Source organism: Hypanus sabinus, chromosome 22 (assembly GCF_030144855.1).
Source record: "Hypanus sabinus isolate sHypSab1 chromosome 22, sHypSab1.hap1, whole genome shotgun sequence".
NCBI lineage: Eukaryota > Metazoa > Chordata > Chondrichthyes > Myliobatiformes > Dasyatidae > Hypanus > Hypanus sabinus.
The window spans coordinates 66,513,078-66,585,166 of record NC_082727.1 but is presented as its reverse complement, the minus strand read 5'-3'; the positions used below and the strand labels follow the sequence as shown (position 1 = coordinate 66,585,166).

The 72,089-nt window shown below is 42.3% G+C and overlaps 1 long non-coding RNA gene across 1 annotated transcript; it reads right to left on the bottom strand.

The window, feature by feature from the left end:
* Window positions 1-25,729: 25,729 nt before the first annotated feature.
* LOC132379693 (uncharacterized) lies at window positions 25,730-39,333 on the bottom strand. Its single transcript, XR_009507513.1, has 4 exons — window positions 39,200-39,333; window positions 38,793-38,906; window positions 27,770-27,842; window positions 25,730-26,168 (listed from the first exon to the last, which is right to left on the bottom strand). It is a non-coding gene; the product is annotated as an uncharacterized LOC132379693 (long non-coding RNA).
* Between the last annotated feature and the right edge of the window lie 32,756 nt (window positions 39,334-72,089).

Below are 72,089 nucleotides of genomic sequence, written 5' to 3'. Positions count from 1 at the left end.
GATCAACAGCAATGGTTCAGCAGGACAGGAGAAAAAAGTTGAGGAGTAGATTTAAAAGGTTGGGGAGGGAAGAGAGAAACACCATGCCATAGGTGAAACCTGAAAGGGAGGAATGAAGTAAGGAAACGGGAAGTTGATTAGTGAAAGAGACAGGAGACCTTGGAAGAAAGAAAAGAGGGAAGGAACACCAGAGGGTGGCAATGCGCGGGCAAGGAAATAAGGTGAGAGAGGGAAAAGAGGATGGGAAATGGTGAAGGAGAGGGCTGGGGGTGGCATTACTGGAAATTCAAGAAAGTGATGTTCATGCCATCAGGTTGGAGGCTACTCAGATGGAATATAAGATGTTGTTCCTCCAACCTAAGTGGAGCCTCATCACAACTGTGGAGGAAGATATGGATTGACATATTGGAATGGGAATGGGAAGTGCAATTAAAATGGGTGGCCACGGGGAGATCCTACTTCTCCTGCCAAACTGAGCTCAGGTGCTCAGCAAAGCGGTTTCCCAATCTATGTCTGGTCTCACTGATATACAGGAGGCCACACCGGGAGGACTGGATACAGTATGTGACCCCAACAGACTCACAGGTGAAGTGTTGCCTCACCTGGAAGGACTGTTTGGGGCCCTGAATGGTAATGAGGGAGAAAGTGTTGGGGCAAGTGATCTGATTGAAACATATAAGATTATTAAGGGATTGGATACGCTAGAGGCAGGAAACATGTTCCCGATGTTGGGGGAGTCCAGAACCAAAGGCCACAGTTTAAGAATAAGGGGTAGGCTATTTAGAACAGGGTTGAGGAAAAACTTTTTCGCCCAGAGAGTAGTGGATCTGTGGAATGCTCTGCCTCAGAAGTCGGTGGAGGCCAATTCTCTGGATACTTTCAAGAGAGAGTTCGATATAGCTGTTAAAGATAGTGGAGTCGAGGGATATGGGGAGAAGGCAGGAACGGGGTACTGATTGTGGATGATCAGCCATGATCACAATGAACAGCGGTGCTGGCTCGAAGGGCCGAATGGCCTACTCCTGCACCTATTGTCTATTGTTTATTGTCAGACTTGATGGACCAACTGCCTAACTCTGCTCCTATATCTTATGTAAATAGAACCAGCTGCTAGGGGAAGTGATTGAAGCAGGTTCAATAATAACACACAAACTATATCAATATCAAAGACAAGTTGATTGCCATATACTCAAGTACATTTATGCATTATATAAGCAGCATTCATAAAAAATCATATATTAAGCATAAATTATACACTGTGCTGTGAAAAAGAACACAATTAATGCAAAAATAAGTCCACTGTAGTGTGAAGTGTTGAAAATGGTCATAGGGTTGCCATACTGAGGTAGTGACTGGGGTTGTGCAGATTGGTTCAAGAAGCAAATGCCTGAAGGAAGTAGCTGTTTTTGAACTTGGAGGTGTAGGATTTCAGACATTTGTATCTCCTGCCCAATGGTAGTTGTGAGAAGATAACATGGCCCGTATGGTGGTTATGTACATGGACAGGAAAGGTTTAGAAGGATTTGGACCAATTTAAGGTGTCTCAGCAGCAATCTTACACTCAACAGCACTAAGACCCAACAGTTGATCGGAGACTTCCGGAAGGGTAAGACGAGAAAACACGAACCAATGCTCACAGAGAGATCAGAAGAGGAAAGAGTGAGCAATTTCAGGTTTCTGGATATCTATATCTCTGAGGGTTGGACCTCATCCCATTATATCGACGCTGCTATAAAGAAGACAAGACAGTGGCTATATTTCATTAGGAGTTTGAGGAGATTAGGTTTGTTGCCTAAAACAATCAAAAACTTCCTACAAATGTACCGTGGAGAGCACTCTGACTGACTGCGTCACTGTCTGTTATGGGATGGGGGGGGGGGGTGGGGAAGGCTACTGCACAGGACTGAAGTAAGCTGTGGAGAGTTGTTAATTTAGTCAGCTCCATCGTTGGTACCAGCCTCTGCAGTATCCAAGACATCTTCAAGGAGTAGTGACTCAGAAAGGCAGCTTCCATCATCAAGGACCTCCACTATGCAGGACATGCCTTCTTTTCATTGTTACCATCAGGACGGAGGTATAGAAGCCCAAAGGCACACATTTAGCAGTTCAGGGACAGATTCTTCCCTTCTGCCATTTGATTGCTAAATAGACATTGAACCCATGAACAGTACCTCACTTCTTTTAAATTTCTGTTTTTGCACTATTTATTTTAACTATTTAACATACATACATATATTTGCAGTAATTCAGAATTTTTCTTTCTTTATCATGATTTTCGCACGCCTCTGCTGCCACTAAGTTAACAAATTTCACAACATATGCCGATTCTGATTCTGAAACAGACAAATAGAATGAACCTGTTGACTGAAGGGTTTACTTCCATGCTGGAAAATTCTGAGACCAAGATGAGACCAACACCTGTTTCCTTCAACCACCTTCTAGAAGAATATTGAAATCTTGTTATATCTGAAAAAAAAAGTGGTGAATGGCATGGTTTCTTTTTATGGAAAAAGTATAGCATGGAGTTTGAAATTCTCTTTTGAAAATATCAACAATAGAAAGTTACATTCAAATGAAACAAAAAGATTCAGAACATAGAACACAGAAAACCTATAGCACAATACAGGCCCTTCAGCCCACAAAGCTGTACCGAACATGTCCTTATCTTAGAAATTACTAGGGTTACACATAGCCCTCTATTTTTCTAAGCTCCATGTACCTCCATGAGACTCCAGGAGTCTCTTAAAAGATCCTGTAGTATCCGCCTGCACCACCATTGCCGGCAGTCCATTCCATGCACTCACCACTCTCTGTGTAAAAAACTTACTCCTGACATCTCCTCTGTATGTACTTCCAACCACCTTAAGACTGTGCCCTCTCATGCTAACCATTTCAGCCTTGGGTAAAAGCCTCTGACTATCCACATGATCAAAGCCTCTCAGCCTCTTCTACACCTCTATCAGGTCACCTCTCACTCTTTGTTGCTCCAAGGAAAAAAGGCCAAGTTCACTCAACCTATTCTCATGAGGGATACTCCCCAATCCAGGCAACAACCTTGTAGATCTCCTCTGTACCCTTTCTATGGTTTCCACTTCCTTCCTATAAGGGGCAACCAGAACTGAGCACAGTACTCCAAATGGGGTCTGACCAGGGCCCTATATAGCTGCAACATTACTTCTCAGCTCTTAAGTTCAACTCCACATTTGATGAAGGCCAATACACCATACGCCTTCTTAACTACGAATCAACCTGTGCAGCAGCTTTCAGTGTCCAATGGACTCGGACCCCAAGATCCCTCTGATCTTCCACACTGCCAAGAGTCTTACCAATAATACTATATTCTGCCATCATATTTGACCTACCGAAATAAACCACCTCACACTTCTGCCACTTCTCAGTCCAGTTTTGCATCCTATCAATATCCCGCTGTAACCTTTGGCAGCCCTCCACACTATCCACAACACCTCAAACCTTTGTGTCATCAGCAAATTTACTAACCCATCCCTCCACTTCCTCATCCAGGTCATTTATAAAAATCATGAAGAGTAGGGATCCCAGAACGGATCCCTGAGGCACACCACTGGTGACCGACCTCCATGCAGAATATGACCCATCTACAACCACTCTTTGCCTTCTGTGTGCAAGCCAGTTCTGGATCCACAAAGCAATTTCCCCTTGGATCCCATGCTGCCTTACTTTCTCCATTATTCTTGCATGGGGTACATTGTAAAATTCCTTGCTGAAATCCATATACACTACATCTACCGCTCTACCTTCAATATGTTTAGTTACATCCTCAATAAATTTATATTAGGCTCTTAAGACACGACCTGCCTTTGACAAAGCCATGCTGACTATCCCTAATCATATTATGTCTCTCCAAATGTTCATAAATCCTGCCTCTCAGGATCTTTTCCATCAACTTACTAACCACTGGAGAAAGACTCACTGGTCTATAATTTCCTGGGCTATCTCTACTCCCTTTCTTGAATAATGGAACAACATTTTCATCCCTCCAATCCAAATCTCCCGTCCCCATTGATGATGCAAGGATCATCGCCAGAGGTTTAGCAATATCCTCCCTCGCCCCCAGAGTATCCTGGAGTACATCCCATATGGTCCCAGTGACTTATCCAACTTGATGCTTTCCAAAAGCTCCAGCACATCCTCCTTCTTAAAACCTACATGCTCAAGCTTTGCAGTCATCACTACAATCACCAAGATCCTTTTCTGTAGTGAATACTGAAGCAAAGAACTCAAAGTCTTATGCTGACTAAGATGGCGGTGCAACACAGCAGTGCACAGCGGCCACTTCGGAATGAATATCTGTAATCTGTCAAGTAGGATGCCAATGTACAATCCTGATTTGATGAAGACAGACAGGAGAAGCACAGAGGAACATCTGGTGAAACTTTTGAAATGTCTGTTTCACTGCCGCTGCTACAGTGTGATTGGAGAAATCTCCGGGAGTAAGGCCCCGAATCCTCGGCTTTGCCTGTTGCTTGGCGGCTGGTGCCGGGGTCGAAGTGCTCAGCAGAGATGGTGCTCGGTGTCGGAGGGCTGGTCGGAGGCTCGAAGTTTTCAGACGGACTCGGAGTTGGCTGTGGTCGGAGCTCCCAGAGTGCTGTATCGGCAAGCTGCGGCGCTGGAGGATCATGGCAGGAAGAGTTTTTCTTCCTTCGACCGTCTGCGTGAGATGATGGGCTGTCAGGACTTTGAGACTCTCTTTTAAACTGTGCCATGGACTGCTCTTTATCAGATTGCAGTATTGCTTTGCACTGTTGGAACTATATGTTAAATTATGTGGTTTTTGTCAGTCTTTTACCAATTACGGTATTGTCTGCACTGTTGCAACTAAATGTTAACTATAACTATGTGGTTTTGTGTAGGTTTTTGGTTTGTTGGGTGGTAGTGCTGGTCTCTTGACTTGGTGTGTCTGGGTAGTCTTGTTTTGTCTGATGGATTTGGAGTTCCTTTCTGGGGAACGTTCTAAGATGGTAGCACAATATTGATATGCAGCAGCCTCTCCAGATTCTGGATTGGGGATTACCAAACGTGATGTATTTTTTCTTGTGTGGTCTGTTTTATTGTGTGGTTTTTTTTGTGGTGTCATTCCGGAGAACGCTGTCTCATTTTTTAACTGCATTGCATTTGTGGTTTCTAAATGACAATAAACTGAATCTGAATCTGAATCTAAATCTGAATTAATTACCTCTGCTACCTCCCCTGGTTCCATACACACTTTTCCACTGTCACACTTGATTGATCCTATTCTCTCAAATCTTATCCTCTTCCTCTTCACGTACTTGTAGAATGCCTGGGGGCTTTCCTTAATCCTGTCCACCAAGGCCTTCTCATGGACCCTTCTGGCTCTCCTAATTTCATTAAGATCCTTCCTGCTACCTTATAATCTTCTCGATCTCTATCATTACCTAGATTTTTTTGAATCTTTTGTAAGCTCTTGTTATCTTCTTGACTAGATTTACAACAGCCTTTGTACACCATGGTTCCTGTACTCTACCATCCTTTCCCTGTCTCATTGGGAAAGCTCAAACAAATAAATAGAGGGTTACCTCAAGCGGAGCGGCCTGTGGAAAGCGGCCAGTGAGTGAGTGGGCCAGTGAAGGAGTGGAGGTTTGAGGCTTTGACTCGAGAAATTCTGGCAGTTTTGGCATTTGGACTGTGCAATCAAGATTTGAATAGCTCAGACTCAGCAGAAAGCAGCTGATTGGGCAATTGAGGTCAGGTGACCAAGCAGTTTCAAAAGCTCAAACAAATAAATAGAGGGTTACCTCAAGCGGAACGGCCAGTGACTGAGCAGGCCAGTGAAAGAGTGGAGCTTTGAGGCTTCGACGAGAAGAGGCAGAGGATGAGCTTGTTCCCAGTTAGTCTTTACAATGCCTCCTGAGATGGTGATGTGCCTCTCCTGTGAGATGTGGCAGTCTTGGGGGAACTCCCCTCTCCTGTAGAGTCACATCTGCCAGAAGTGCTTGTGGCTGGGCGATCTGGAAGACCGTGTGAGGAATCTGGAGCAGCAGCTGGATGACCTTCGACTCATGAGGGAGAATGAGGCAGTCATAGATGAGAGCTACAGGGAGGTAGTCACATCTAGGCTGCCGGAAGTAGTTCGCTGGGTGACAGTCCAAGGGGGGAAAGCGAAGGAGAGTAGACAGGTAGTGTAGAGCACCCCTGTAGCCATTCCCATGAATAATAAGTTTACCGTCCTGGATGCTGTTGGTGAGGACGACCGACCAGGTGTGAGCCACGGTGGCAGGGCCTCTGGCACTGAGTCTGACCCTGTGGTTCAGAAGGATGGGACGGAGAAGAGGAGAGCTGTCGTCATTGGAGACTCTATAGTCAGGGGAGCAGACAGGAGATTTTGTGGACGTGAGAAGGAAATCCATATGGTTTGTTGCCTCCTGGGTGCCAGGGTCCGGGATGTCTCCGACTGGGTGCATGACATCCTGGTACAAGAGGGAAAACAACCAGAAGTCGTGATACATGATGGGACCAACGACATAGGCAGGAAGAGGGATGAGGTCCTGAAGTGTGAGTTTCGGGAACTAGGCAGAAGGCTGAAGAACAGGATCTCAAGGGTGGCGTTCTCAGGATTGCTGCCAGTACTACGTGATAGTGATGGTAAGAATTGGAGGAGATGGCAATTGAATCCATGGCTGAGGAGTTGGTGCAGGGGGCAGGGTTTTAGATTTTTGGACCATTGGGATCTCTTCTGGGGAAGGTGGGACCTATACAGATCGGATGGGTTGCACCTGAACTCGAGGGGGAGCAATATCCTTGCTGGTAGGTTTTCTAGCATGGTTCAAGAGGGTTTAAACTAATTTTCAAGGGGGATGGGACCCAGAGCAATAGAGCAGTGAAAGAAGTGCATGGAGTAAAGCCAGATCTAACATAGAGAGAGGCTTTGAGGAAAGAGCAGCAGAATAAAGGGTATAAAGGTAGTAAGGTAGAAGGGCTAAAGTGTGTGTATTTCAATGCAAGAAGCATCAGGAACAAAGGTGATGAACTGAGAGTTTGGATACATACATGGAATTATGATGTAGTGCCCATTACGGAGACTTGGCTGGCACCAGGGCAGGAATGGATTCTCAATATTCCTGGATTTCAGTGGTTTAAAAGGGATAGATAGTGGGGGAAAGGGGAGGAGGGGTGGCATTACTGGTCAGGGATACCATTACAGCTGCAGAAAGGGTGGGTAACGTAGCAGGATCCACTTTGAGTTAGTATGGGTGGAAGTCAGGAACAGGAAGGGAGCAGTTACTCTACTGGGGGTATTCTATAGGATCCCGGTAGCAGCAGAGATACCTAGGAGCAGATTGGGAGGCAGATTTTGGAAAGGTGCTAAAATAACAGGGTTGTTATCATGGGTGACTTTAACTTCCCTAATATTGATTGGCACTTGATTAGTTCCAAGGGTTTAGATGGGCCAGAGTTTGTTAAGTGAGTCCAGGATGGATCCCTGTCACAGTATGTTGACAGGCCGACTAGGGGGAATGCCATACTAGATCTAGTATTAGGTAACGGACCAGGTCAGGTCACAGATTTTTCAGTGGGTGAGCATCTGGGGGACAGTGACCACCGCTCCCTGGCCTTTAACATTATCATGGAAAAGGATAGAATCAGAGAGGACAGGAAAATTTTTAATTGGGGAAGGGCAAATTATGAGGCTATAAGGCTAGAATTTGTAGGTGTGAATTGGGATGATGTTTTTGCAGGGAAATGTACTATGGACATGTGGTCGATGTTTAAGGATCTCTTGCAGGATGTTAGGGATAAATTTGTCCCGGTGAGGAAGATAAAGAATGGTAGGGTGAAGGAACCATGGGTGACAAGTGAAGTGGAAAATCTAGTCAGGTGGAAGAAGCCAGCATACATGAGGTTTAGGAAGCAAGGATCAGATGGGTCTATTGAGGAATATAGGGTAGAAAGAAAGGAGTTTAAGAAGGGGCTGAGAGAGCAAGAAGGGGGTATGAGAAGGCCTTGGCGAGTAGGGTAAAGGAAAACCCCAAGGCATTCTTCAACTATGTGAAGAACAAAAGGATGACAGGAGTGAAGGTAGGACCGATTAGAGATAAAGTGGGAAGAAGTGCCTGGAAGCTGTGGAAGTGAGCAAGGTCCTCAATGAATACTTCTCTTTGGTATTCACCACTGAGAGGGAGCTTGATGACGGTGAGGACAATATGAGTGAGGTTGATGTTCTGGAGCATATTGATACTAAGGGAGAGGAGGTGTTGGAGTTGTTAAATTACATTAGGATGGATAAGTCCCTGGGGCCTGACGGAATATTCCCCAGGTTGCTCCACGAGGAGAGGGAAAAGATTGCTGAGCCTCTGGCTAGGATCTTTATGTCCTCATTGTCCACGGGAATGGTACCGGAGGATTGTACAGAGGCGAATGTTGTCCCCTTGTTCAAAAAAGGGAGTAGGGATAGTCCAGGTAATTATAGACCAGTGCGCCTTACGTCTGTGGTGGGAAAGCTGTTGGAAAAGATTCTTAGAGATGGGATCTATGGACATTCAGAGAATCATGGTCTGATCAGGGACACTCAGCATGGCTTTGTGAAGGGCAGATCGTGCCTAACAAGCCTGATAGAGTTCTTTGAGGAGGTGACCAGGCATATAGATGAGGGTAGTGCAGTGGATGTGATCTACATGGATTTTAGTAAAGCATTTGACAAGGTTCCACATGGTAGGCTTATTCAGAAAGTCAGAAAGCATGGGATCCAGGGAAATTTTGGCCAGGTGGATTCAGAATTGGCTTGCCTGCAGAAGGCAGAGGGTCGTGGTGGAGGGAGTACATTCAGATTGGAGGGTTTTGACTAGTGGTGTCCCACAAGGATCTGTTCTGGGACCTCTACTTTTTGCGATTTTCATTAACGACCTGGATGTGGGGGTAGATGGGTGGGTCGGCAAGTTTGCAGATGACACAAAGTTTGGTGGTGTTGTAGATAGTGAAGAGGATTGTCAAAGATTGCAGAGAGACATTGATAGGATGCAGATGTGGGCTGAGAAGTGGCAAATGGTGTTCAACCCGGAGAAGTGTGAGGTGGTACACTTTGGAAGGACAAACTCCAAGGCAGAGTACAAAGTAAATGGCAGGATTCTTGGCAGTGTGGAGGAGCAGAGGGATATGGGGGTACATGTCCACAGATCCCTGAAAGTTGCCTCACAGGTAGATGGGGTAGTTAAGAAAGCTTATGGGGTGTTAGCTTTCATAAGTCAAGGGATAGAGTTTAATAAACGCGATGTAATGATGCAACTCTATAAAACTCTAGTTAGGCCACACTTGGAGTAGTGTGTCCAGTTCTGGTCGCCTCAGTCTAGGAAGAATGTGGAAGCATTGGAAAGGGTACAGAAGAGATTTCCCAGGATGCTGCCTGGTTTAGAGAGTATGGATTATGATCAGAGATTAAGGGAGCTAGGGCTTTACTCTTTGGAGAGAAGGAGGATTAGAGGAGACATGATAGAGGTGTACAAGATACTAATATGAATAGACAGAGTGGACAGCCAGCGCCTCTTCCCCAGGGCACCACTGCTCAGTACAAGAGGACATGGCATTAAGGTAAGGGGAGGGAAGTTCAAGGGGGATATTAGAGGAAGGTTTTTCACTCAGAGAGTGATTGGTGTGTGGAATGCACTGCCTGAATCAGTGGTGGATGCAGATACACTAGTGAAGTTTAAGAGACTACTAGACAGGTATATGGAGGAATTTAAGGTGGGGGTTATATGGGAGGCAGGGTTTGAGGGTTGGCACAACATTGTGGGCCGAAGGGACTGTAATTTGCCATGCTATTCTATGTTCTGTTGGAATGTACCTATGCAGAACTCCACACAAATATCCCCTGAATATTTGCCACATTTCTTCCATACATTTTCCTGAGAACATCTGTTTCCAATTTATGCTTCCAAGTTCCTACCTGATAGCTTCATATTTCCCCTTAATCCAATTAAACATTTTCTTAACTTGTCTGTTTCTGTCCCTTTCCAATGCTTTGGTAAAGGAGATAGAATTGTGATCACCATCCCCAAAATGCTCTCCCACTGAGAGATCTGACACCTGATGAGGTTCATTTCCCAACACCAGATCAAGCACGGCCTCTTCTCATGTCGTCTTATTTACATATTGTGTCAAGAAACCTTCCTGAACACACCAAACAAGCTCTACCCCATCTAAACCTCTCGGTCTAGGGACATGCCAATCGACATTTGGGAAATTAAAATTTCCCACCACGACAACTCTGTTATTATTACACCTTTCCAGAATCTGTCTCCTTATCTGCTCCTCGATGTCCCTGTTACTATTGGGTGATGTATAAAAAACACCCAGTAGAGTTATTGACCCCTTCCTTTTCCTAACTTCCACCCACAGTAGCTCCTTAGACAATCCCTTCATGTCTTCCTCTTTTTCTGCACCCGTGATTCTATCTCTGATCAACAGTGCCACATCCCCACCTCTTTTGCCTCCCTCCCTGTCCTTTCTGAAACATCTAAAGCCCGGCATTCGAAGTAACTATTCCTGCCCTGAGCCATCCAAGTCTCTGTAAAGGCCACAACATCATAGCTCCAAGTACTGATCTACGCTCTAAGCTCATCCACTTTGTTCATAATACTCCCTGCATTAAAATAGACACATCTCAAACCATTGGTCTGAGTGCATCCCTTCTCTATCACCTACTTATCTTCCCTCTCGCCATATCTACAAGCTTTCTCTATTTGTGAGCCAACCTCTTCTTCCCCAGTCTCTTCAGTTTGGTTCCACCCCCCAACAATTCTAGTCTAAACTTTCCCCTTTGAAAACCTCCCCACCAGGTTATTTGTCCCCTTGGGATCCAAGTGTAACCCGTCCTTTTTGTACAGGTCACTCCTGCTCCAAAAGAAGTCCCAATGATCCAGAAATCTGAATCCCTGCCCCCTGCTCCAATCCTTCAGCCACACATTTATCCTCCTCCTCATCATCCTCTTCCTATTCTCACTGTCGTGTGGCACAGGCAGTAATCCCAAGAGGACCGCCTTTGAGGTCCTGCTTCTCAACTTCCTTCCTAACTCCCTGTAGTTTGTTTTCAGGACCTCCTCCCTTTTCCTCCCTATGCCGTTGGTACCAATATGTACCACAACCTCTGGCTGTTCTCCCTCCCACTGCGGGATATCGTGGACACGATCAGAAACATCCCGGACCCTGGAACCTGGGAGGCAAACTACCATCCGTGCTTCATTCCTGCATCCACAGAATTGCCTGTCTGACCCTCTAAACATAGAGTCCTCTATTTAGAGAAGTGCAATTGATTTTGTAACAATCCTACACATTAACCATGTGCTAAAATGATAGTCATGTTGAAAATAATGCTTGATTTTAGTAAGTTTAAAAACCCTCCACATGAAGTGTGCCACAAATTTTCACTGGATACAAATGAGAAAAAATTCTTACAACACTCTCCCTTTTAACTAATGAAGTGATAGGACAGAAGACAGGTTGTCTAAACAGCGGAAGACTTTCTGTAAATGGCTTTGTAAATTGTGAATACCTACTTCAGCATTCTAATTCAAGGTTGCTTTAGACATTACCTTCTTTCTCAAATCAGATAACTATAATCAGGAATATTATATTACTTAATAATGAATGTATTTAGTCCTTTCATCATTCCTTAACAACCACATTGGTTCTGAACCTATAATACTTTGCTTCATTTTTAGAAAGAAGAGAAGTTTAAATTACAGAGCCTTTTTGTTTGAGGATATCAATTTGAAGTTCCTTCAAAATAATAATGGTGCTCTATCTAATGGAGCTGAAGATACTGTGGATCAGGTACTAAACACATTTTGTACATTCCCAAAAATGTAGGTTTGGAGTAATGCCAGCCCCATGAAGGCAACAAATTCTAATACAGTGAAGCAAATTTTTCATGCATATTTTAGGTTTCTAAAGTGATGCTTTTAAAGTCCACCCCCTGTACCTATAGATATCACTTGGCAACATTGTCACTTTTATCACGAGAGTAATTGTCACTGTACTCATGCTTTCTGACAAATATGGATTTTTTGCTGTTAAAGGGGATTTTCCAGGGAATTTCTTTAAAACACTTCACCTCAATGGCTCTTGATTCACATGGCTGCTCTCTACAGTCTGCTTCATATTATTTCCTTCACACTGAATAGACGAAGAATCTAGATATTCAGAGTGTTTCCTTGCCTACCTAATGCACAAAGAATGAAGTGCTTTTGTTTAATCATTACAAACTAGTAATACCAATTGAAGCCATAATTAAGCCTATTAGGGACAGCCAAGAGAAGCACCATATTGTACAAAGATTTGACTGTCAATTCTAGCACCAATCACATTGTTAACAAGTGTAAACAGAACTTCATAGCAACTTCTAGAAACATAGAAAACCTACAGCACAACACAGGCCCTACGACCCACAAAGCTGTGCCAAACATATACTTAATTTAGAAATTACTAGGGTTACACATAGTCTTCTATTTTTCTAAGCTCCATGTACCTATCCAGGAGTCTCTTAAAAGACCCTATTGTATCCATCTCCACCATTGTCGCCAGCAGCCCATTCCACGTACTCACCACTCTGAGTAAAAACTCACCCCTGACGTCTCCTCTGTACACACTTCCAAGCGCCTTAAAACTGTGCCCTCTTTTGTCAGCCATTTCAGCCCTGGGAAAAAGCCTCTGACTATCCACACGATCAATGCCTCTCATCATCTTATACATCTCTATCAGGTCACCTCGCATCCTCCGCCGCTTTAAGGAAAAATGGTCAAGTTCACTCAACCTATTCTCTTAGGGCATGCTCCCCAATCCAGGCAACATCCTTGTGAATCTCCTCTGTACCCTTTCTATAGTTTCCACATCCCTCCTTTAGTGAGGTGACCAGAACTGAGCACAGTACTCCCAGTGGGGTCTGACCAGGGTCCTATACAGCTGTAACATTACCTGTCGGCTCTTAAACTCAATCCCACAGTTGATGAAGGCCAATACACCATATGCCTTCTTAACCACACAGTCAACCTGCGCAGTAGCTTTGAGCATCCTGTGGAATCAGACCCCAAGATCCCTCTGATCCTCCACACTGCCAAGAATCTTATCATTAATACTATATTCTGCCATCATAGTTGACCTACCAAAATGAACCACCTCACACTTATTTGGGTTGAACTCCATCTGCCACTTCTTAGCCCAGTTTTGCATCCTATCAATGTCCGGCTGTAACCTCTGACAGCTTTTGTGTCATCAGCAAACTTACTAACTCATCCCTCCACTTCCTCATCCAGGTCTTTTGTAAAAATCACAAAGAGTAAGGGTCCCAGAACAGATCCCTGAGGCACACCACTGGTCACCAACCTCCAGGCAGAATATGACCCGTCCACAACCACTCTTTGCCTTCTGTGGGCAAGCCAGTTCTGGATCCACAAAGCAATGTCCCCTTGTATCCCATGCCTTCTTACTGTCTCAATAAGCCTTGCATCATGTACTTTATTAAATGCCTTGCTGAAATCCATATACACACCTCTACTGCTCTACATTCATCAATGTGTTTCGTCACATCCTCAAAAAATTCAATCAGGCACATAAGGCACGACCTGCCTTTAACAAAGTCCACTGACTACTCCTAATTATATTATACTTCTCCAAATGTTCATAAATCCTGCCTCTCAGGATCTTCCCCATCAACTTACCAACCACTGAGATAAGACTCACTGGTCTATAATTTCCTGGGCTATCTCTACTCCCTTTCTTGAATAATGGAACAACATCCACAACCCTCCAATGCTCTGGAAACTCTCCTGTCCCCATTGATAATGCAGAGGCTGGGCAGTCTCCTCCTTCGCCTCCCACAGTAGCCTGGGGTATATCTCGTATGGTTCTGGTGACTTATCCAACTTGATGCTTTTCAAAAGCTCTAGCACATCCTCTTTCTTACTGTCTATATGCTCAAGCTTTTCAGTCCGCTGTAAGTCATTCCTACAATCGGCAAGATCCTTTTCTGTAGTGAATACTCAAGTAAATTATTCACTAAGTATCTCCGCTATCTCCTCCGGTTCCATACACACTTTTCCACTGTCACACTTAATTGGTCCTACTCTCTCATGTCTTATTCTCTTGCTTGGTTTGCTCTGTTCACCCTAATTGCAAACAATACTTACCCTGTGCCACATGATGGTGAGCCTCAACCTTTTAAATGGGACTTTAGCTAAAAAATATCTAAATGCTCCATTTGTGCAGTTAAATTTGTTTCCAATGTGGACATATTTCATATTTGATCTTTAATAAGAATATCCTGTCTACAGAAATAAAGGAATACAGAAAAAATAGTAAGATGAAAATATTAATAATAATGAAAGCCATCCCATAAACACAAGTAATATGGTAAGTTACTGAAAGAAATGAATAGAAATCAGGATCAAGATATATAAATTAACACAACAATCAAAATGTATTCACATGAAACATTATAGTGCATAAAGTCTAACAATTCCTTGGCATCAGAATACTGTACAAGTGTCATCCAATACAGGCATCCCCATCTTTACAAAGGTAGAGCGTTCCTATGAAACCTTTCTTAAGCGGAAACGGTGTACAGCGAAGAACCATTATTTTATATGGGAAAAATTTTCGTAAAAGTGAAGATCCTCTTTGTAATGTGAAAACAGGTTACTAATGTAGGTCTTTTGTAAAAGTGAAGTGGCATAAAGCGAACATTCATAAAGCAGGGGACAGCTGTAACTATTGTCTAAGCCAAAATCAAAATATTGCAGATACCTGAAATCTAAAATAAAGCAGAAAGTCCTGTAAATTTTCAATGGTCAAGCAACATCAATGAAGAGGGAATTAAAATGTTTCTGTCTGAAGTGCCAATTCCAATTCTAGTGAAAGATTATCAACTTTTGTAAAGCTGTTATTAATGTACATGAGTTAGTGAGCTGTGGGCATGTGTTGTGAGTGCTGGAAGCCACTTGCAGGCTGTCCAGCACTATCTTTGCTGACTTAATGACACATTTCACTGCATGTTTTGACAAATTAAGCTCATTTTCTTATAAGTCAGGACGAATGGAAGAATATATTTGAAAAGTGACTGAATTTTGTATAAGGAAGAACTATTTCTCAGTCTTCTCAGTCATTTTGTATGGAACATACATATTTTGGAGCTCAATAGTTTATAAACTATGCTATATATGGAACTGCAGAGGCCACAAGAAAGTTATAACTATGTAAGTTAAATTATCAATTAAACAAGGTAAATAAATTCTACTTCGATCTAACAGAAGTGAATGATCGCAATAGCATTTACTGACTTTCATCAAAGACTTTTTCCTATCTTTATATTCACCAGCTATACGTTCAGAGAATAATGAAAACACATTTATGGTCATGTATGCTGACCATAATGCATATATTACGTACCCCTGTGCAGTGTGAAGGGGTATTTCAAATGCATACAGGCCAGGCCGTTAAGCCCTCCAATCATTGACAGTGCTTTCTACTGACAACAGTGAAAAGGACTGACAGGACGTATCCAGTGAATAAGTTTTAGTATGATACAGGGATGGGCTTGACAAAGTCAAATGTGTCAGGCTAACAAAAAGTCACAATATTTGAGAATAGAACCAATAACTAATATTGTTAGATGGCTATTTACTGTCAGTTACCTAATAATTTGAGCAAAAACACATGGCCAGCTATTGAGTGATTGATTTGCACAGCACAGAAATGGGCTATTCAGCCCATCAGGACTGTACAACCATTGTGCTTACCTACATGATCCCATTTTCTTACCTAGTTCTATAGCCTTCTCTACGTTTGCAATTCAAGTGCTGAACATGATGCTTCTTAAACATTGTGAGTGTATCTTACTTTGCCGCCTGCACAATACTACATTCCAGATTCCAGCCACTCTACATGAATGAAGTTTCCCCCTTAGGTCCCCTTGAGACATTCAGTCTCTCACCTTATACCTGGACACTCTCACCATGGGAGAAAGATTCTTGCTGTCTGACCCTCTCCACATTCAAAGCTAATTCCATAACTTTGAATGTGGAAGATATACATGTTATATCCATACAATACACTTACTGATCATAAATTGTGATGAGCACTTTGTGGCTATGATGTCATCTGGAGGCTTGACAAAGTGCCATGCATAATGCTACTTGCAAATTATGAGCCCATGGTTACAGGAAGATTCTAGCATTGGCAATAACTAGTTGCCTCTAGCTGATTGGCAGGAGGCAAAGTGTGGGAATAAAGGGAGACTTCTCTGGTTGGCTGCCAGTGACTGACTGTGTTCCACAGGGGTTTGTGTTGGGATTTTTTACATTATATATCAATGATTTGGATGATGGAATTAATGGATTTGTTGCAAATTTTGCAGACAATATGAAGATAAGTGGAGGAGCAGGTAGTTTTGAAGAAGTAGATGGGCTACAGAAGGACTTAGACAGATTAGGAGAACAGGCAAATGGAATACAGCGTGAGGAAGTCTATTGCCATGCTCTTTGATAGAAGAAATGAAAGGATTAACTATTTTCTAAATGGAAAGAAAGTACAAAAACTAAGATGCAAAGGAACTTGGGAGTACTTGTGCAGGATTCCCTAAAGGTTAATTTTCAGGTTGAGTCTGTGGTGAACACAGTAAATGTGATGTTAGTATTAATTTCAAGAGGACTAGAATACAAAAGCAATGATACAATGTTATGATGTTAAGAAGAACTGGTGAGGCCTCAACTTGAGAATTGTGAGCAGTTTTGGGCTTTTTATCATTCATAAGACATAGGAGTAGAGTTTGGCCCATCAAGTCTGCTCCGCCATTCAATCATGGCTGACCCTTTTTTCTCCTCATCAATCCCATTCCCCAGCCTTCTCACTGTAACCTTTAATGCTGTGTCAAATCAAGAACTTATGAATCTCTGCCTTAAATACACCCAATGACCTGGCCTCCACAGCTGCTTGTGGTAACAAATTCCACAAATTCACCACCCTCTGGCTAAAGAAATTCCTCCGCTTCTTTGTTTTAAATGGACACCCCTGTATCATGAGGCTGTGCTCACTTGTCCTAGACTCCCCCACCATGGGAAACACCTTTCCACAGCTACTCTGTCTAGGCCTTTCAACATTCAAAAGGTTTCAATGAGATCCACCCCCCTCATTCTTCTAAATTCCACTGAGTACAGACCCAGAGCCATCAAACGTTCCTTGTATGATAACCCTTTCATTCGCAGAGTCATCCTTATGAACCTCCTCTGAACACAATGCTAGCACATCTTTTCTTAGATGAGGACCCCAAAACTGTTCACAATACTCAAGGTGAGGCCTCATCATTGTTTTATAAAGACTCAGCATCATATCAATGCTCTTATATTCAAGTCCTCTTGAAAAGAATGCTAATATTGCAGTTCCCTTCCTCACCACTGACTCAACCTGCAAGTTAACTTTTAGGTTATTCTACACACAAGGTCTCCCAAGTTCCATTCCATCTCAGATTTTTGGATTTTATCCAAAAGGATGTGCTGAAAGTGGAGAGGGTTCAAAGGAGGTTCATTAAAATGTTTCCAGGATTGAATGGCTTGTCATATGAAGAGTGCTTGATGGATTTGGGCCTGTATTCACTAGAATTCAGGACAATGAGGGGTGACCTCATTGAAACCTATCAAATGGTGAAAGGCCTTGATAAAGTGGATGTTGAGAGGATATTTGCTCTGGTGGGAGAGTCTAAGACTAGAGGACACAGCCTCAGAACAGAAGGGTGTCCTTTAAGAATGAAGATGAGGATGAATTTCTTTAGCCAGAAAGTGGCAGAACTGTGGAATTCTTTGCCATAAGAAGCTGTGGAGGGCGACTTTATGAATATTTAAGGCAGTGGTTGATAGGTTCTTAATTGGTCAGGCTATAAATGGATACAGGGAGAAGGCAGGAGATTTGAGCTGAGAGGAAAATTCAATCAGCCATGATGAAAAGGGAAAGCAGACTCAATGGGCCAATTGGCCTAATTCTGTTCCCTTATCTGATGGTCTAATTAGTGACCCACATGATTTCCCAATGAGTAAGCCTTTGCTTACAGATGCTTTGGTACAAAGTTCAAAGAAAATTTATTATCAATGTGTGTATATGTCTCTCTATACTGTACTACCTTGAGATTCATTTTCTTGCAGTCATTTACAGGAAAAAAGAAATACAATAGAATTTATGATAAACATAAACATAGAAAATAGACCTTCAGCACAACAGAGGCCCTTCAACCCACAAAGTTGTGCCAAACCTGTCCCTGACTTAGAAATTACTAGGCTTACCCATAGCCCTCTATTTTTCTAAGCTCCATGTACCTATTCAAAAGTCTTTTAAAAGACCCTATTGTATCTGCCTCCACCACTGTTGCCGGCAGCCCATTCCACACACTCACCACTGACATCTCCTCTGTACCTACTCCCCAGCAGCTTAAACCTGTGTCCTCTTGTGGCAACCATTACAGCCCTGGGAAAAAGCGTCTGACTATCCACACGATCAATGCCTTTCATCATCACATACACTTCTATCAGCTCACCTCACATCTTCTGTCACTCCAAGGAGAAAAGGCCGAGTTCACTTTACCTGTTTATCTGAACTATAGATAAATAATGAATGACAAAAACTAGTATGCAAAAGAAGACAAATCATTCAGATTACGAAGAAAATGTCCACAACTCCTCCAATCTTCGTGTCATCCGCAAACTTACTCACTCATCCTTCCACCTCTACATCCAGGTCATTTATAAAAATCACAAATAGCAGGGGTTCCAGAACAGATCCCTGCGGCACTCCACTAGTCACTGACCTCCAGGCAGAATACGTCCCTTCCACAACTACCCTCTGCTTTCTTCCTTTAAGCCAATTTTTTATCCAAACAGCCAAGGTTCCACTTATCCCATGCCTCATGACTTTCTGGATGAGTCTCTCATGAGGGACCTTGTCAAATGCTTTGCTAAAGTCCATGCAGACCACATCCACTGCCCTACCCTCATCAATGTCTTTTGTTACCTTTTCAAAAAACTCAGTCAGGTTCGTGAGGGACGATCTTCCCTTCACAAAGCCATGTTGACTATCCATGAGTAGACTGTACTTCTCCAAATGCTCATAGATCCTATCCTTAAGAATCCTTTCCAGTAGTTTGCATACCACTGATGTATGACTCACTGGTCTATAGTACCCAGGTTTCTCCCTATTTCCTTTTTTAAACAAGGGAACTACATTTGCCATTCTCCAGTCCTCCGGCACTTCCCCTGCAGCCAAAGAGGATTCAAAGATCATGGCTAATGCTCCTGCGATCTCTTCTTTCAATTCCCACAACAACCTGGGGTGTATCATATCCGGCCCTGGAGATTTATCAACCTTAATGTTTTAAAGAAGATCCAGCACTTCTTCTTCCTTAATCTCCACATTGTCCAGCACACAGGCCCGCTCTACTTCGACCTCATCCTGATCAAGATCCTTTTCACTTGTGAATACTGAAGCAAAGTATTCATTTAGGACCTTCCCAACCTCCTCTGCTTCCAGGCACATGTTGCCCTCTTTATCCTTTAGCGGTCTCACCTTCGTTCTCATCATCCTCCTATTCTTCACATACACATAGAACACCTTGGGGTTCTCCTTAATCCTACATGCCAAGGCCTTCTCATGCCCCCTTCGAGCTCTCCTAAGTCCTTTCTTTAGCTCCTTCCTGGCAACCATATATTTCTCATAAGCCCCTCCTACTTCCTGTTTCTTATAGCTAACATGTCCTTCCTTTTTCCTCTTGATGAGTTGCCTCACATGTTTCGTCAGCCACGGTTCCCTTTTCCTACCATTTTTTCCTTGCCTCAGTGGGACAAACCTATCCTGAACCCAGCTCAAGTGGTCCCTAAACTTCTCCCACATTACTTCTGTGCTTTCCCCTTTGAACATCTGTTTCTAATTTACTCTCGCTAGTTCCTGCCTCAATCCTTCAAAGTTAGCCCTTCCCCAGTTAAGCACTGTGGTGAACTACATATACCTGTCTGGTCACGCGCCCCCCCCCCCCACCACTGTCCTGCTCCTGTGGCTCCTCCCACGACCCCGGTATAAAGGCGATTGGAGGCACAGACCCTTCCTCAGTCTCCAGGATGTTGTCTGGTGGTCACTTGCTGTTTGTGCTTTCTTCCAGCCAATAAAAGCTTACCTTAACCCACGTCTCAGAGTTATTGATGGTGCATCAAGCACTTTACCATTTCGTCTGATTTTATCCCTTTCCATAGCTATGCTGAAGCTAAGGGAGTTGTGGTCACTCTCACCAAAATGCTCCCCCACCAAGAGGTCTGTCACCTGACCAGAACTAGATCCAGTATGGCCTCTCCTCTCGTTGGCCGGTCCACATACTGTGTCAGGAATCCTTCTTGAACACACCTGACAATTTCAGCCCCATCTATCCCCCTTGCACTCAGGAAGTGCCAGTCAATATGAGGGAAGTTGAAGTCACCCATAACTACTACCCTGTATTTCCTGCTCCATTCTAAAATCTGCCTGCTTATCTGTTCCTCAGTGTCCCGAGGGCTATTTGGGCTATAGACTATTCCCAGCACAGTGATCAATCCCTTCCTATTTCTGACTTCCACCCAGACTGACTCCGTGGACACTCCTTCTGCAGCATCCTCCCTTTCTATAGCCGTGATACTATCCCTGACCAGCAATGCCACTCCCCCTCTTTTCTACCTTCCCTCCTATTCCTTTTAAAACACCTGAACCCCGGGACCTGCATCATCCAAACCTGCCCTTCCTCCAAGCAAGTTTCAGTAACGGCCACAACATCGTAGTTCCACGTATTAATCCATACTCTAAGTTCATCCTCCTTGTTCCTAATACTCCTAGCATTGAAATAGACATATTTCAAACCCTTTAACTGGTTACAATTATGCTCTGTCCCTGCCTGTCCTTCCTCAACAACTCAGAACTCTTAACATCATGCCCTTGTCCTTCTACCTTAATCCCTGCACTCACATTCTGATTCCCACCCCACTGCCAAACTAGCTTAAACCCTCCCCAACAGCTCTATCAAACCTGCCCGCCAGGATATTGGTCCCCCTGGGATTCAAGTGCAATCCGTCCTTTTTATACAGGTCACACCCGCCCCAAAAGAGGTCCCAATGATCCAGAAATCTGAATCCCTGCCCCCTGCTCCAATCCCTCAGCCACGCATTTATCCTCCACCTCATTCCATTCCTATTCTCACTGTTGTGTGGCACAGACAGTAATCTTGAGATTACTACCTTTGAGGTCCTGCTTCTCAACTTCCTTCCTAACTCCCTGTAGTCTTCTTTCAGGACCTCTTCCCTTTTCCTACCTATGTCACTAGTACCAATATGTACCACGACCTCTAACTGTTCTCCCTCCCACCGCAGGATATCTTGGACACAATCAGAAACATCCCGGACCCTGAGATCTGAGAGGCAAACTACCATCCAAGTTTCTTTCCTGCATCCACAGAATCGCCTGTCTGACCCCCTGACTATAGAGTCCCCTATCACTACTGCCATCCTCTTCCTTTCCTTATGCTTCTGAGCCACTGTGCCAGAGGCACGGCCACTGTTGCTTCCCCCAGGTAGGTTGTCCCCCCCAACAGTACTCAAACAGGAGTACTTATTGACAAGGGGTACAGCCACAGGGGTACTCTCTAGTACCTGACTCTTCCCCTTCCCTCTCCTGACTGTGACCCATTTCTCTGTCCCCCCGTGGCCCCAGAGTGACCAGCTGTCTGTAACTCCTTTCTATCACTTCCTCACTTTCCCTGACCAGTCGAAGGTCATGGAGCTGCAGCTCCAGTTCCCTTAACACGGTCCCTTAGGAGTTGCATCTCGATGCACCGTGTGTAGATGTGTCCATCCACGACGCCGGGAGACTCCAGGACCTCCCACATCTGACACTGACCACAGAAAACTGGGCTCACACACATACTAACTCCTTTTGCAATCAACAACTGTGTCACCTCATCCCATTACCGCCGAAGCCCGTGGAGCCAAAGCCCTTTCACTCTGCTGCCTCTCACTCCACTGCCCGCTGGATATGGCTGCCTCCTTTTTAAACTGTTCGCGTTCAACTGGCTGATGTCACGCGCCTGTGCAGTCTGGCCTCTCTCTTCCCCCGAGAACTCAAAATGTCTTCCCGCTGGAAATCCTTAGGCGTTCTACCGCTGCCTTCTTGTCCTTGAAGGTGAACCTAAGTTGTGGAATCAGTTCAGTGCTGAGGTGAATGAAGTTATCCATGCGGAACCTGGCGGTGTCAAACTTTAGACTCTCCTATTACCTCCTGGGGCAATAGTCAGAAGAAAGCATGGCCTGGATGGCAGAGGTCCACGATAAGGGATATTGTTTTCTTATGGCAGGGGTCCTTGTAAACGTGCTCAGGGGTGGGGAAGGTTTTGCTCATGATAGACTGGGCTGTATCCATCACTTTCTTTAAACGTTTTCACTCTTGGACATTTGTGTTTCCATACCAGGCTGTGATGCAACACTTAGGATACACCAGGTCAGGCACCATCTGTTGAAAGGAGCAGTTAACGTTTTGGGCTGAGACCCTTCGTCAGGACTAAAGGAGGAGGGGGCAGGGGCCCTATTAAGAAGGTGGGGGGAGGGTGGAAAACCAATCAGAGGAAAGATCAAGGGGTGGGGGAGGGGAAGCAGGGAGGGGATAGGCAGGAGAGGTGAAGAAGGAATGAAAGGGGAAAGCACTATGGGTAGTAGAAGAAGGCAGAATCATGAGAGAGGTGATAGGCAGCTGGAAGAGGAAGTGTAAGTGCTACAACTGTCCCTACACCTCATCTCTTACCACTATTCAGGGCCCCAAACAGCCCTTCCAGGTGAGGCAACACTTCACTTGTGAGTCTGTTGGGGTCATCTATTGCATCTGGTGCTCCCGGTGCGGCCTCCTCTACGTCGGCGAGACCCGACGCAGATTGGGGGACCGCTTCATCGAGCACCTGCGCCCCGTCCGCCACAACAGACAGGATCTCCCGGTTGCCACTCACTTCAACTCTGCTTCACATCCCCATTCAGATATGTCCATACACGACCTCCTCTACTGCCATGATGAGGCCAAACTCAGGTTGGAGGAGCAACACCTCATATACCGCCTGGGTAGTCTCCAGCCCCTTGGCATGAACATCGAATTCTCCAACTTCTGGTAATTCCCTCCCTCTCCCTTCTACCATCCCGCTTTCACTCCGCCTCCTCTTCTAACTGCCTATCACCTCACTCATGATTCTGCTTTCTTCTACTACCCATAGTGCTTTCCTCTCACATTCCTTCTTCACCTTTTCTGCCTATCCCCTCCCCCACCCCTTGACCTTTCCTCTGATTGGTTTTTCACCTGGCACGTTCCACCCTCCCCCCTCCTTCTTTCGTCCTGACGAAGGGTCTTGGCCCAAAACATTGACTGCTCCTTTCAACGGGTGCTGCCCAGCCTGCTGAGTTCATTCAGCTTGTTTGTACATGTTTATTTGACCACAGCATCTGCAGTGTACCTTGTGTTTACTTAGGATACACCATTGTCCATCTATAGAAATCTGTCAAAGTTTTAGGTAACATGATAAGTCTACACAAACTTCAAAGAAAGCCTTTATGATGGCACTTACGTGCTGGTCCCATGACAGATTCTCTGATCTATGTATACTATAATTGATTTTCTTATTTATTATTTTTTTCCTCTCTTCTATATTATGCATTGCATTGAACTGCTGCTGCTAAGTTGACAAATTTCACGTCAAATGCTGGTGATAATAAACCTGATTCTGAAAACACTAAGGAATTTAAAGTTCCTGACCCTTTGATCCCCGAATGAGAATTGGCTCATGGACCTTTGGCTTCTTCCTCCTGTGAAAGTGAAGGAAAGTTACTGATGATGTTAGATTAAACACCTCTCCCTACAGAAGTACAGGATATCAGAAAGATTATCTCAGATCTGTCACATATCTCAAATGGTTAGACTAAAACCAACAGTGGCAGAGGTCTCCTAAACAAAATGCTATGTACACTCCAAATCTGAATGACGCCAGTAAAAAACTCAACAAGTCAGACAGCAACTGTGGAGACAGAAACAGAAATAATATTTCCTGCCAATGGCTTTTCTTCACCATGACCAGGAAGGATTATTTGATTAATGTTAATTTGGACTAGTTTTAATTAGATTAACATCTTTAATAAAAATGTTCAGTGATGCTTTTAAGTTAAAGGTAATACCACTGGAACAAAATAGTCTTTTCTGTCTGCAGTAAAAAAATAACAATGTGGTACATGTGAATTTTTATTCAGAAAAATCCAAGACACTTAGCTATAAAGTGAATTATTAAAAAATTAATAGGTCATTTAGAAAATTCTCAATCAATATTACAAAGATTAATTAACAGTAATTCTCAATTTTTTAAAGCAGTGAGCCACATTTAGCGAGATTGAATAGCGATTATAATTTTACACAAATGCAGCTCTTAATCAATATTGCAAGGAAATTTTTCACCATAAGTTACAGACACCCTCCAGCATACATCCAGGGACTATATCATATCATATTTTAAACTCAGAATTGCTGCTGTCATAGTTCAATATAACACTGTAAATGCTCAGGGTTCTTATTTCACCGATTTCATTGTTGTCAAGATATGATCATCCCCTTTCACTGCCTTTGGTGGTCTTTGAATCTTAAGCAGGTCATCTTTGTTTAACATTTAAAATTAATTTTTGAAAATAAACTTGAGATAGCAATTTCTCTGTATTTTGGACAGTCTACAATTATCAGCCTTGAAAAATGTTGGCCTGTCCTTCCTAAGTACTGATATTAGCAGACCTGCTATGTACATCCAAAATGTTCCTATTTTTAATGTCAAACAGCACTAGCTGCTTCATGACTTTGTTTAATAAACTGGCTAATATACAGATGACTCTGTATGCCTGCCAAAGGACAGAGCATCACCACAGTTTGCTTTTGAATTGGAAATGGAATTAAATGAAATGGATGAATTGCATTGACCTTATGTAGGAAAAGAAAGTAAGCAAGTTGTTGTAGTCTTTTCTTTACAAACTTTGATTACTTTTTCACTATTTGCAGCCTGCTGTATAGAATCCAAAGAATGTCAATATCCTGAGAGAGGCATGAAAATATCTGACATTTGCCAATGGTTATACTGCATTCCTTGCTTTTGGGACAACAATGCCTCAGTGAAAGAAAGGTGCAAAGTCAGATTCGGTCACTTGGGTAAATTGTATAGAAGCTTACTGGATAGGGATCAAAATCAGTGAACACCATGTCATAGATACTGCCAGTTCTCATTCCATCACTTTTATAGGAACCAAATTTATAGCTAAATATTTTAGAAATAGATAAACATATTTTAGTGTGTTATGTTATTATTTTCATTGATTTGTTTACAGTTATTAAAAATTAACCCACCTGAAAATTCACAACTATGTCTCACTGCAATATATTCAGTGAGATATTCTTTTTGTAAAAGTACCTTAAATTGACAAAAACACTTTTTGTACATCTGTAATGCAGGGGTTGCTAGGCAATTTCAGAGCACGGTTAAGTGTCAGCAAGACTAATAGCTCTGTAGTCGTACACAGACCAAGAAAGGACGTACGCTACATTTTCTCTTTAAAACGACATGCAAATCAGATGCACGCTTCTGACAATGAGACCATTTTTGATTGCCTTTACTAAGAAAATTTTTTTAGTTCAGATTTATTTAATTTCTTGAATTTAAATTCCAGTTGTCATTATAAAATTTTAAATCACTTCTCCAGTTCAGGTCAATAACTATTATGTTTCTTTTGTCTGCAAGTTACTTATGTGTCATCTACTGATGAAGCATAAAATCTGAAGGGTTACATGAATAGTTATTAATGTCCAAATTCTTTTTTACAACCTACCTACTGTCGGAACTTTTCTCAGGCTTTGATCACACCCACCAGTGCTAACAGATACACACTCCCTGACTACTTTATTAGATACACTTGCACATGAATGTAAATATCTAATCAGCCAATCATGTGGCAGCAATTCAATGTACTGTATAAAAAGCATGCAGACACCAGAATCAGAATCAGGTTTATTATCATCGGCACGTGACGTGAAATTTGTTAACCTCGTAGCAGCAGTTCAATGCAATACATAATCTGGCAGAGAGAGAGAAAAAAATAATAACTAATAAATAAAATAAAACATACTAATAAATAAACAAGTAAATCAATTACATATATTCAATAGATCATATAAAAATGTGCAAAAACAGAAATACTGTATGTTAAAAAAGTGAGTCAGTGTCCAAAGCTTCAAAGTCCATCCAGGAATCAGATGGCAGAAGGGAAGAAGCTGTTCCTGAATCGCTGTGCTGTCAGGCTTCTGTATCTCCTACCTGATGGTAACAGTGAGAAAAGTGCATGCCCTGGGTGCAGAATGTCTATTAATGGGTGCTGCCTTTCTAAGACACCGCTCTCTAAAGATGTCCTGGTTACTTTGTAGGTTAGTGCCCAAGATGGAGCTGACTAAATTTACAACCTCTGCAGCTTCTTTCAGTCCTGTGCAGTAGCCCCTCCATACCAGACAGTGATGTAGCCTGTCAGAATGCTCTCCATGGTACAACTATAGAAGTTTTTGAGAGTATTTGTTGACATGCCTAATTGCTTCAAACTCCTAATAAAGTATAGCCATTGTCATGCCTTCTTTATATCAATATGTTGGGACCAGGTTAGATCCTCAGTGATCTTGACACCCAGGAACTTGAAGCTGCTCACTCTTTCCACTAAGGATTGGTATGTGTTCCTTTGTCTTACCCTTCTTAAAGTCCACAATCAGCCCTTTCATCTTCCTGATGGGTTGTTGCTGCGGCACCACTCCACCAGTTGGCATATCTCACTCCTGTAGGCCCTCTTGTCACCACCTGAGATTCTTCCAACGTGGTCAAGAGATTCAGTTGGTGTTCAGACCAAATATCAGAATGGGAGAGGAAATGTGATCTAAGTGACTTTGACCATGGAATGACTGTTGGTGCCATACCGAATGGTTTGAGTATCTCAGAAATTGCTGATCTCCTGGGATTTTCACACACAACTGTATCTAGAATTTTTACAGAGAATGGTGCAAAAAAACTGGTTCAAGCTGACAGGAAGGTGACAGCAACTCAAACAACCAACAGTGGTGTCCAGAAGATCATTTCTATGAACAAAAAACATATTAAATCTTGAAGTGGATGGGCTTTAGTAGCAAAAGATCACACTCTGTTCCACTCCTGTGTATATTAATCAACAGCAGAATGTGTTAACAATTTACCCATTGCTTTGGTTTCAATCCAGGTTGCTTTCACTATGCCGCAGACTGAGCTGAAGCACTGTGACTAAGGCCATATTCTAAATGATTGGTTCTATTGATTCTAAAGCAGAGCTTTTCAAACATAATTCCTCAGATCAACTCCATCATTTACAATGTGGAAAAAGCAGGGCATGAGGATTGGTACAAATCACTGCAGAAGGAACAATACAGGCACAATGAGACACAGCAGTTTCCTTGCTGATTGGACTACATTGCCTCTGTTACAGCAATGTGTTGCACAATGTGCCAGTTCAGCTTTACTGATAACACCAACTTTTGAAGTTGGTGGTTTGTGCATTTAACACCACCATCCTACCACATCTTGTTTCCCCACCACACAACATGGGGAATCTTCATATAATGAGGCAGAGCTACAGTATTTCCAAGACAAATATCTACATTAAATCACCTGTTCTTGGCTGTTGGAACTCTGGGATGTTGAGAAGTCAGGAAGTACACTACAACTGGAATCAGAGGTCATCCTTAATGAATGAAAGCAGAACATGTTGAAATCACTCAGCAGATCTGGCAGCATTAGTTGAAGAAGAAAATAGTTAAATTCTTGTCAGTCCTGCAACATTAACCCTTTTTCTCTTTCCAATGATGTTGTCCAACCTGTGTGATCTTGGATTTTTTAAAATTTACTTCAGATATCCTGTGTCTGCATAGTGTTTATTTTATGTCCTAATGGAGGTAAAGTATTGCTTATTTTGTTGCTTCTGTGCAATCTTACAGACCCTGGCAGATTAATCAGCTTAGCATCACTCCTTGGTTCTAATATGGGAGTGATATTAATGTTAGAGTCATAGAACAGAAACATGTCCTTTGGCCCATCTAGTCCATACCATACTATTAATCTGCCTTAAAGTTAAAGAACCTTACAAAGGTAGCACACCTTGGAAATATATCAATGACACCATTGGAACTTATTGTAAGTGATGTGCGATTCTTTGATAGCAATGATCTCACACCACACTAGTTATGGCAATTTAACCAATTTTTTTTACAATGTTATTGTTATTTAGGAGCTACTTGTAAATTCAGATTGAATATATAACCTGAATTTGGCAATTCCCAGACAGATTACTGGACCTTAGAATTTATAATATAAGTGTTCGGATGGTGACAAGGAGGTATACAGGAGTGAGACAATGTGCTTGGTTGAGTGGTGTTCAAACAACCCTGCACTTAATGTCCACAAGGAATTCATTGTGGACTTCAGAAGAGTGAAATCATAACACACACCAGTCCTCATTAAGGGATCAGAGGTGGTAAGGGTGAGCAGCTTCAAGGTCTTGCATGTCAAAACCTGGACCCAATATATTGATGCAATCATAAAGAAGTCATATCAGTGGCTCTCCTTCATTAGGAGCTTGAAGAAATTTGATATGTCACCAAAGGTGTTTGCAAATTGCTATTGAAGTAGGTTATATTGCATTCTGTCCGGTTCTATCACCTCCTGGTATAGAGGCTCCAATGCCTAGGACTGCAAGAGGATGCAGAAGGTTGTACACTTAGCCAGCTCCATCAAGAGCACAGCTCTCCCCACCAACAAGGACATCTTCACAAAGGGATGCCTCAAGGTGGTGGCATCCAAAAATACAGACCCTTACCATGCCCTTTTGTCATAACTACCATTGACTCTGATTCTAATTAAGGGCTGAAGAACTCTTTCAGAGGCTGAAATAAGCTGTTGGCCATCTCCATCAATAGTTGTCTTCTGACCTCATTGCGATGGTATCCTCAGTTCAATCCCAACATTCATCGTCTCTAGCTTCAAGAAAATAAATTATGCTTCTAAATCTATTGGACATGGGCTAAGATCTCTGAATGTATTTTACTGGATCAGAAAGGCTGCCAATATTTTCCACTGCCATTTACACTATTTTCAGATCTCATCATTTCAGAATGATGTTTTCAGCACTCTGCAGAAGCTTAACATGTTTATTAACAAATATCATTAGTTTAACCCATTTATCAAGTTAACTTCTCCATTCAAATATTAAATTAAACTCAAACAATATTATGGTAATAAAATATGCAACACAAGACCTGTATTTATAAGGTCCCTCTAACACCCATTTCAGGACATCCCAGTGCACTTTACAGCTAAGGAAATATTTTTGAAACATAGTTATTGTTATGCCCAACTTAGCTAGCTAAATTTTCAACACGACAGCAATAGATGTGAAGAGTATTTAATTTGCTGTAAAAATGTGTCTTTTTTGTAAAACAACTAATCCTTTCTCCCCCATTATGGCAGATAGTATCTGGATGGAAATGCTTGAGACAATTTGAAAGCAGAAGAGCCTGACTATTGTCAGAATTCAGCTGCATTCCAAGCCAAGCTTTTTAAATATAAAACATATATTTTGTTATCATTTTCTTCATTGTCATAGAAATGATAAATAAGTCAGGTGAAAATATAATCCCTTGAAGACATTTTGGCTCCCCTATGACCCTGTTTACAGTGACACATGTTGATTGTTACTAGCTGTCCAAAAATGCCTCTAGAGGGAAACATTGCTCAATTCCAGCTAATATATGCACCAAACTGATAAATTAGAGCAGTGTTTTGTACATTTTGAGCTCCCATGTCACTGTAATATTGAAATCTCTGCTTCTTCAGGCAAGAAATTATATTAAAATGCACGCCTCTAATTTATGCATGAAGCCTCGGGTTTGATTTTATTGGTGACTGCTATTTCTGTTTGAGATGGAGAAGGATTTATAGAATAGTCTTTAACCATTGTGCAGGTTCATCGTTCAGTTTTGCTGAATTACATTGGAAAAACTGCAAAATGTCAAGAGAAATATATAAATGAATAAAGAGGCTGAAGTTGACAAAAATGTACAGATCATTTGGGAAATGAACAGAGGAAAACAGAATTTAAGTGCAACACAGCTAAACTGTTAATTTGTCATTTGAATCCAGATTATACCCAGGCTTCCATGCAGTTTTGGATTTTATTGTCCTTTATTTAATTTTAAACATTTTGTGGCCTTTCCATTTCATCAGGAAGATCTTTTATGTACAATTTCTGTCAACAATTCTGGAAGCCCATTCAGCAGGAGAATGACAGTCTCTTGCATTCTAACAATGAATTTATTAGATACAGTACGTAACAGGACATTGTGGACAAACAAGCCATACATCCCCCCGCTCATCGCTTCAACACTAGCCTAATCATGGGACAATTTACAATGACTAATCAACCAGTACATATTTAGAGGAAAGTGGAGTACCCAGAGGATATAGTAATGACTGAACACTGAGTTTGTGGCAGAAACTTAATATCTTAACATGTATGACGTATAACCTGAACATGTATATATACACACACATCACCCTTACATATAATACTGTAACTTAATGAATTCTGAGGACATTTAATTCTTCAATTAAAACTATTATACACACATGTACGTATATATGCAGATGATACTAAGGCAGGTGGTGTTGTGGATAATGAAGTAGGTTTGCAAAGCTTGCAGAGAGATTTAGGCCAGTTAGACGAGTGGGCTGAAAGATGGCAGATGGAGTTTAATGCTGATAAGTGTGAGGTGCTATATTTTGGTAGGAATGATCCAAATAGGACATACATGGTAAATGGTAGGGCATTGAAGAATGCACTAGAACAGAGTGATCTAGGAATAATGGTGCATAGTTCCCTGAAGGCGGAATCTCATGTGGATAGGGTAATGAAGAAAGCTTTTGGTATGCTGGCCTTTATAAATCAGAGCATTGAGTATAGGAGTTGGGATGTAATGTTAAAATTGTACAAGGTATTGGTGAGGCCAAATTTGGAGTATTGTGTACAGTTCTGGTCACCGAATTATAGGAAAGATGTCAACAAAATAGAGAGAGTACAGAGGAGATTTACTAGAATGTTACCTGGGTTTCAGCACCTAAGTTACAGAGAAAGGTTGAACAAGTTAGGTCTTTATTCTTTGGAGCATAGAAAGTTGAGGGGGGACTTGATAGAGATATTTAAAATTATGAGGCGGATAGATCGAGTTGACATGGATAGGCTTTTCCCATTGAGAGTAGGGGAGATTCAAACAAGAGGACATGAGTTGAGAGTTAAGGGGCGAAAGTTTAGGGGTAACACGAGGGGGAACTTCTTTACTCAGAAAATGATAGCTGTGTGGAACGAGCTTCCAGTAGAAGTGGTAGAGGCAGGTTCAAATGTTTCATTTAAAGTAAAATTGGATAGGTATATGGACAGGAAAGGAATGGAGGGTTATGGACTGAGTGCAGGTCAGTGGGACTAGGTGAGAGTAAGCATTCGGCAAGGACTAGAAGAGCCAAGATGGCCTGTTTCCATGCTTGTAATTGTTTTATGGTTATATATGGTTATATAACTTAAGAAATGGGTAGAATTAGGGCTTTCGGCTCTGAGTCTGCTCAGCCAGTCCATCATTGCCGATTTATTATTTATCTCAACCCCATCCTCCAGTCTTCTCCTTGCAATTTTTGACTCTCTGATTAATCAAGAACATATCATCCTATTGACTTAGCCGGCAGAGCCATCTGTGGCAATGAATTCCACAGGTTCACCTCCTTCTGGCTAAACAAATTCCTCCTCACCTCTGTTCTAAATAAATATCCCTCAATTCTGAAGCTGTGCCCTTTAGTCCTAGAGCCCCCAACCCCCATGATAGGAAATATCCTCTGCACATCCACCTTATCCAGACCTGATAAAATTTGATAGGTTGCGATGAGATATCATAAGATGTAGGAGCAGAATTAGGGCATCTGGCCCATCGAGTCTGCTCCACCATTCAATCATGGCTGATCCTTTCTATTTTATCTCCTCAACCCCAGTTCCCACCTGACCCCACAATTGAATGTGGCAATAACTTCCACAAATTCACCACGCTTTGGGAGCAATGGACGCAGTATATCAGACCAGCAGACTCACAGGTGAAGTGTCGCCTCACCTGGAAGGACTGTCTGCAGCCCTGAATGGTGGTGAGTGAGGAAGAGTAAGGGCAGGTGTAGCACTTGTTCCGTTTACAAGGGTAAGTGCCAGGAGGGAGGTTGGTGGGAAGGGATGGGGGGTGGGGAACGAATGGACAAGGGAGTCGCATAGGAAGCGATCCCTGTGGAAAGCAGAAAGTGGGGGAGGGAAAGATGTGCTTAGTGGTGGGATCCCATTGGAGGTGGTGGAAGTTACAGAGAATTACATGTTGGACCCAGAGGCTGGTGAGGTGGTAGGTGAGGACAAGGGGAACACTATCCTGAGTGGGGTAGCGGGAGGTTGGGCTGAGGGCAGATGAGAGTGAAATACGAGAGATGCATTTGAGAGCAGAGTTGATGGTGGAGGAAGGGAAGCCCCTTTCTTTAAAAAAGGAAGACATCTCCTTCGTCCTGGAATGAAAAACCATCCTGAGAGAAGATGCGGCGGAGGCAGAGGAATTGCGAGAAGGGGATGGCATTTTTGCAAGAGACAGGTAGGAAGAGGAATAGTCCAGGCAGCTGTGAGAGTCCATAGGTTTATAGTAGATATCAGTAGAGAAGCCATCTCCAGAGATAGAGACTAAAAGATCAAGAAAAGGGAGGGAGATGTCGGAAATGGACCAGGTAAATTTGAGGGCAGGCTGAAAGTTGGAGGCAAAGTTAATGAAGTCAATGAGCTCAGCATGCGTGGAGGAGGCAGCACCAATGCAGTCATTGATGTAGCAAAGAAAAAGTGGGGGACGGATACCAGTATAGACTTGGAATATGGACTATTCCACAAAGCCAAAAAAAAGGCAGGCATAGCTGAGACCCATCCCTTATTTATTTAATTTCCCCCCCTTTTTTCCTTTTTTCTCTCACACTTTTTTCTCTCTCTGTCCCTCTCACAATCACTCCTTGCCTGCTCTCCATCTCCCTCTGGTGCTCCTCTCCCCCTTTCTTTCTCCCTAGGCCTCCAGTCCCATGATCCTTTCCCTTCTCCAGCTGTGTATCCCTTTTGGCAAATCAACTTTCGAGCTCTTGGCTTCATCCTTCCCCCTCCTGTCTTTTTCTATCAATTCAGATCTCCCCCTCTCCCTTCCACTTTCAAATGTCTTACTATGTCTTCTTTCAGTTAGTCCTGATGAAAGGTCTCGGCCCGAAACGTCGACAGCGCTTCTCCCTGTAGATGCTGCCTGGTCTGCTGCGTTCCACCAGCATTTTGTGTGTTGCTCAGCATGACATCCTTGCTTTTGTATTCCAGTCCTCCTAAAACTAATATTAATAATGCATATCCTTTCCTTACCAATGACTCAACCTGCAAGTTAATCTTGCATGAGGACTCCCAAGTCCCTCTGCACCTCTGACTTCTGAATTTTCTTCACATTTATAGAAACACAGAAAACCTACAGTACAATACAGGCTCTTCGGCCCACAAAGTTGTGCCAAGCATGTCCCTACCTTAGAAATTACTAGGCTTACCTATAGCCCTCTATTCTTCTAACCTCCATGTACCTATCTTAAAAGACCCTATCATACCTGCCTCCACCACCATTGCCGGCAGCCCATTCCACGTACTCACCACTCTCTGAGTAAAAAACGTACCCACGACACCTCCTCTGTACCTATTCCCCAGCACCTTAAACCTTTGTCCTCATGTGGAAACCATTTCAGCCCTGGGAAAAAGCCTCTGACTATCCACAATATCAATGCCTCTCATCATCTTGTATACCTTTATCAGGTCACCTCTCATCCTCCATCGTGTCAAGGAGAAAAGGCCAAGTTCACTCAACCTATTCTCATAAGGCCTGCTCCTCAATGCAAGCAACATCCTTGTAAATCTCCTCTGCATCCTTTCTATGGCTTCCACGTCCTTCCTGTAGTGAGATAACCAGAACTGAGCACAGTACTCCAAGTGGGGTCTGACCAGGGTCCTATATAGCTGCAACATTACCTCTTGGCTCCTAAATTCAATTCCATGATTGATGAAGGCCAATACACCATACGCCTTCTTAACCACAGAGTCAACCTGCGCAGCTGCTTTGAGTGTCCTATGGACTTGGACCCCAAGATTCCTCTGATGCTCCACACTGCCAAGAGTCTTACCATTAATACTATATTCTACTGTTGTATTTGACCTACCAAAATGAACCACTTCACACTTAACCGGGTTGAACTCCATCTACCACTTCTCAGCCCAGGTTTGCATCCTATCAATGTCCCGCTGTAATCTCTGAAAGCCCTCCACACTGTCCACAACACCTCCAACCTTTGTGTCATCAGCAAACTTACTAACCCATCCCTCCACTTCCTCATCCAGGTCATTTATAAAAATCATGAAGAGTAAGAGTCCCAGAACAGATCTCTGAGGCACACCACTGGTGACTGACCTCCATGCAGAATATGACCTGTCTACAACAACTCTTTGCCTTCTGTGGGCAAGCCAGTTCTGGATCCACAAAGCAAAGTCCCCTTGGCTTCCATGCCTCCTTACTTTCTCAATAAGCCTTGCATGGGGTACCTTATCAAATGCCTTGCTGAAATCCATATACACTACATCTACTGCTCTTCTTTTCATCAATGTGTTTAGTTACATCCTCAAAAAAATTCAATCAGGCTCGTAAGGCACGACCTGCCCTTGATAAAGCCAAGCTGACTATTCCTAGTCAATTATGCCTCTCCAAATGTTCATAAATCCTGCCTCACAGGATCTTCTCCATCAACTTACCAACCACTGAGTTAAGACTCACTGGTCTTTAGTTTCCTGGGCTATCTTTACCCCCTTTCTTGAATAAAGGAACAACATCCGCAACCCTCCAATCCTCCTGGTAGGCTAGAAAACAGCTTACTCTTTTATTCCTCCTGCCAAAATGCACAACCATCTGCCACTTCTTTGCCCATTCCTCCAATCTGTCCTTCTAACATACCCTGCTTCCTCAACATTACCTGCCCCTCCACCCATCTTTGTATCATCTACAAACTTGGCCACTGAGCCATCAATTTCTTCATCCAATTCATTGAGATACAACATGAAAAGAAGCTGCCTCAACGTTGACCCCTGTGGAACCCCAGTAGTTACCGGCAGTCAAATAGGAAGTTCCCCTATATTCCCACTCTTTGCCTCCTACCAATCTTTTCCCCTTGCAAGTATCTTTCCTATAATACCCATATCTTGTTCAGCAGCCTCATGTGGGGCATCTTGTCAAAGGCCTTCTGAAAAATCAAATAAACAACATCCACTGACTCTCCTTTGTTTATCCTGCCTATTATTTCCTTAAAGATTTCCAACAGATTTGTCAGGCAAGATTTCCCCTTAGAAAACCATGTTGACTTTGGCCTATTTTATCACATTCCTTCAAATACCCCAAAATCTCATCCTTAGTAATGGACTCCAACATCTTTACAACCACCGAAGTCAGACTAACTGGCCTATAATTTCCTTTCTTCTACCTCCCTCCTTTCTTAAAGAGTGGTGTGACATTTTCCATTTACTAGTCCTCAGGAACCATTCCAGAATCTAGTGTTCCATGAAAGATCATTACGAATGCATCCACAATCTCTTCACTTACCTCTTTCAGAACCCTTGGGTGTAGTCCATCTGGTCCAGGTGACTTAACTATCTTCAGACTTTTCAACTTGCCAAGCACCTTCTCCTTAGCTACAGCAACAACATTCACTTCTGCCCCTAACAATCTCGCTTTTCTGGCATTTTGCTAGTGTGTTCCACAGGGAAGACTGACACAAAATACTTATCAGGTTCCTCCATCATTTCTTTGTCCCCTATTACTAACTTACTAGTGTTATTTTCCAGCAGTCCAATATCCACTCTCATCTCTCTTATTCTTTATATATCTGAAAAAAATTGTATCCTCTTTTATGTTATTGGCTAGCTTATCTTTGTATTCCACCTTTTCTCTCTTTTTTTAAAATGTCTTTTCTGTTGACTTTTAAAAGCTTACCTATCTTTTAACTTCCCACTAGATTTTGCTACACTTTATGTCCTCTCTTTTGCTTTTATGTTGACTTTGGCTTCCCTTTTCAGCTTTGGTTGCCTCATCCTCCCTTTAGAATACATCTTCACCATAGGAATGCATCTCTCCTGTGATTTCTGAATTGCCCCCCAGAATCTCCAGGCATTGCCATTTCCACCGTCATCCTTGCTAATGTCCCCTTCCAATCAACTTTGGTTAGCTCCTCTATCATAGTTCCATAATTCTCTTTACTCCACTGTAATACCTATACAGTATATCTGACTTTAGCTTCTTCTCAAACTGCAGGGTGAATTATATCACATTATGTTCACTGGCCCTTAAGGATTCGTTTAGATTAAACTCCCTAATCAAATCTGTGTCATTACACAACACCTAGTCTAGAATTAACCATGAGTTTCATGAGTGGAGGGCTTTATTTTATTTTTTTAATATTTCTTCCTTTGTAGCTGCCTGTAAGCACACAAATCTCAAGGTTGTATAATTCATACATTTTTTGATAATAAATTTGCTTTGACTTTGAAAACAAAAAGCTATTTCATAGGCATTCGATAAATTCACACTTGGGATCCAGTACCAATGGAATTTTCCCAATCTACTTGCGTATTGAAATCCCCCATGATTATTGTAACATTACCCTTTTGATGACACAAAGATGGGAGGGAGTGTAATGAGTGCGGAGGACATTGAAACCCTGCAGGGGGACATAGATAGGCTGAGTGATTGGGCAGACATTTGGCAGATGAAATATAATACTGACAAGTGTGAGGTCTTGCACTTTGGCAGGAAAAATAATAGAGCAAGTTATTATCTAAATGGAGAGAAACTGCTTCTGTGCAAAGGGATCTGGGGGTCCTGGTGCAGGAAACACAAAAAGTTAGTAAGCAAGTGCAGCAGAAGGCCAATGGAATGCTGGCTTTTATTGCTAGGGGGATGGAGTATAAGAACAGGGAGGTCTTACTGCAGTTGTACTGGGTATTGGTGAGACCACACCTGGAGTACTGCATGCAGTTCTGGTGTCCATATTTAAGAAAGGACATACTGGCTCTCGCGGCAGTGCAGAGAAGGTTCACTAGGTTAATTCCAGGGATGGGTGGGTTGATGTATGATGAGAGGTTGAGTAGATTGGGACTCTACTCATTGGAGTTCCGAAGAATGAGAGGCGATCTTATTGAAACATATAAGATTGTGAAGGGGCTTGATTGGGTGGATGCGGGGAGAATGTTCCCAATGATGGGTGGAACTAGGACTAGGGGGCATAATCTTAAAATAAGGGGATGCCGTTCCAGGACTGAGATGAGGAGAAATTTCTTCACTCAGAGGGTAGTGGGGCTGTGGAATTTACTGCCCCAGAGAGCTGTGGAAGCTACTACACTCAATAAATTCAAAATGGAGATAGACATTTTCCTGGATAAAAATGGCATTAGGGGATACGGTGAGCGAGCAGGTAAGTGGACATGAGGCTAGGTTTAGATCAGCCATATGATCTCCTGGACCAGTTTTCGATAGCCTGGATGGGTCGGAGAGGAATTTTCCAGATTTTTTCTCCTCAATTGGCAAATTGTTTTTTTTTCCCCGGGTGATCACATGGGTTTGGGCGGGATGAATAATAAAATAAAATGGGCAGCATAGTGCCCTGTTGGTTGGCACTGTTGCCTTGTGGGATTCGGTGAAAACTAGAGTTAAGATTGGATCAGCCATGATCTTGTTGAATGGCGGAGCAGGCTTGAGGGGCCGATTGGCCTACTCCTGCTCCTATCTCTTATGTTCTTATGTTTCTGGTGAAGTTATGTTAAGGGACCCGGAGAGCTTCTTGGCGATGTTCATCCACTATTTTACCACTTATGAAAAGTTCAGGACCTCTTGCCTTCCTGAAATCAATTATCATTTCTCTTGTCTTCTTGATGTTGAGTAATAGGTTGCGGTTCCTGCACCAATCGGACAGTTTCAGCAACTCCTCTCTATATGGAATCCCCTATCACTACTGCCCTCTTCTCCACCAACACCCCCCACCTTTCCCTTCTGAGCCACAGTGCCAGACTCAGTGCTAGAGACTTGAGCACTGTGGATTCCCCTCTCGGTCACCCATCCCTCCCAACAGTATCCAAAGTGACGTTCTTATTATTGAGAGAAACAGCTACAGAATAGGCACTAGCTGTCTATTCCCTTTCCCTCTTCTGACAGTCCCCCAGCAACCTGCCTCCTGCAACTTAGGGGTACCTCCCTGTAACTCCTAACACCTCCTCCTTCTCTTGTATGGGCCAAAGGTCATCGAGCTACAGCTCCATTTCCTTAACATGGTCTTTGAGGAGCTGCAGCAAGGAGCACTTCATGCAAACATAGTTATCAGGGAGATTGGAAGTCTCCTAAATTTCATATCTCACCCAAGGAACATACTACTACCTCCAGACCCAATCTCAGCAAACTAACTATGTACTAATAGACTTCAGATATCAGTGTGGCAGTATACAACTCCATAATGATATTTTAATGTGACATACCATTACTGTAGATCACATCCAGCTCAGCTTGAAAGGAAAGTGTTCAGATGCAGAATTGGGGATAAATACCCATGCTATTTCAGCACAGTGACATCTGCAAATCCTTTTGTGAGGCTACAAAATGCAAAACAATTGAAAATTGTAAATGAAAATAAATATGTAGCATTCTGGGCAACATTTGTGCAAAATATCGCTTGGGTACTTAACAAGCGTGAACTGTGGAAGTTTTACTTTAAAGAAGTGAGGGGTGGGGCAAGGGAGAGAGTTTCTCTTTCCAGTCTCCCACAGGTGGAGAGGGAAATAGCTGTTTTTATTGAAAGATGCTTTAGTTTGCATGTTCTGGGAAGAAGCTGGACAGCATTTTTGGTGTGGTTCAACAGACATCAGATGAAATAATTGCCACTCACTGTCAGTGTCATCTCTCTCCAATTGTGCGGGGTGGTAACTCTTGTTGATTTGATGGCATCCTGCCTTTAGGAAGACTTGGAGATCTGAATGAATAAAGCTGTGCATGAATCTTCTCTGCCTCAGGGTGATGTCCTGCTAATGCTAAAATAATTAAAATTCCACTCATTTAATAATAAAAAGATTATCAGTATATGCAGTAGGCATAATGGCAACTGTTCTTTATCTATTTGTCTCCAATTGTGCTCGTGAAGTGGAACTGTGTTATAAAGGATGCATGGATATTTTCCAATTTAAAAATGTCCTTCCCATTTTTCCTATTCTCCCTTGTAACTTTGTTGGCATTGTGGCAAGATCATTCCAGTGGTACCAGAACGTGTCCAAGGAAAATCCCAATCCACACATTACCCAGATCTGCACCACATGGAATCACCATCAGCACCTACTAAGGCAACCTGTCAGTATGCATTTCCTGTTGTGAAGATGCCAACTCATTCTGGGAAGTTCTAGGTTATAACAAGTTCCACATCTGTCAATTGAATTCTGTATTTGTATTCGCATCAGTGCATTTCAGAAAAATTAATTGGTATCGATGTTTGCAGCTTGAGAACACAACCTTATGATAAATGTGTTTCAACCACGAGAAAATATTTCATTATTTTCCGTCTCCAAGGAATGGTAACAATAACACATTCTTTGAAGAGTAACTAAATATAGTTTTCTAAAAGATGGACAAATTAAGTCCAACACAACAATTTCATTTTAATCATTAAAGAAAGTATTATTGTATAAAATATGATACTATAAGAAAATAGAATAATTATACAAACTCAGTTCTAGTTTACATTTTAGGAATTGTCAAGGATTATTGCAAATCAAAGACATTATTAAATGTTTGTTTTTAGATCTTATAACCTCCAAGAGATGTCAAGAGCACAGGAAATCTAGCACAAGAAGTCTTCATTAGTCAGTAATATCTAACACAGACCAATCTGAGGTATCCCACTCATGACAGGAGAGCAGGTGGTACTGCTTGTGAGGTGAACGAGTATAATAAAGTACACAAAACTGCAGAAAGAAGATTGTATCATAAAGTCGGGGAAGAATAAGGCTTCATACCTCACACCTAATTGCTCATTAGAAAAATAAGTAAAGTTCGCTCTGAATTGAGGCTCTTATTATAGAAAAACTAGGCTAGAAGTAACTTGTCAGCTATGGTGCAATGGCAGTATAGTCACAGTATGAATCAACTTGTGTACAAAGTCAAGGCACCCAATTCTACCCACTGCTAATATGTTTATTATTGTCACATCTATTGAAATACAATGAAAAGTTTTGCTTACATAATATTTGGATAATTCATTCCAAAGAACATCAAGGTAGGGGTAAAGAAAAACAATATCAGAACACAGAAAAGAGTTTTACAGTTACAAAGAAAGTGCAGTGCAGATAGTTAAATATGTATACAGTCCACAATGAGGGAGATTGAGAAATAAGGAACTCTATCGCACAATTGGTCTGTTCAAGATTCTTATAATAGCAAGATAGAAAACGTTTTTGTATCTTCTGTCCATTGGGGAGTAGTGTAGAACAGGGAATCACCAACATGGGATGGAACTTTGATCATGGGGGGGTGTAGAACAGGGAATCACCAATGTGGGACAGATGTTTGATCATGGGGGGGGTGTAGAACAGGGAAACACCAACGTGGGACAGATCTTTGATCATGGGAGGGGGTGTAGAACAGGGAATCACCAGTGTGGAATGGATCTTTGATCATGGGGGGGGGTGTAGAACAGGGAATCACCAACATGGGATGGAACTTTAATGATGGGGGGGTGTAGAACAGGGAATCACCAACATGGAACAGATCTTTGATCATGGGGAGGGGTGTAGAAAAGGGAATAACCAGCATGGGACGGATCTTTGATCATGGGGGAGGGTGTAGAACAGGGAATCACCAACATGGGACAGATCTTTGATCATGGGGGGGGTGTAGAACAGGGAATCACCAACATGGGACGGATCTTTGATCATGGGGGGGGTGTAGAACAGGGAATCACCAACATGGGACGGATCTTTGATCAAGGGGGGGTGTAGAACAGGGAATCACCAATGTGGGACGGATCTTTGATCATGGGGGGGGGTGTAGAACAGGGAATCACCAATGTGGGACAGATCTTTGATCATGGGGGGGAGTAGAACAGGGAATCACCAACATGGGACGGATCTTTGATCATGGGGGGGGTGTAGAAAAGGGAATAACCAGCATGGGACGGATCTTTGATCATGGGGGAGGGTGTAGAACAGGGAATCACCAACATGGGACAGATCTTTGATCATGGGGGGGGGTGTAGAACAGGGAATCACCAACATGGGACGGATCTTTGATCATGGGGGGGGGGAGTAGAACAGGGAATCACCAACATGGGATGGATCTTTGATCAAGGGGGGGTGTAGAACAGGGAATCACCAACATGGGACGGATCTTTGATCATGGGGGGGGTGTAGAACAGGGAATCACCAACATGGGATGGATCTTTGATCATGGGGGGGGGGTGCAGAACAGGGAATCACCAATGTGGGACAGATGTTTGATCATGGGGGGGTGTAGAACAGGGAATCACCAACATGGGATGGATCTTTGATCATGGGGGGGTGTAGAACAGGGAATCACCAATGTGGGACAGATCTTTGATCATGGGGGGGGTGTAGAACAGGGAATCACCAACGTGGGACGGATCTTTGATCATGGGGGGGGGGTGTAGAACAGGGAATCACCAACGTGGGACGGATCTTTGATCATGGGGGGGGGGTGTAGAACAGGGAATCACCAATGTGGGACAGATCTTTGATCATGGGGGGGGTGTTGAACAGGGAATCACCAACATGGGATGGATCTTTGATCATTGGGGGGTGTGTAGAACAGGGAATCACCAGCATGGGACAGATCTTTGATCATGGGGGGGTGTAGAACAGGGAATCACCAACGTGGGACAGATCTTTGATCATGGGGGGGGGTGTAGGACAGGGAATCACCAACATGGGACAGATCTTTGATCATGGGGGGGGGGTGTTGAACAGGGAATCACCAACATGGGACAGATCTTTGATCATGGGGGGGGGGAGTAGAACAGGGAATCACCAATGTGGGACGGATCTTTGATCATGGGGGGGGTGTAGAACAGGGAATCACCAACATGGGACGGATCTTTGATCATGGGGAGGGTGTAGAACAGGGAATCACCAATGTGGGACAGATCTTTGATCATGGGGGGGGGGTGTAGAACAGGGAATCACCAATGTGGGACAGATCTTTGATCATGGGGGGGGTGTTGAACAGGGAATCACCAACATGGGATGGATCTTTGATCATTGGGGGGTGTGTAGAACAGGGAATCACCAGCATGGGACAGATCTTTGATCATGGGGGGGTGTAGAACAGGGAATCACCAACGTGGGACAGATCTTTGATCATGGGGGGGGGTGTAGGACAGGGAATCACCAACATGGGACAGATCTTTGATCATGGGGGGGGGGGGTGTTGAACAGGGAATCACCAACATGGGACAGATCTTTGATCATGGGGGGGGGGGAGTAGAACAGGGAATCACCAATGTGGGACGGATCTTTGATCATGGGGGGGGTGTAGAACAGGGAATCACCAACATGGGACGGATCTTTGATCATGGGGGGGGTGTAGAACAGGGAATCGCCAACATGGGATGGATCTTTGATCATGGGGGGGGTGTAGAACAGGGAATCGCCAACATGGGATGGATCTTTGATCATGGGGGGGTGTAGAACAGGGAATCACCAATGTGGGACGGATCTTTGATCATGGGGGGGGGGTGTAGAACAGGGAATCACCAACATGGGACAGGTCTTTGATCATGGGGGGGGGTGTAGAACAGGGAATCGCCAACATGGGATGGATCTTTGATCATGGGGGGGTGTAGAACAGGGAATCACCAACGTGGGACGGATCTTTGATCATGGGGGGGGGGGTGTAGAACAGGGAATCACCAATGTGGGACAGATCTTTGATCATGGGGGGGGTGTTGAACAGGGAATCACCAACATGGGATGGATCTTTGATCATTGGGGGGTGTGTAGAACAGGGAATCACCAGCATGGGACAGATCTTTGATCATGGGGGGGTGTAGAACAGGGAATCACCAACGTGGGACAGATCTTTGATCATGGGGGGGGGTGTAGGACAGGGAATCACCAACATGGGACAGATCTTTGATCATGGGGGGGGGGTGTTGAACAGGGAATCACCAACATGGGACAGGTCTTTGATCATGGGGGGGGGTGTAGAACAGGGAATCGCCAACATGGGATGGATCTTTGATCATGGGGGGGTGTAGAACAGGGAATCACCAACGTGGGACGGATCTTTGATCATGGGGGGGGGGGTGTAGAACAGGGAATCACCAATGTGGGACAGATCTTTGATCATGGGGGGGGTGTTGAACAGGGAATCACCAACATGGGATGGATCTTTGATCATTGGGGGGTGTGTAGAACAGGGAATCACCAGCATGGGACAGATCTTTGATCATGGGGGGGTGTAGAACAGGGAATCACCAACGTGGGACAGATCTTTGATCATGGGGGGGGGTGTAGGACAGGGAATCACCAACATGGGACAGATCTTTGATCATGGGGGGGGGGTGTTGAACAGGGAATCACCAACATGGGACAGATCTTTGATCATGGGGGGGGGGAGTAGAACAGGGAATCACCAATGTGGGACGGATCTTTGATCATGGGGGGGGTGTAGAACAGGGAATCACCAATGTGGGACGGATCTTTGATCATGGGGGGGGGTGTAGAACAGGGAATCACCAACATGGGACGGATCTTTGATCATGGGGGGGTGTAGAACAGGGAATCACCAATGTGGGATGGATCTTTGATCATGGGGGGGGGGTGTAGAACAGGGAATCACCAATGTGGGACGGATCTTTGATCATGGGGGGGGTGTAGAACAGGGAATCACCAATGTGGGACGGATCTTTGATCATGGGGGGGGTGTAGAACAGGGAATCACCAACATGGGATGGATCTTTGATCATGGGGGGGGGTGTAGAACAGGGAATCACCAACATGGGACGGATCTTTGATCATGGGGGGTGGTGTAGAACAGGGAATCACCAACGTGGGACAGATCTTTGATCATGGGGGGGGTGTAGAACAGGGAATCACCAACATGGGACGGATCTTTGATCATGGGGGGGGGGAGTAGAACAGGGAATCACCAATGTGGGACAGATCTTTGATCATGGGGGGGGGGTGTAGAACAGGGAATCACCAACGTGGGACAGATCTTTGATCATGGGGGGGGTGTAGAACAGGGAATCACCAACATGGGACGGATCTTTGATCATGGGGGGGGGGGAGTAGAACAGGGAATCACCAACATGGGACGGATCTTTGATCATGGGGGGGGGGGTGTAGGACAGGGAATCACCAACATGGGACGGATCTTTGATCATGGGGGGGGGTGTTGTAGAACAGGGAATCACCAACATGGGACAGATCTTTGATCATGGGGGGGGGCGTAGAACAGGGAATCACCAATGTGGGACGGATCTTTGATCATGGGGGGGGGTGTAGAACAGGGAATCATCAACATGGGACGGATCTTTGATCATGGGGGGGTGTAGAACAGGGAATCACCAACATGGGACGGATCTTTGATCATGGGGGGGGGTGTAGAACAGGGAATCGCCAACATGGGATGGATCTTTGATCATGGGGGGGGTGTAGAACAGGGAATCGCCAACATGGGATGGATCTTTGATCATGGGGGGGTGTAGAACAGGGAATCACCAATGTGGGACGGATCTTTGATCATGGGGGGGGGGTGTAGAACAGGGAATCACCAACATGGGACAGGTCTTTGATCATGGGGGGGGGTGTAGAACAGGGAATCGCCAACATGGGATGGATCTTTGATCATGGGGGGGTGTAGAACAGGGAATCACCAATGTGGGACGGATCTTTGATCATGGGGGGGGGGGTGTAGAACAGGGAATCACCAACATGGGACAGATCTTTGATCATGGGGGGGTGTAGAACAGGGAATCACCAACGTGGGACGGATCTTTGATCATGGGGGGGTGTAGAACAGGGAATCACCAACATGGGATGGATCTTTGATCATGGGGGGGGGTGTAGGACAGGGAATCACCAGCGTAGGACGGATTTTTGATCATGGGGGGGGGCGGTGTACAGACTGACAGACAGACAGGCATACTTTATTGATCCCGAGGGAAATTAGTTTTCGTTACAGCTGCACCAGCCAAGAATAGTGAAGAAATGTAGCGATATAAAACCAAAAATAATTAAATAATAATAAGTTAATCATGCCAAGTGGAAATAAATCCAGGACCAGCCTATTGGCTCAGTGTGACTGACACTCTGAGGGAGGAGTTGTAAACTTTGATGGCCACAGGTAGGAATGACTTCCTATGACGTTCAGTGTTAAATCTTGGTGGAATAAGTCCCTGGCTGAATGTACTCCTGTGCCTAACCAGTACATTATGGACTGGATGGGAGTCATTGTCCAAGATGGCATGCAACTTGGACTGCATCCTCTTTTCAGATACCACCGTCAGAGAGTCCAGTTCCACCCCCACAATATCACTGGCCTTACGAATGAATTTGTTGATTCTGTTGGTGTCTACTACCCTCAGCCTGCTGCCCCAGCACACAACAGCAAACATGATAGCACTGGCCACCACAGCCTTGTAAAACATCCTCAGCATCGTCCGGCAGATGTTAAAGGACCTCAGTCTCCTCAGCAAATAGAGACGGCTCTGACCCTTCTTGTAGACACCCTCAGTGTTCTTTGACCAGTCCAGTTTATTGTCCATTTGTATCCCCAGGTATTTGTAATTCTCTACCATGTCCACACTGACCCCTTGGATGGAAACAGGGGTCACCGGTGCCTTAGCCCTCCTCAGGTCCACCACCAGCTCTTTGGTCTTTTTCACATTAAGCTGCAGATGATTCTGCTCACACCATGTGACAAAGTTTCCCACCGTCGCCCTGTACTCAGCCTCATCTCCCTTGCTGATGCATCCAACTATGACAGAGTCATCAAAAACCTCTGAAGATGGCAAGACTCTGTGTTGTAGTTGAAGTCCGAGGTGTAGATGGTGAAGAGAAAGGGAGACAGGACAGTCCCCTGTGGAGCCCCAGTGCTGCTGACCACTCTGTCTGACACACAGTGTTGCAAGCGCACGTACTGTGGTCTGCCAGTCAGGTAATCAATAACAGGGTAGAACAGGGAATCTCCAGTGTGGGACAGATCTTTGATGATTGGGGGTGGGGGGTGTAGAACAGAGAATCACCAGCGTGGGACAGATCTTTGATGATTGGGGGTGGGGGTGTGTAGAACAGAGAATCACCAGCGTGGGACAGATCTTTGATCATGCTGACTACTTTCCCAATAAGGGGTATCTATTAGCAGAGACATGCTTATTTCATTAGTGGTATAGAAGATACCATGGGATAAATTAAACAATTATAATGGCATTCTGGCTAACTTTCCATCCTTCAGTTAATGTTACAAAAATAGATAAATTAATCACTATTTTACTGCAGGCTGTCTATGTACAGAGTGACCATTAGGCTTTATGGTTACATTTCAAAAGCATTCTGTCAATACAAAAATGTTTCAGGAAGTCCTTAGTATGTGAGAAGCAACCAAGTTCTCAGGAGTATTTTTGGATAGATGTTAGATACGTGTCAAAAATGTCTAGGCCTGATAAAAGAATATAGAAATGTGCTTCCATTCTTTCCGCAGCCCACATTTTGGGGAAAAGATATCAATCCATATCAAAAAATTCCTTGTGGGCACTACTTTAAAAACCAAAATTGCTTAAAAGCTTCATTTATTGGCAAGAAAACAATGTTCATTGTTAGATGCACCAAGAAGAGCTGGTGAGGGAAATTTAATTAATTGCACTCATTTAGAAAGCACCATAATTTCAGTGGATAGACTAAGAAAGGTTGTTGATGCAATCAAGATAAAGCTTTGATTTTGCTGCTAGTTATACTGAGATGGAAGGGTCAGGTGCTGTTATTCAGAATGGAAAAGTTAGACATATGAATTATAATAACTTAGGAATATCAATACAAGTTCATTCAAAGATGAAATTCTATAAAAAGTTCACACTTGTGTCTTGCAGTAGCCTGCCTGATCAAGAAACTAAAAGAACTTGTGTCATCCGATTTGAATGAGAATAAGGTTTCCTGGATACCAAATAACATTTGTCTCCAAAACACTTGCATTACTAGGTAGTTTAGGTAACAATCACTCTCAGGTTTTGTAATATTTAGTCAGAGTACAGTTAATTATGCCCTTTTTATAGTTCCTGAATTTAACATCTTCAGGAATGACAATAACACTGTGTGTGAAGCAGGAAAGTGACAATCGTGACAATAAAGTTCATTGCTCCCAAATTATTTGGCAGTTTATCACAATATTGTACTCTCTAGGCCTGTAATGAGAGTACACATTGAAATATTAACAGTGACAAGGAAATGAATCGGTATTGTCTTCACTTAAGTGCTATACAAAGATCCTGACATAGTCCATGGTTAGAATGCTTTATGTCAGCTTTTCATACAACATGACTGAGAAAGGTGGATGGTAAAAGGGATAACTGCTCTCACAAAGCTTCAGAAAAAGGTGGAAAATGGGCCATGCAGCAATTTTTCTTTCAGCTGCTCCCACTTTCTCCAAACTTGGGGGAAAGCCACAAATACCCGTACAGGCCCCAGCTATGCCTACCTTTCATTGGCTATGCAGAACAGTCCACGTTCCAAACCTCCCCAACTCTTTCTCCGCTATTGATAACTGCATTATGCACTCAGGCTCAGCTCATTCATTTCATCAACTTCTGCCCTGCCCTTAAATTCACTTAGCCCATTTCTGACACCTCCACCATTTCTTGATCTCTGTCTATATCTCTGGAGACAGACTTTCTACCAATGTCTTTCATAAACCAACTGATACCAATGGCTATCTTGACTATACCTCTTCCCATCCTGTCAAACAACAATGTTATTTCCCTTCCTCATATTCTACATCTCCACCGCATCTGTTCCCAGGATGCGACTTTCCTCTTTGGGTCATCAGAGATGTCCTCCTCCTTCAAGGAACATGGTTTCCCCTTCTTCACTATTGATGCTACCCTTACCCATGTCTCCTCCATTTCTCAAGCATCCACGTTAACACTTTCTTTTCACTGCCTTAACAGTGAGAGCTGCACTTGTCCTTCCTGCCATCCTATCAGCTTCCACATCCAGCACATCGTTCTCCACGGTTTCTGCCATCTTCAACAGGATCCCACCACCAAACACATCTTTAACCACTGCACCCCCCCCCCCCACCTCAATCATTGCTTTCCATGGGGTCACTCCCTCTGAGATTCCCTTGTCCATTTTTTTCTCCCCAATAATCTCCCTCCTGGTACATACCTCTACAAGTGACAGTAATGTTATACCTGCCTATTCTTCTCCACCCTCGCCTGAATTCAGGGTCCCAAACAGGCCTCTCAGGTGAGGAAACACTTCACCTGCAGATCTGTTGGGAGTCATCTATTATATCCTGTGCTCCCAGGGCAGCCCTCTCTACAATGGTGAGACTCGATGTAGACTGGAGGACTGCATAATTGAGCAGCTCCACACCATCTGATAAAAACAGAATGTCTTAGCGGCCAACTATTTCAATTCAAATCCCCATTCCCGTTCCAACATTTCCTCTTCTGCCAGAATGAGGCCATTCTCAGGTTGAAGGAGCAACACCTTATATTCCATCTAACTGGCCTCCAACCTGATGGTGTAAACATTGTTTGACCTCTGTGGTTGGGAAAATGTTGGAGTTGATTATTAAGGATGAGGTTTCAGGGTATTTGGACACACATGATGAAATAGGCCATAGTCAGTATCGTTTCCTCAAGGGAAAATCTTGCCTGAGAAGTCTGTTGGAATTCTTTGAAGAAATAACAATCAGGATGACAAAGGAGAATCAGTTAATGTGTACTTGGATTTTCAGAAAGCCTTTGACAAGCTGCTGCACAAGGCTGCTTAACAAGCTACAAGCCCAAGCTATTACAGGAGAGATTCTAGCACAGATAAAGCAATCGCTGATTAGCAGGGGAATAAATTGAACCTTTTCTGGTTGGCTGCTGGTGACCAGTGGTGTTCCACAGGAGTCTGTGTTGGGAATGATTCGTTTTACTTTATATGCCAATGCTTTGGATGATGGAATTGATGGCTTTGTTGCAAATTTTGCAGATGATATGAAATAGGTGGAGGGACAGGTAGCTTTGAGGAAGTAGAGAGGCTACAGACAAATTAGAAGAATGGGCAGAGAAGCGGCAGATGGAGTACAGTGTCAGGAAGTGTTGGTCATGCACTTCGGTAGAAGAAATTAGAGAACTGACTATTTCCTAAATGGAGAGAAAATACAAAAACAAAACAGGCAAAAAAGGATGTGGAAGACATTGTCTGGGATTCCCTAAAGGTTAGTTAGCAGGCTGCGTCTGCACTGAGGACAGTAAATGTGTTGTTAACATCTATTACAAGAGGATGAGAATATAAAAAGCATGGACGTAATGTTGGAACTTTATAAAGCACTGATGAAGCCCCACTTGGAGTACTGTGAGCAGTTTTGGGCCCCTTATCTTAAAAAGAATGTGCTGAAACTGGAGAGGGTCAAAGGGTCAAATGATTTCAGGATTGAATAGCTTGTCTTGCTTTTTATATCTTTTTATTAATTTTAAACAAACATAAGAGAAACATAGATACAGAGAGTTTGAGAATACATAATTAATAGGTTAAAGTATAAATACAAATAGATGATAATCCATATATAATAACCTCCCAAACTCATAGTGATTACAAAAAAAGGAGTAAATAAGAAAAAAAACCCTCCAAAAAAAACCTAACCAACATGGGCCATTGCATTATGTCAAATCTACACAGTAGCGTCAATAACTCCGCACCTCCATCCAAATAATTAAGGATAATAAAAGTAAGGTTTAGGAAAAGTCAGTTTAGCTCATATGAAAATGTTGAATAAATGGTCTCCAAGTTTCTTCAAATTTAATTGAAGGGTCAAAAACAACACTTCTAATTTTTTTCTAAACTCAAATAAGAAATAGTTTGAAAAAACCACTGAAATATGGTTGGAGGATTAATTTCTTTCCAATTCAATAGGATAGATCTTCTAGCCATTAATGTAACAAATGTAATCATCCGCCGGGCTGAGGGGGATAAACAACTGTAAACCGAAAATTGCAGTAATAGGATGTCGTTGCAATTTAATATTCAGAACTGTTGAAATAATACTGAAATTATCTTTCCAATAATTTTGCAAGCAGGGGCAAGACCAAAACATGTGGGTCAATGAAGCTACTTCAGAATGACATCTGTCACAGGTTGGATTAACATAAGAATAAAATCGAGCAAGTTTATCCTTAGACATATGAGCCCTATTTACAACCTTAAATTGTATTAGGGCATGTTTAGCACAATTAGAAGAAGAATTGACTAATTGTAAAATTTTCTCCCACTGCTCAGAGGGTATAAGACGATGAAGTTCTTTTCCCCATTCCTTCTTATTTTTTCCTGATACTCCTGGCTGTATTTTCATGATCATATTATAAATGATGGCTACTAAACCCTTCTGGCAAGGATTCAGAGCTAAAAATATTTCTGTAATGTTCATTGGACATAATATCGGAAAAGACTGTAACATGTTATTCAAGAAATTTCTAACTTGCAAGTATCAAAAAAATGAGTTTTAGGCAAATTATATTTATTAGATAGCTGTTCAAAGAACATAAAACTATTGTCTAAAAAAAATCACGAAAACATGCTATACCTTTTGTTTTCCATAATACAAAGGCGTGATCCATAAAAGAGGGCCGAAAAAAAAAGTTAGATATAATAGGGCTTGATAAGATAAACTTATTCAAGCCAAAGAATTTATGAAATTGAAACCATATTCGTAATGTATGTTTAACTATAGGATTGGTTATTTGTTTATTCAATTTAGATAAAGCAAAAGGAAGCGAAGATCCTAAAATAGAAAACAATGAGAAGTCTTGTACAGATTTACATTCCAAATTTACCCATTGTGGGCAAGATACTATAATTGATTCTTGTGTCCAAAATATTAAATATCAAATATTAACTGCCCAATAGTAAAATCTCAGGTTTGGCAAGACAAACCACCCTCCTTCTTAGGCTTCTGTAAATATTTTTTACTTAATCTAGAATTTTTATTCTACGACACATACGAGGATATTTTGGAGTGAATAATATCAAAAAACATTTAGGAATAAAAATTGGTAATGCTTGGAATAAATATAAAAATAGCTTGTCACACTGTATGAAGAGTGTTTGATGTCTCTGGGCCTGTACTCACTGGAATTCAAAAAAGTGAGGGGTGACCTCATTGAAACCTATTGAATGGTGAATGATAGAGTGGATGTGGAGAGAATGTTTGCACTGGTGGGTGAGTCGCAGCCTCAGAATGGAATGGCTCCTTTTAGAACGGATAGGAGGAAGAATTTCTTTAGCCAGAGAGTAGAGTTTGTTGTCGCAGGCAGCAGTAGAGGCGAAGTTTTCATGTATACTTAAGGCAGAGGTTGATAGATTCTTGACTGGTCAGGGCATGAAGGGATACGGGGAGAAGGCAGGAGATTGGGGCTGTGAGGAAAATTGGACCAGCCATGATGAAATGTGGAGCAGAGTCAATGGGCCAAGTGGCCTTATTCTGCTCCTATATCTTATGGTCTCTTCTCCTCACCTGCCTATCACCTCCCTCTGATGCCCCACCTCCTTCCCTTTCTCTAATGGTCCACCCTCTTCTATCACATTCCTTCTTCTCCAGCCCCTTTTTCCCACCCACCTAGCTTCACCGATTACATTCTAGTTTATCTTCTTTTCCCTTCTCTCACTTTCTTACTCTGGTATCTATTCCCTTCCTTTCCAGACCTGATAAAACACCAACTGTTTATTCATTTCCATGGATGCTGCCTGCCCTGCTGAAATCTCCAGCACTTTGTGTGTGTTGCTTTGGTAAAAAATGCATGTTTCACTGATGTAAAATGAAGATTTGTGAAGAAAGAAGCAATATATTACGGGCACAAAGCTCAGACCGGAACTGAAGTCAACAGGTAAAAGGAAAAGTTTACAAATTTTGAACAGCAACAAAAAAATTACAAAGATGAAAGCTTCATTGAAATTGGGTTTCTCCCATCAAAATTAAACCCCCTACACAAAACTTACAAAAAGCACTGGTCAGAAATTTCAATATTGTTACTTACTCTAAGTGCTTAAGTAAACGGATGACATTGGCTTTGAGAGTAAATCTGACTTATCTAGTTCTTTTCATAATTGCAGCTTTCAGCCATTAATACTGTAATGTAGGAAGCATGGCAGCCAACTGGCACACAGCAAGATCCTACAAAGAGTGCTAACGGTTAAATAATCCTCTTCACTGATGGCGATTGAAAGACAAGTATTAGCTGGGACAAAATACATAAACATCAGAAGCAGCATCTGATAAAAAGACAAGAATACAGAAGCTTGATAACAATTAGCATTCATCAGAAACTGCTACCTCTGCTACCATTTATCCTTAATTCATTTTTGTTATGATACAAGATATAGGTGAGGCCTAGTTTCAATTATTGTGTGTAGTCTTGGTCACCTATCTACAGGAAGAATATCGAGAAGATTGAAAGAATGCAAAGAAAACTTACAAGCATGTTGCTGGGAATTGAGGACTTGAGTTATAGGGAAAGGCTATGCTTAGGGTTTGCAGGCTTTTTTCCACTATGATCAGAACTAGAGGTCATCACTAGAGGGTGAAAGGTGAAATGTTTGAGGGGAACTTGGGAGTGACATGGGAGTTGAACATGCTGCCAGGAGTGGTGGATGTGGGTTCAGTTTCATCATTTAAAAGTAGTTTTGATAAGAACATGGATGGAAGGATTGTGGAGGACTATCGTCCAGGTGCAGGTCAACGGACTAGACTGAATAATCGTTTGGCATGGACTAGTCAGGCCGAATGGTCTGATTCTGTTCTGTAGTGTTCTATGACTGAAAATTTGTACATATTTAGTGTGGAAATGAAGTCAAAGCTGAAGATACCTGCGTTGTACATTAGCTGAAAGAACTGAGTTAGATTCAGATTGAGTCAAATTGTATTTCACATTCAGATTTAGATAAAGGTTATCTCACAAATCCAGGAAGAATGATTTTCCACTCTGAAAAGATATGGTTCCGACAGCTTACATTAAACAATGGTCACGATGAGTAATCAAGGTTTATTCAAACTTTATCAGCTGAATTACTGCAAATTGTCCAAAATACCAGCTGAGTCAAGTTTCAACAATGAGCAACTGTAGTGCAACACTTTAATGGGTCATAGATTGCTCCCAGGGTTACAAGATTGCAATTTTTTTTTCCTTACGTTTCAACTCAAATCTGATGTCAAATTAAGACTGACGTCTAAAAAATGTTTCTTTCAAGAACCATCCAAAGTATCTCAACGACAATCATTAGCTATATCCTTAAGAATTCAAATCAACCTCAACAGCTAATCTCCTAATCCCCAACTTTAAAACCCAGTGTAACGATTGTGTACAATGGTGTTCGAGGCCAAATGGCAAAATGAATAGTCAGAAGTAGCTGTGCTGTCACTTAAACACACAAGTTTCTGCAGGTATGAAAGAATGTTTTGAGCAATAATTACATACCATATATTACAAAACCAGATTTGCAACACTTTTCAAGCAGAGCCCATTAGAACTGTGAAACAAGCCCTGGCAGAGAAATGTTTTTGCTGTCAAAATGAGTGAATTTACTGTCTGCTTATCTCACATCACTCCCATGACAACTTGCCATCACATTATTCCAACGCTGAATTTACCTCAAGTTTTTTTTCACAAACCTGTAATGTGCAAAATACTTAGAAGGATCTTTAATTGTATATTAAAAAATTGCGATCGAAGAAGAAAAGACCATTGCCAAAGTTCACCTCAAGTCAGTAGTACCAGGCAAATTGGATGGTCACATGATCAAACATTACACTGCCTGCCAAATTCAACCCATCTATCGATTCTTTTGAATCTAAAAGGAGGTGTACACCATGTTATTGTAAAAGCCATCCAGGAGGGGGTGAATGCTTGCAAAATCTCAGTTTACGTTGGAATCAACATAAGTGTTTTTGTTACATGCCAAAGTGAGAGAAATTAGGTCATTTTCTTTCTTTCCCCATGGAGGCCATGTAATCTGCCAGGTACTTACAGCATTCTCAGTTCAAGGCTTGATTTAAAAGCTAAAATGTGTATTCCCTTTGCTTCTTTCCTGCCTACTCTCTGCTTCAATTTCTCAGCTGCACAGCACTGAACCTTTCACAGATGGAGGAAGAATAAGAAGGTTCCATAGGGTGTGTATAGAATCACTGGCAAAGGGGCAGTAACATTTTACACTATCACTGCATAAACCAAATTAAGCTTTCCTTTGCTTCCATTTTTAGCTTTTCCCTGTTAAACCAGATGAGGGAATTAATATGCAAGGGACGAACATTTTCCTTCACCACCTACAGCCTAGTTCTCCAACGAATGTCATTGGACTGCTGTTGCAATGCAGAAATTTGGGAAGATGAGGAGGGGGAAGTACGCACCAAAATAAAAACAAATATACTGGATGAGCCAACGCAACTCAGACTATCAATCACAGCTCACTTAATGCCTACTGCTTCGGTTGGCTCAGCAAGGAATACTTAGCCAATTGCATGTCAGGAGTGGAAAGTACCAAGTAGAAATAGCTCCTAACATCAGTACTAGTTTATTTCCAATCCAGAGGAAAATATCTCCTAGGGAATAGACAGTTCTGTCAGATACTTTGCAAAGACAAAACTTTTAAGGGCATACAGTAATCCAATGAGTAAAAACATCATTACAAATTATTACACTGTGAGAAAGTTATTTACAAAGGAGTATGACCATCAGGACCCTTCAGATAATCAAAATGATAAAGTTTAAATTAAAATCTGCTTAATTTTGGGAAACTGATCAAATATTACTGTTTGAATAATTGAGTGTAATTTCTTTAGTTAAGAACCAGTTAATGCATTTGTATAAAATCATTTTGTATGTTATTTTAATGAAATTATTCAACTTTTCATTTCATTTCTTACCAATTAGCAATTGCATTAAAACAGTGCATAAATAAATTTGAGGTTAATGTGTTAACTGTACATTATCACTGAAAATTAAACCCTTGAGTGCTGGTGATATTATTAGGGTGAAATTCACTAAAGTAATCAAGCCAAAAAGTGTGAGGGAGCAAAATTAAAATATACATTTAATGTTTAAGCACTCTCCAGACAACGATTATCTTCACTGATATTAATTTAGTGTTTCAGCCTCACTTATTCAAGCTGCAGTCCCATTGATATCATCAACATTCTCAGCTGTTGAAGGGTTTCTCAGTGATATCAGCTGCCACAAAGTAGAACTTAGCCTTTTCTCATAACTGCCTGATGCCCACCGCTGCTTCTCCTTCAAGCATGATGGCATGAGGAAATGCCACACAGTAATTACTTCACTTACAGCTTCTTCAGGTAACAGCCTCTGATATGAATGGGACATTTCCTGAACATTAATTCAAGGCAAACTCTTTCAGAGTTGATGGTCAGGAAATAAATTTCCTTCAGCTTGGACTTCAAGTGAATCTTACCACTTGATAAGAACTCTACACCTGCCTTCTGCTTTCTTTCCAGAAAAGGAGAGCTGAGGACATAGTGCCTTACAAGAGAAGCATTGCCATTTGACGGTCACACATATTCACAATATGTTTACACTTTAATCTACCACCATTTTACAATTTCATTCAGGATTTAAGCATCATGGGACGAGCTTTGAGGGACATGGTCAGAATGGGTAACCTGATTCCTACACTGTAGGTCTATGAATCAAATTTCAGATTCACTTATTGATCACAAGTACAACATAAAGTGAAGTGTGTCATTTGGTTAACAACCAGCACAAACACAGGATGCACTGAGTGGCAGCCCTCAAGTGACACCACACATTCTGGTGCCAAAATAGCATGCCAATGTTCAGCAACTAGCACGACCTCACATGCTGCCTGCCCCTGATTGACCTTGTGTCCAAGTATGTCTTGAAAAGATCATAGGAACTGACTAAGTATTTTGCGTCATTGATTGGTGAAAGGTTCTTATTAGAGTGGATGAGGAGAGGATGTTTCCAATGGTGGGAGACACACAGCCTCAGAAAAGAGAGGTGTCCTTTTAGAGCGGAGATGAGGAGGTATTTCTTTAGCCAGAGGATTGTGAATCTGTGGAATTCTTTGCCACAGGCAGCTGTGGAGGCCAAACCTTTATGTATACTTAAGTTGATAGATTTTTGATTGATCAGGGCATGAAAAGGTGCGGAGAGAAGGCAGGAGACTGGGGCAGAGAGGAAAATTGGATCAGCCATGATAAAATGGTACAGCAGACTCAATGGGCCAAATGGCCTAATTATGTTCCTGTACTTTATGGTCTTATGTGCAGTTGGAACCTCCAAAGGAATATAATAGTTAATGAAATGGAAAGAGAAGCAAGTCTGCAGCCCAGGGTTACCCCAGCATTGGCAGACCTGCTTCCTCATTGCATTTGCTTCTGATCCCCGTTGTCACCTTAGTGTCCAAAAATATACACATCTCCTTCCTGAACTTATTCAACAACTGAACATCCATGGATTACTAGGATGTAAAATTTCAATATTCATTTATTATCAAAATATGTATACTATTCATGACCATGGGATTCAGCTTTGGCAGGCAGCCACAAAGAAACACCGTAGAGTTCATGAAAAGCCACACACAATAAAAACAGTCATACATCTACGGTGTGAAAAAGAAAGAACAAATCATGCAGGCGTGAACTGCAAAGTCCCCAAAAGTAAGTCCAAGCCACAGTGCCAGTTCAGTGCTGTAGATGATTCAGGAGCCCAGTGGTTGTAACCACAGCCATGGAGCCAGTTCAGTGCTGCAGTCAGTCCAGGATCCCCAAGGCTGCAGGCCACAGCCATGGAGCCAGGTTCAATGGTGGAGTGAGTGCCGAGGGCTGCAGAATGTAGCTGCAAGGTTAATTAAGCACGGAGGGAAGCAAAGCCTCCCAGAGTACCGGTTCATCTCTCACCCTCAGCCTCAATGTCTTAATCGATTCAATCTGGCACAGCACTTAAATCAGCCAAACGTAGTTTCAATGAACTTGGACCCCAAGATCTCACTGCTCAGCAACACTTAATCATCCTGTCCTTACCAGCGTATTGTCCCTTGCATTTGTCCTACCAACGTGAAACACCTCACATTTACTGGGGTTAAACTCCATCTACCATTTCTCTGCCCATATCTGAAACTGACTTATATCACGCTGAATTTTTTGCCAGTCTTCTACACTATCCACAGCTCCACCAGTCTTGGTATCATCCACAAATTTACTAACCCACCCATCTACATTTTCATCCGGGTCATTTATATACATCACAAATAGCAGAGGTCCCATCACAGATCCCTGTGGAACTCTACTAATTTCAGATCTCCAACTCAAATAAGTCCCTTCAACCACTACCCTCTACGAAGCCAGTTCTCAATCCAAACAGCCAATTTGCCCTGGACCCCATGCATTCTAATCTTCTGTAATAACCTCCTATGACAGACTTTGTAAAATGCCTTACTAAAATCCATGTAGATAACATCCATTGCTCTACCTCATCAACCTCTCTTGTCACCTTATCCAAAAGCTCAATCAAGTTGGTAAGGCACCACTTGCCATACACAAAGCCAGAAGTGGAATCAAACTACTGTATATCACACATCACTGTGAGGTGGAGATAGTGATGAGCAGAATCAAATACTAGTACATCACTCATCATTACAACTTGCTGGCTCCTCTCTTCTTGATTTTAGTTCCTCCAGAGCACCTTGTCTGTCCATCCTTAATAAATACAAAAATGAACTTCGAATGCTGGAGATCTGAAACAAAAAAAAAATGCTGGGTTACACACCTCATCTTTTCATCATTTATTTGTACAAAGTATCACTGGCATGGTCATCTTTGGGCATTCATTAGTAGATTGAAATAGCAAATTCCAAGTTGGAAGTAAAACCTTAAAGAACTCCATGCAAAACTCTAGCATCTGAAAGAGAAAGAGTATAGTCTTGGGATAAGATAGAAAATAATATAGAACTTAAGTGAAATTAGATTTATGTAAGACATGCTGCAATAGACAATTAATTGTTAATATGGCCCAGCAGTCAACCAGCCCATTGGAAAACTCACCTAATTTTCAGTGCATTGATGAAGAAGACACATAGGACCCAAATAAAAAAGTGATGGTATATTAACTAAAAAACAGCTGTGATCTTAATGATTATCAGTTACCCATTAAACCTATTCCTGTTTCTACTTTTTATGTGCCATGTGTTACAAAAATTTCCCATTGTTGTCTAGCATGACAGAGTGAGAAGCATAAGACAGTTAAGTTGACGCCTATCTGAATCCACAACCTAGTCACAAAATTGCACATTGATAGTAGTGGACTGTGACAATTCATTAGAACACTCTTCGAAGGTATCAGAAATATCAAAAATGTACTTATGGAAAATAAATTTAATTTTGGTCTTGTGCTCTAACATGGCTTGATTTTGCTGTGCAGAAGTTCCCGAGGGTTGCTGTCTGTTTGTGTGTGATTTTTGGCATCACAATCTCAGCTTCTCAAATCAAATTCTATGACACTCCGTCTGAGCGATGAAGCTTGGTCTGTGACATGACTGGACTATTCACGCACTTAAGTTTTATCTGCAAAGATGTTCAAAATCGCTATTACAGAAGGGGGAAAAATTAAACATTGTTTGAGAACCAAAGGTTTGCAGTGCCCATACTAAGAAGCTGGAATCACAATAATGGACATGTGAAAAAATATGGTTCTTTGCTAGCAGCAATAAAATATTATCATACTGATATGATGTTCCTCAGCTGTCAACAGAGCTGTGATAACGTTGTTTGATGATTGCTTTCCCATGAATGTTAAACAGCTGCCACTGCAGAGGGAAAGAAGCTTATCAGCACCTAATACTGATCTCTAATTCCTGCCCTCCTTGAACTATCCATTTTCTAACAGCATTAACTGGCACATTTACATCCAGTCTTAATACTGCTAAAGAGGACAGGGGATGAAGAGTAAATGACAGGAGTGTAATGAGAACAGCTTTTTTCTCCTTCCCTTTAATGGATGCTGATTTACACAATGGTCTCTGAGCTAATATTCAGAGCCTACCTGACTCAGTACTAACTTAAGTGACTAAGGCTTTTATGACAGTCCAAAGCTATGCCTAAAAATGTACTTTTATACAATTCCTTCTTTCAAATAATAAATCAAATTGCATTATGAAATGCAGAACATGGTTTAAAAATATCAATAGAATTAAAATGTCAGTTAAAATAACCGAAGCAAGCAATAAGCATTTGGAACACTGATATTTGTTCAGCATATATTTAAGACCAATTACTTTTAGTATAAACCAGAAAATACTCTACTGAAAATATATTTCCAGCTGTTCAGCAAAAGAAAAAGATCTTTGGATCATTCCAAGGTCAAATGCAGTTTCTCACCTGGACTCTGGTGAAGTGTTCCTATGCTACAGTGCCTATAAAAAGTATTCACTACCACCTCCCACCCAACAAGTTTTCATGTTTTATTGTTTAACAACAATGAATCATAGTGGATTTCATTTGGCTTTTTTTTTGACACTGATCAACAGAAAAAGACTTTCATGTCAAAGTGAAAACAGATCTCTTCAAAATGATCTAAATTTATTGAACACAAACTAATTGATTGCATAAGTATTCATGCCCTTCAAGTTAGTATTTCATAGATGCACCTTTGGCAGCTATTTCCTTTGCTCTTTGCATGACTTTAGCAGCAATTACAGCCTTGATTCTCTCTCATGAAGTTACAACTGGTGAAGCACCCAGGCAAGAGTTGTATGAACAGTCTCTCCCATCTCAGCCACTGAAGCTTTTAATTCCTCCAGAGTTGTCATATGTCTCTTGGTGGCTTCCCTCACTAGACCCCTTCTTGCACTCTCACTCAGTTTTTGAGGACAGCCTCCTCTAGGCAGATTTACAGCTGTGCCATATTCCTTCCATTTCTTGATAAGTGGCTTAACTTTACTCCAAGGGATATTCAGTGACTTGGAAATTTTCTTGTATTCATCTCCTTACTTGTGCTTTTCAATAAACTATTTGCAGAGTTGCTTTAAGTGTTCTTTTGTCTTCATGGTGTAGTTTTTGCCATGATACTGACTCACCAGCTGTTGGACCTTGCAGATACAGACATATTTTACCAGAATCAATTGAAACATCTTGTCTGCACACAGGTAATATCCATTTAGCTAATTATGTTACTTCTAAAACCAGTGATGATTTGGTGTATCATATTCAAGTGCATGAAGATTTATATAATCAATTATTCTGTGTTTTACATCTGTAATTAATTTAGATCACTTTGGAGAGATCTGTTTTCACTTTGATACAAAAAAGTCTTTTTCTGTTGATCAGTGTCAAAAAAGCCAAAGAAAATCCACTATGATTCAATGTAGTAAAACAATAAAACATGAAAACTTCCAAGTGTGGTGAATACCTTTTAGAAGCACTGTATATATTGCCAGTATTTTCTGCATAGCATTGTGTTTGATCAGATCTTCAATTCCTGTGGTTTCCCACTCACTTCTGGTGTTTCCATTTACTTTAGTGCTGTGCCATTGTATATTAAAACAATTTGTTCCTTTTATTCCTATAAAAACTTATGTTAAAATCTTTTAAGCCTGCATTGATGTTGAAAGAATATTAAGGCAGCTAGAGCTGTCTTTAGATTTGAAGATAAAATTATTAGATCTGGTTTTCTATCCTGCCCACTCAGTCAGTACAGAATTAAGCAAGCCTCACTCCTGAAATAACACGAAGCTGCCTTATTAATCCATATTCTACAACATGTTGAACCTGACCTAACTGACAGCAGCAAAGCCAAGGAGGAAGAGGCCAAAAAGAGACCTGGTATGTCGACAATTTCTATAGATCTACCGTGGGCAGAATTCTAGCTGGTTGCATCACCATCTGTGAAGGAGGGGCCACTGAACAGGATTGGAAAAAGCTGCAGAAAGTTACAAGCTCACCATCTCCATCATGGGCACTAACCCCCACAGCATCATGGATATCTTCAAAAGGCAATGCCACAAGACGGGATGGTCTGCATCCCAGGGTACTTAAAGAGGTGGCTCTAGAAATCGTGGACACATTGGTAATCATTTTCCAATGTTCTATAGATTCAGGAACAATTCCTGCTGACTGAGGGTGGCTAATGTTGTCCCACTTTTCAAGAAAGGAGGGAGAGAGAAAACAGGGAATTATAGACCGGTTAGCCTGACATCAGTGGTGGGAAAGATGCTGGAGTTGATTATAAAAGATGAAATTATGACACATTTGGATAGCAGTAGAAGAATCAGTCCGAGTCAGCATGGATTTATGAAGGGAAAATCATGCCTGACTAATCTTCTGGAGTTTTTTGAGGATGTAACTATGAAAATGGACAAGGGAGAGCCAGTGGATGTAGTGTACCTGGACTTCCAGAAAGCTTTTGATAAAGCCCCACATAGGAGATTAGTGGGCAAAATTAGGGCACATGGTATTGGGGACAGAGTACTGACATGGATTGAAAATTGGTTGGCTGGCAGGAAACAAAGAGTAGCGATTAACGGGTCTCTTTCGGAATGGCAGGCTGTGACCAGTGGGGTACCGCAAGGTTCGGTGCTGGGACCGCAGCTGTTTACAATATACATTAATAATTTAGATGAAGGGATTAAAAGTAACATTAGCAAATTTGCTGATGACACAAAGCTGGGTGGCAGTGTGAAATGTTAGAAAGATGTTATGAGAATGCAGGGTGACTTGGACAGGTTGGGTGAGCGGGCAAATGTATGGCAGATGCAGTTTAATGTGGATAAATGTGAGGTTATCCACTTTGGTGGCAAGAGCAGGAAGGCAGATTACTATCTAAATGGAATCAAGTTAGGAAAAGGGGAAGTACAACAGGATCTAGGTGTTCTTGTACATCAGTCAATGAAAGCAAGCATGCAGGTACAGCAGTGAAGAAAGCTAATGGCATGCTGGCCTTTATAACAAGAGGAATTGAGTCTCGGAGTAAAGAGGTCCTTCTGCAGCTGTACAGGGCCCTGGTGAGACCCCATCTGGAATATTGTGTGCAGTTTTGTTCTCCAAATTTGAGGAAGGACATTCTTGCTATTGAGGGAGTGTAGCGTAGGTTCCAAAGGTTAATTCCCGGAATGGCGGGACTGTCATATGTTGAAAGATTGGAGCAACTGGGCCTGTATACACTGGAATTTAGAAGAATGAGAGGGGATCTGATTGAGACATACAAGATTATTAAGGGATTGGACATGTTGGAGGCAGGAAGCATGTTCCCGCTGATGGGTGAGTCCAGAACTAGAGGCCACAGTTTAAGAATAAGGGGTAGGCCATTTAGAACAGAGATGCGGAAAAACTTTTTCACCCAGAGAGTGGTGGATATATGGAATGCTCTGCCCCAGAAGGCAGTGGAGGCCAAGTCTCTGGATGCATTCAAGAGAGACTTAGATAGAGCTCTTATAGATAGCGGGGTCAAGGGATATGGGGAGAGGGCAGGAACGGGGTACTGATTGTGTATGATCAGCCATGATCACAGTGAATGGCGGAGCTGGCTAGAAGGGCCGAATGGCCTACTCCTGCACCTATTGTCTATTGCCTATATTAACACCTGCCAACAAGAACCCCATCACAAGGACATCTCCGCTTCTCATTGCTACCATCAGCGTGGAGTGACAGTTGCCTGGAGAGACTAACTCAATATTTCAGGAACAGCTTCTTCCTCTGCCATTAGATTTTAATGAACCAACAAACTCCACCTCAGTGCTTCTCTTCCTACACTCTTTGCACAGGTTACTCAATTAATTTTATATATACTGGCATTTATTTTATTTATGTCAGTGAATTTCAACCTCATTCTGATTCACATAAAGGTTCTGAGTGGACATCAGGTTACATTTCTTAAAAGTTCTGATGTAAAGGGATTTGCAGACTTAAGGCAAGTTATTCAGAAAGTTGGTGAGGTTTCTGAAGAGATGATTGACACGAGCACATCACTGCCACTCACATTAGTACTCTCACATTGAGCACTGCTACACCAACATTGCTACTGACCATAATGATACAACAAAATTGCTACTGGCCACACTGATACAACATTGCAACTGACCACACTAATACAAAGTTGCTACTGGCCACACTGATACAACATTGTGACTGACCACACTGATACTACAACATTATTAATGAGCACACTGAACAGTGATGCATGAAAGCTTTGCTGACTGAATTTTCAGTGCTAATCAAAAGGCATAACTATTGACAGGAGCATCACAACACACCTGAACTGGGGCCCAAGTATAAACAGCCTTTGTGCATAAGTTTGCTTTTTCCTCATTGAAATACGGAAGGAAGAGCAGCAGAATACACAAGGAAGCAAGACATGCTTGAGAAGCCATTAATCAAAGGGATCTCAATGCCCCACTTCAGGGGAAATTTCAACATAAGATTGATTCATTTACATTGAATTATACAGTGAAATGTGTCACTTCTGGCAGCAATCAACACAGCTGAAAGATGTGCTTGAAGTAGCCACAAGTGTCATCAGGAAACTATCAACTTTCATTTTAAGTATACCGACGGACTTGGCCTCCACCATAGTCTGTGGCAGAGCATTCCACAGAATCACCACTCTCCGGCTATAAAAGCTTTTCCTTACCTCCATTCTAAAGGGTCACCTTTAAATTTTGAGGCTGTGCCCTATAGTTCTGGACACTCACACTTGAGGAAACATCCACTAATCTAGTCCTTTCACATTCAGTGGATTTCAATGAGATCCCCACGCATTCTCCCAAATTACAGTGAGTACAGGCCCAAAGCTGCCAAATGCTCCTCATATGTTAACCCCTTCATTCCTGGAATCATCCTCATGAACCCTCTCTGGACTCTCTTCAATGGCAACATATCCTTTCTGAGATATGAGGCCCAAAACTGTTTGCAATTCTCCAAGTGCAGCCTGACCAGTGTCTTATAGAGATTCAGCATTATCTCCTTGCTTTATGTTCTGTTCCACTTGAAATAAATCCCAACATTGCATTTGCCTTCTTTACCACAGACTCAACCTGTGAATTAACCTTCTGGGAGTCTTGCACGAGGACTCCTAAGTCTGACTGCATCTCTGATGTTTGAACCTTCTCCCCATTTAGATAATAGTCTACACCATTGATCCTTTTACCAAAATGCATTATCATACATTTCCCAACACTGTATTCCATCTGCCACTTTTTTGCCCATTCTTCCAATTTGTCTAAGACCTGCAGCATTCGCATTGCTTACTCCGCACTACCTACCCCTCCACCCATCTTCATATCATCCACAAACTTTGTCACAAAGCCAAACTACAGACAAACAGTGTGAAAAGCAGTGATCCCTATACTTACCCTTGAGGAACACTACTAGTCTCCGGCAGCCAACTAAAAAAGACCCTTTTTATTCCCATTTGCTGCCTGCTGCCTGTCAGCCATTCCTCTGTCCATGGCAGTATCTTTCCCGTAACTCCATAGGATTTTATCTAGTTAAGCAGCCTCAAGTGTGACACGTTATCAAATGCCTACTGAAAACCCAAGTAAATGACATCCACGGTCTCTCCTTTGTTCACCCTGCTTGTTACTTCCTCGAAGAACTCTAACAGATTTGTCAGGCTTCACAGAAACCACGAGGACTTTGATTTATTTTACCATTAGTCTCCAAGTACTCAGAATCAGATTCAGAATCAGGTTTATTATCACCAGCATGCGTGGTGAAATTTGTTAACTTAGCAGCAGTAGCTCAATGCAATGCATAATATAAAACAAAAAGAGTAAAAACAAATAAATAAGTAAATCAATTACAGGATTGATATATTGAATAGAATAAAAACTGTGCAAAAGCAGAAATAATATATATTAAAAAAGTGAGGTACTGTTCATAGGCTCAATGTCCATTTAGGAATTGAATGGCAGAGCGAAAGAAGTTGTTCCTGAATCACTGAGTGTGTGCTGTCAGGTTTCTGTACCTCCTATCCGATCAGAACAATGAGATAAGGACAAGCCCTGGGTGCTTGGGGGGTCCTTTGTAATAGACACTGACTTTCTGAAATCTTATCTCTTCTGAATATTCCAAAATCGTATCCCTAATAATGGACTCCAACACTTTCCTAACCACTGAGTTTAGGCTAACTGGACTATAATTTCCTTTCTGTTGACTTCCTCCTTTCTTAAACAGTGGAGTGAATATTTGCAATTTTCCAGTCCTCTGGGACCATGCCAGATTCTTGAAAGATCCTGACCAATGCATCCATTATCTCTTCAGTACCCTATCTCAGAACTCAGATGTAGTCCAACCAATCCAGGTGACTTATCCACCTTAAGACCTTTGAGTTTGGCTCACACTTTTTCCTTTGTAATAGCAATGCCACTCTCTCCTGCTCCCTGACACTCACAGACCTCTGGCACACTCTAGTGTCTTCAGTGAAGACTGATGCAAAGTACTCATTATGTTCATCTGCCCTTTCTTTGTTCCCTAACACTACCTCACCAGCACCTTAATTCAGAGGTCCAATATCAACTTTCACCTCCCTTTTACTCTTCACATAAATGAAAAAAACTTTTAGTGTCCTGCTTTATATCATTGGCAAGTTTGTCCTCATATTTTATCTTTTCCTTTCTTATAGCTTTTTAGTTGTCTTTTATTGGGTTTTAGAAGCTTCCCAATTATCTTATTTCCCACTCATTTTTGCTACCTTATATGCCTTTTCATTGGCTTATATGCATTCCTAACTTCTCTTGTTAGCCACGGTTGCCTTGCCATGCTGGTTGAGAAATTCTTCTGTAGGACATATCTGTCCTACTGGACATAAGGAACCTGCTTCGAGTATCGTTATATTCTGGTTGTGGTTAACACTACCCACAACCCCCCACTGGCCGGTCCATAAGAATATTGTCAATATTAAACTGGTCCGTGGTGCAAAAAAGGGTGGGTACCCCTGGTGTTTATACATTATTTCTACTTCTGGGTTCCCAGAAACTTCAGCCATCTCTGCTCTGTCGTCAGCTCCACCAGTGTCCTCCTCCAATCCACCTGGGCAAGCTCCTCCTAAAAGTACGCAAGTCATCCAGCCTGGATGACCTTCACCCTAGGGTTCTGAAAGAGGTAGTGTTAGAGCTTGTGGCAGCATTAGGATGAGGTGATGGAGTACTTGATGACACAGGACAAGGTAGGACAAAATCAGCATGGTTTCCTTCAAGGAAAATCCTGCCTGAAGAATCTGTTGAAATTCTTTGAGGAGAATACAAGTAGCATAGATAAAGGGGAAGCAGTGGATGTTGTAAATTTGGACTTTCAGAAGGCCTTTGACAAGGTGCCACACATGAGGCTGCTTACCAATTTAAGAGCCCATGGCATGACAGGAAAGTTACTAAGATGATTAGAGTATTGGCTGATTGGAAGAAGGCAGCAAGTAGGAATAAAATGATGCAAACACAAGGAAATCTGCAAATGCTGGAAATTCAAACATCACACACAAAATGCTCCTTGTCTGGTTGGCTGCCAGTGACTAGTGATGTTCCGCAGGGGTCGGTGTTGGAACCATTTCTTTTTATGCTGAATATAAATGACTTAGATGATACAATAGACGGCTTTGATGCCAAGTTTGCAGATGATACGAAGACTGGTGGGGGGGGGGGCAGGTAGTGTTGGGGAAACAGGTAGGATACAGAAAGACAGATTAGGACAATGGGCAAGAAAGTGGCAAATAAAATACAATGTTGGAAAATGCACGGTCATGCACTTTGGTAGTAGAAATAAATGTGCAGACTCTTTTCTGAACAGGTAGAAAATCCAAAAATCTGAGATGCAAAGGGACTTGGGAAGTCCTTGTGCAGAACACTCCAAAGTTTAACGTAGGATGAGTCGGGGGTGAGGAAGGCAAATGCAATGTTAGCATTTGTTTCAAGAGCTCGAGAATACAAGAGCAGGGATGTGATGCTGAGGCTTTATAAGGCATTGATGAGGCCTCACCTTGAGTATTATGTACAGCTTCGGGCTCCGCATCTTAGAAGAGATGTGCTGACATTGGAGAGGGTCGGAGGAGATTCACAATGATGATTCCAGGAATGAAAAGGGTATCATATGAGGAACATTTGCTGGCTCTGGGTCTGTACTCGCTGGAATTTGGATGGATGAGAGAGGATCTCATTGAAACCTCTCGAATATTGAAAGGTCTAGACAGAATAGATGTGGAAAGGATGTTTTTCATGGTGGGAGAGTCTAGGACAAGAGGGCACAGCCTCAGGATAGAGGGGCACCTTTTCAAAACAGAGATGTGGAGAAATTTCTTCAGTTAGAGTGTGGTAAATTTGTGGAATTTGTTGCCACGTTCAGCTGTGGTGGCCAGGTCGTTGGGTGTATTTAAGGCAGAGATTGAAAGGTTCTTGATTGGACATGGCATCAAAGGTTATGGTATGAAGGCCAAGAAATGGAGTTGAGGAGGAGAAAAAAAAAAGATCAGCCATGATTGAATGGTGGAGTAGACGATGGGCCAAATAGCCTAATTCTGCTCCTATGTCTTATGGTCTTATGGTCTCTCATGCCTCTGTAACTCACATACAGCACAGAATTAAGCTTTTCATTGCATGGTGATTTTTGCACCCAATAACACTATAGGTCCATAGCCTTGTGTGACTTGGCAATTCAAGTGTTTGTCTAAATACTTCTTACGTGTTTAAATTCCTGGATCCACCAGCTCCTCAAACAGTATGTTCAAATTCTAACCACTCTGTGCGAAGAAAATTACTCCTTCAGGTGCCCTCTAAATATTCCACCTATTTCAATAAACCCATGCCTTCTTGTCTTAGCTACCCATTCCATGGGGAAAGGATTCTCACTGTTTGCTGGTCATGAGAATATTATTGAATTGTTTCGCTCTGCCTCTGCTAATCTCAGATTGGCACACATAGAGTTCTATAAAGCTATACACGGAATAATGCATCTCCAGTCCAACTTGTCCATGCTGATCATGGTGCCCACAAGTTAATCCATTTGCCCCTATTTAGCACATATTCCTGTGAATTGCCACTCTCCATGTACTTATCCAAATTATTTTTAAATGTTATTGTACCTGCCTTAACCACTTCATCTGGCAGCTCGCTCTCTAAACAATTATGATCAGATAGGCATGGAGAGAATTTGTGTTAACTGACAAATACCTTTACTTGCTCAGTTAGCAACAAACATGCAAATTTACAAAAACAGATAACTGTACACACATCTACGAGGTTTCTCTAACCCTTCCTGAAGATTCAAGGGATAAAAAATGTTAATAGACAGGAAAAAGGAGTCTATAGAGGCCAGACAATCCTCCTGATCCCAGTGCAATCTCTATGCTTTCAGTGTGGAGTCATCCACTTCCACAATAGTTGGCTTCCAGGGCTGTTGCTGCTTGTACTCCCAAAATCTTCCATTCTTAAATAGTTTAATAGCTTCATTTAAAATCAGAGAATGTATACAATTTACATCCTGAAATACTTGTTCTTCACAGATAATCACAAAAACAGAAGAGTAACAGTAAAACATTCGAACCCCGAAGACCCCCATTCTCTCAGCATGTTCAAGCAGCAGGGCAACATACTCCGCTCCCCAAGTTACATCAGCACCTCCACCAAGTCAGCAATTGCAAAGACCCAAGGACCATGATCTGCAGAAACTAATCATTCACCCAACAATTCAACATACCACAGGCTCTTTCTCTCCCTATTTCTAATCATTTTCTTTCAAAGATCAATCTATTATGTTTTAATTTCACTGGCTCAACCTCAGTTTCTCACTGACTTTGGCCCAATGTGTCAAGCAGCATACTTGACCTCAGGTCATTTTCTTTGTTCTTTCCAACTCTTTGATTAAGACACTTGCTTTGTCTTCTTCCACTGTTCATGACTCATTCCAGTTTGCTGAGTTGCAAATTTTATTTCTTTCTGGCCAATATTTCATATACGAAACAGTCCCCCAAGTGAGAAATCCCTTTTAAACTTTTCACCTCTTTCGAAGTTGCACCATTCATATCCCCACAAAAGAGGTGAAAGGATCTTTCTCCTCTTTTGTGGGGATGTGAATGATGTTGCCACCCTATTTGGAGCTGACTGGTTGTAATTAGAGCCCTTGTGCTGACGTTGTTGGCCTATTATTGCTTCTTCTATGTTGCCAATAGATTTGGAGGACTTTGTTAAGACACTGCTGGCAGTACCTCTCCATCATAGAAGCTGAATAATTTCCTTGTCAGTGAGCTCCACTTTAGTAGAAAGCTGTTGGAAAGAGCTGCAACATTCTGGTGAGTAAGATGAAGAATCGTACAAATGTCAGGCAGTTCTCCAAGAGCTAGAGGCCATAACAAGATGATGAGAACTTTTTTGGTACAGGGAGTTATAAATATTTGCATTTTCTAGCACAGGGAGCCAGGAATGTACAATGCATTTGCAAGTGCAATCTAAACAAATCATGAGAACAATGTGAATTAAAAATTAAAGGAATTGAGAACACAGGTGAATGAGATCAAAATGCAGACCCAATACTACTGAATGAACCATAGAACCATCCAACAATCCAGCACAGAAACAGGCCTTTTGGCCCTCCTTGTCTGTGCCAAACCATTTTTCTGCCTAGTCCCACTGACCTGCACCTGGGCCGTATCCCTCCAAACCCCTCTCATCCGTGTACCTGTCCAAGTTTCTCTTAAATGTCAAAAGTGAGCCCGCATTCACCACTTCAAATGGGTGAGACATCTGAAGGGCATATGGCCAACATTTTCCATTTCTAAAGATACTTTCATGTTTTATAAGCACATTTCAATATTTGATCCTTTTACAGGCAACGTCCCTCTGTAATTTGCAGGCTGGTATCCTCATGTCATTGATATGATTAAAGACATGCCAATGTGATCTCATGGCTCCTAATCTTACATCTTTCATCTTAAATAACTACAATTTGGAAAACATATAAATTACAATTAGATCAACTCGTAAAGAACTTTGAAGGTAGTGAAACATCCTAAAATAATTCATAGATGCACTACTAAGTCAATGTAGACATTGAGCCAAATAGCAGCTAATGATCAAATAGCTTGCCCATCGAGGTAGAGGTGGTGTAAGGGAGGAAAGGGTAGATGCATGAAAAGGCTGAGTAAAGAAAAGGAATAAAAAATTGCAGATGTTAGAACTACTAAAAACCAAAATGTTGGAGACAGTCAGCAGGCCAGGCAGTAACTACGGAATAATAAATGGAGGTGAGCTTTCAGGTCAAAGACAACCATTAAAATTTTTTAGCCTGGGATATATAATCTAGCTTTCTTTTCACAGCTGCTGCCTGACCTGCTGAATGTTTCTAGAATATTTTGAATTAAGAAAGGAATAGACTTGAAGAATTACACAACCCAGAAACTGGCCATTCTGCCCATCATGAACATGCTGACAAAGATGCTGATCTATCCACTCCCAATTGTTTGCATTAAGATGATATCCCTCTGGACTTTTCCTATCCATGTACCTGTCAAAGTGTATAATAAATTTTGCAATTGGCCCCATCTCTATCACATCATTCCAAATGGCAGCTCATTCCAGGTAACTGTGGGAAAAGTCTGCCCTTCAGATGAATAACTCTGCTATTTTTTTATTTCTGTATCTCAAGAGGCTCCTTAATCACTTGCTTTTCATATCTCTTCCTATTTTGATGTTCTTACAGCACAGATAAATTCCAGTAAACACTTCAATTGCAGACCATTTTCCAATAGATTTCCAACATTATATTCGCAAACACAGGAAATCTGCATATGCTGAAATTTCAAGTGACACACATAAAATGCTGGTGGAACGCAGCAGGTCAGGCAGCATCTTCAACCCTTCGAAAGGTCTCGTCCCAAAACATCGGCTGTACTTCTTCCTATAGATGCTGCCTGGCCTGCTGCATTCCACCAGCATTTTGTGTGTGTTGCTCCAACATTATATTTGCCATTTTCATTTCAGGATGCACCAGTACTCATTGAGGGCACAGCAGAAGAGAGGGTGAGTGGCTTTAAGCTTCTGGGTCCCAACATGCCTTGGTGCAATCATGAAGATGACATGCCTGTGGCTCAGCTTCATTAGCAGTTTGAGGAGATCAAAGGAACCTGCAGATTTCTATAGATCTTTGGTGGAGATTACACCACAGCCTGGTATGGAGGCTCCAATGCACATGACCAAAAAGTGGTTGTTCAGGATTCAGCTAGATCCATCATCAGCACAACCTTTCCCACCATTAAACACATCTTCAGAGGTGGTGCCTTAAGAAAACAGCATTCATCATTGGAAAACCTCACCATTTTGGATGTATACTCCTCAAATGTTACTGCCTTTGGGGAAATATTACAAAAACCTAAACAGCCATCTTCAATGTTTTAAGAACAGCTCCTTTCCCACTGCTATTAAACTTCTGAATGGTACACGAACACACTCAACTATTGCTTTTTTTTTGCACTATTAATTGTGTAATTTATAGTCATTTTATCTTTGTACTGCACTGCTTCTGCAAAACAAGATAATTCATGGAACATGAGTCATAGAAGCATAAAAACC